This window comes from Haemaphysalis longicornis, unplaced genomic scaffold (genome assembly GCF_048455015.1).
Source record: "Haemaphysalis longicornis isolate Haplotype H1 unplaced genomic scaffold, Haemaphysalis longicornis Haplotype H1 scaffold_4, whole genome shotgun sequence".
Lineage (NCBI taxonomy): Eukaryota > Metazoa > Arthropoda > Arachnida > Ixodida > Ixodidae > Haemaphysalis > Haemaphysalis longicornis.
The window spans coordinates 140,934,236-141,006,324 of NW_027526361.1; the positions used below are offsets into that span (position 1 = coordinate 140,934,236).

Below are 72,089 nucleotides of genomic sequence, written 5' to 3' on the forward strand. Positions count from 1 at the left end.
CTGACGTGTACTCTGGATAGCGCTATTTCAAACAATACGAACCATACGTTTCGTTGAAACCCAAATAAATTGCGCGATCAGGGTATGAATGCCGTACTGACAAAAATCACGAAAAAAAACTTTTTTTTCTTGCATACCAATTATAAAAAAACTTGTGAATGAACCGCACACTTTCTCTAGTGCTGGTGTTTCGTTTTCATCAAAAAGTTGCCGTACAATAGTCAAAACAACTTCATCTGTTGGCAGGTCCATTTAAAGGTTATTACCGCCTCTTTCTGCCGCTTTGCGGCCTCAACGTTTTTACCATATAGGCTCTCGTGTTACTTTGAATTAATAAGCACTCGTTTCCTACCAAAAATTCAGCAGTAAACTAAAATAAAAACACTACCAGACGCTATATATCTTACCAAGTAGGCAATGCTTTACTACATTTTCCCCAGTCTCTGTCAAGACATGACGCGTATGCTGATACGCAGAAAACTAACTCCACACAAAACTGCAGAGGTAATGTTCTTATGTTAAATCAACTTTAACGAAGTTTTGAACCATTTATTTCTGCAACACCAAAAGGCTGGGTGATGAAAATATTCCTGAGTAAAATGTTTAGACTCAATCATCCGTTCAGCGTCACACTATTTCGGCAAGCGGGTGGAGTACAGTTCCAGTAGTTCTTAGAGAAAATTTTCACCCCTTCAACTTATCGTGCTCTCCTCCACCTTAATCGCATCATAAGAGTGAGGGTTCTGAGAACGGGGTTGTCATGGCAAGGATGGCCACGATAAATATTTGATGTGAGAACCCCCCTCCCCCCTGGCCCCGAATACATTGCCTGAGTTACTTCGCAGTAGCATTGAAGGTGCCTTTGTGTGCATCGGCATGCGTAAACCGCGCATATTTTTGATATTCGCTCTTCCTGTGTACAGCCATAAGGAAAGCCCGTTTGTAAAGAAGCAAATTGTACGGACTTCTGAGTAAATATATGAACAAAACCACCGCGTAGGCCTCCGCCCCTTAAATAAACCTCTGAGGCTTTGATGAGGGCATAACGAAATAAAATAAGTTCGCTGCAAAAATTGTATAAATCTGGCGCAAGTCATCGCTGAAATGAAACGCATTGATTTATATTCCTCCTTGGCGACTAGATTAGGCGTTAGCGGCTAGCGTCTTCAGTTTTTTATGTAAAGCTTTAGAGAGATTTTTTAAAATCCACCAGGGTTTAAGTACTTAGATGCACCTCTGAGCGCTCGACTAAAACAAAAACAACCGCATATGAAATAAACTGACGTCTAAATACCTAATTATCGGCCTAGCACTGCTCTAGCATAGTTGGATGTTTCATGAGCTTCTAATTAAATTAAAATCAGACAAATATGTTGTGATGCTGCCACGCCGCAAAACGGGAGAGTACACTCCAAAATATTGCAAGGATGCTCAGTCAAGGACTAGCTGTCTACAGCGGCACCACTGCACAGGCTGGCGGCAGCAGCACTCTACGCCATAAGACATTTGACATCTCACCACCAATCACCAATATCCAACTAAATATTTTAAACGTTTTTGTTTGGAGGACGCAATAATTTGATTAAAGATAATGTGTGGCTCCACAAAGAATCCTGAATGTTATTTTGAAGCGGTGCTTTCTGTGACCGCTCTAGCACTCAACTAGCACTCGACCAACGTGACTGCAGATCTTTGGGAGAGGCCGTCGTCCTATAGTGGACGTAGCAGGCATTATGATGATGATCATTAGGTGTGGACTTCTCAAACTGTATTTGTGCTGCTCAAACTATGGCTGTTATTTATTAACACTAGAAGTGGTACATAGCGAGTGCCAGGCAGAACAATATACAAACGCATACAACATATATCGACACATATACAACCGTGAACCAACGTATAAGTTGGTTCACGGTTGATTCGTACAGAAATAATAACTTTCGCTTACTGCATATTTATGGGCTCTTATTACAGGCGTGTGCCTATACAAAACTGCGGGAACTGATATTTTTTTCACACTACACAGCCAAAAAAGTACAACGTTGATGTGGTCAAACTGCTGCTCCGAGCCAGGCGCTCGGCTTGGCTCGTTTGTACCATTTGCATCCCGTTTGCACCATTTGCATCCCGTTCGCACCGTTAACCAAATTCATTAGGTACCAATGGGTAGTTTTGTCTGGGTAGACACCATGTAAAAGTATTACGTACAGTTCGGTAACAAGGAACATGGACTCCAGTGGGAGTTGCGTGACTACAGAAAACGCCAGCTGTCGATATACGGGCGTGAGGTGGCGAGAACTGTCGACCTTTGAGGCAGTATTGGACGGGTATTATCGTATACCTTTGAAGAGAGTACCAAATCTTTTACAACCTGAATGCGCGAAGTTTTTTTTTAAAATTAGGACACTTGGCTGCGTTGATTTCCCTCTCCATAAAAAGAAAGGTAAAGCACTATTAAGTCGAGCATAACATTCACTTGGGTTCGTGCTGCAAGGACACTCCATGAATGAATAGTTATTTCTTTCCTAATGGAATTTCCATTTGAAATTATCTAGCCAAGGATTGTGATGTGAGGGTACGAAACGCAAGGCGAGGTAATGGGAGCCACTTTTAGGACGGAAACACGGACGTTCACAGGGATTCACGCAAGTGTAGTCGTAGGCGACGCAAGGAACAATAAAACACTGACATACATGACGGTGGAACGGTCCGCGTAGCAAGAAAGGTGACAACTGCGCGCACTCACAGTACACATTGTAAATGAAAGTTAGGTTGTTCTTATGAGGGGAAGAAATGTCAGATGTCGGAGAGGCACACGAGGGGGCGGCGTTGGACGTGCGCCGTAGATGGCGGCCGTCCCAGTTCAGTACCAGCGGCGAAGGGCGAAGACAAGGTGGCCGCACTTCTGTTCCTTTTAGAGGCACCCACGTTAGAAGGTCGGGACTGGGTGCCTGGGCGTCCTACAACTGCCACAGGGAACCGGTGTTTTGGCCGCCCTACGACAGGCTGCAGAAAAATGCCCACTGAGACCTGAGACCTGCCCTCTGAGACAGAGACCTGCTCGAAGGGCAGTCCTACTCCGTTTCGAGCATCGCCTTTCCCTTCTTCCCCTACCTTCCTCGGAGCAGACTCCGGGCTGAAAGACTTCTTCCATTTTTTCGGCGGATTGGCCGCATCGCTGGATATGTACCTCATCACAATGATACAGCTTCGTGAACGAGCCACAAATTATTTCATGAAAAACTAAACAATGAAATTAGTAACCAATCAGACTTCACACAATACTTTTTCCAAGTAAGTTGTGCCAACTGCGTTTTTATGAGTTCCTGCACTCCAGTTGTAGAAGTGTATTGTTTTGTTATTCCTGGCTTCAAATAATATCTATAGTCTCTTTGTTACTCCTCGTTGTTATTTTCAATGTGCATAGCTATACCTGGGCCCTAGCTCCCCCTTATGCAATGCTCTCGGGCTTTTTGTGAGAAAGTAAATGAAATGAAAAAAAATAACATATACTCATGAATCCGATACACGTTAGGCAAGGGGAAAAGCCGTACGCATGCAAATTGCAAGGTTCTGAACTAGCCACCACAGATATGCATCTCTAAGTAGCAATACGTCAGTGGGCTGGGGCACCTCGTTGATGCGCCATTTCAGTGTTGCTCGCCAACTTCTCGACCTGGTGCATCTCCGCTAACGTTTGGTGTCCCGGTTCCCCCTTGTGTGGCTCTTGGCGTCTCACGCGTGATGACAGCTTGATTACATCCAGCAGCTTCAGCGGATTGGTGTTTGCGCTTCCTTATATCTGGTTGTTTAAAAAGCTTTTCTTGGATTGTGTTTTGGTAGACGCAAAATTTCTATGGGAACATCTGTGATCAATTTGTTGTGGCGAATAACTTTTCTCACGGTTCTGCGTCGTTGCGCTTCTGCTCTCCCGCCATACTTCCAGTCCTTTAAGCCACACCCTACTCACCACCCTTCAGCGTTCTGGGTTTAAGTATAACTTTGCATTTGTGAGCTTTCTTTTCGTACCTTCCCCTCCTTGCTATAGGACCGAAGAGGTTGTAAACGTCAAACCATTGTGGTAAAGTAAGCATTAAAATGTTGAATAGCGGCTGCGAGCCCCGCTCAACTGAAGCGTCCATTGAAGAACCTGTCAAAAATCATCTTTTTTGACTCAATATTCTATTTCCTGGAGGAGTTTTATCAGTGGCTGGGACATATAAAGTTGCTGACAGCCTGCAATATGGATGGCACAAAAACGATTCAGAAAAGCAATAATGATGTCACTTGTGTATATACAACATCCAGTCGGGGACAGAAGTTTGCAACAGCTTGGAAAATATTGAATGCTTGCCTACGGGAAAACAGGTGTACACTGATGCGCAAAAATGCAGAAGAAATTGCTCCTACGTCAGCGAATATTGACGCTACTACTGGCCCCGTTGCCGGCATCTTACAGCTTCTATTGAATCTTCCGGGCTGTACATTTCCTGCATCGCCACAGTCACCAGGAAACTGACAATGTTTGCTCAACGCTCATCGGTTACGCAAGAGGGAACGGTTGGATTCCGGGGGTTGTTTGTACTTCTAAGGTTTGGCCATACGTGTCTGAGTTTTGCGCTGATTTTTTTTTTTTGAGCGGAGCTCTGGTTGGCAAGGTTTTGACTAAGACTGTGTGCGCCGGCAGAGTTTGTACAAAAATGTGTCGTTGACAGAAATAAATTTTGCAGGAAACAAAGTTTCTGAATGAATGCTCTGCTGCTGTCAATCTTGTGAAGGTACTTCAAAAACTTAGATGACATTAGTCACTAGCAGGACTCTAGTATGACTCAGAGTTTTCTGTACTTCTGTAATTGCTTAGCTAAGTAAAGGTGTAAATATTACACAATTCCCGCCTTAAAACAAATAGGCTATGGTTACCGAAAAAGGTTGTAATCTTTAGTTTATCTAGACTATCGGGTACAAATTACATAAAAACCTACAGCCACTAAGACGACTTTAACAATAAGCCGAGCTTCCTCTACTTTTCGCGATTCCGTTGTTCACAGTAAAGATTTAAATATCGTGGGATCCCCGTTGCTGTAATACACAAGCATTTAAATGACTACGGGAGGAAAACGCACAGCCCCGTGTTTATCGGATAGCATACAATACAGCTAGTGCTCTAGAAAGTATGCTCAATCGCAGATTACTAACAAAGTGTTTGCTTTATGCTCTTCTTGTTAAGTGCCTACCTCCACTGGTCATCCTTCCGCACACATTAAGCTGTAAGGCCAATTCAAAACCGCAAACTTTTCCCTAAATGTCAATTTTTGGTTTTTTGCTTTCTAATTGTGCAATTTATTGGACATCATTTTGCTGAAATACGTTTCTTACTGCAGAGTATTTTTTAAAAGATTCATAAAAAATAGAAATCCACCCGGCGTCTACGAAACCGAAGCTAAAACTGCCGGTCTAGTGCGCAACACAAAAATGCCCTAATTTGGAGTTCTTATATTGTTATTTAGGAATCATACCATGTACAGAAATGTAATAATACCCTAATAGTGTTTTCAACACTTTTTTAATTAGTCTTAAACGTCTCACCAGGTGGACGCGACGTTTTGCTCATGTAGTTTGCGTTCTGCAGCCTTCGCGCGCATGCCAAATGAGAGGCGCATTGTTTGTTAGTTGTGTTTACTCTCTGTCGCTTGCTTTTTCTTACTGTCAGCCACAGTATAGGGAAGTTTAGAGTGCAAATACGCACAAAGCAAAAAACAAAAACTTGTAACGAATGATCAGCAGCGTATCGCAAAGGCATCCTGTAAGAGCACTGATACTGCCAAACAAGCTAGACCAAAAAGGCGAGGCCCCGCACGAGCAAAACCAGACACGAGCCAAGACGGAACTTACTACAAGTGTGGACGATTTCAGCTCTACTCATCAGCTTATGTAAGCACTACACTTCTTCAGAATTTTTTTGTTGATTTTCTTAGAGCGTATTTTTGGCGATTTTTTCAAAAGCAAACATTCCTAACTTTTTTCCTTATAAAGTCTTTTTCAGTAAAACTTGGCGCGAATATTTCTAACATTATTGGGTGGGCAATGAACCTCAGGAAATAAAATCGCTGCGCAAGCTTTGATGTGACCGCCTTTTACATCAAGGCACATCTCATGAAAACCGACATTTCTTGGTTATTTCATCGCTTTGCATCGAGGATATGTGTCATTTTATAATTTCGGTTCATTGCTCAGGTCAAAGCCTCTCTTATACCACTGCCAAAAAGTTGCGTATTTTTATTAAGGTAAATCAATGTTACAAGTGTTCGTGAGAGTCCTACAGTAATTATTGTTCTCAAATAAAAAAGATGAACAGAAATATTACACACCTCATACAGCTACCATAGGCCTAAAAAAGTATGCTTTATGATGCAGACCAAAAATCTGCATTGCTTATCTGTTTTTTAACTTTTTCCTCAGCACTTAGCCGCATACTTTAAGGGAACTGAATTTTTTGTTGTGACCAAGCCAGCAATACCCACAAAAGAATTGTTTTGATTTTGTTAAAATTGAGTAGTACAAAAGGAAGTAGCCTCCGGATTTGCTATCATTTTTTAACACCCAAAACGAAATCGTGTTTGGCATCATGGGCAGCGTTTGAGATTGCTTTCGAACCAATCCGTTAAGATTTATTTGGAGAGGCAAGATGAAAACAAAGTCAATTTTGTGTAGTATACGGAATAAATTGTACTCCAAGAATCCTGCACTGCAATTATTTGCGATGCAATTCTATTGTAATCTTCTTCGCAGAACTTTTCGGTGTCTGCATTATTGTGTTTTTTTCGCTAGATAACATATTGACAGCAATGTGTGTTTCTGCTGTCGGCCAGGCTCTGCCACTTAAGTAGTACGTGGGTTTGGCAGCCACACTGTCTGGTTTGTATCAATAATTAAAAAAAAGATTCCACAAATAAAATAAATAAATAATATTTTACTGCAGTTCACAGACAGCTGGAGTTGAGTCGTAAGCTCTCGGAATATTCTTATCAGAATTTGGGAAATGCGTATTGTGAGTTTTCTTACGTCCCACTTTGTGCTTATATAGAAAGGCGTGCTGAATTGAGTGAAGTGCTTTTTCTCAAACCAATTAAAAAAAGCTGCTAATTTTACGCCAGGGTGTAAAAGTTAATACACACCAGCTTATATCTCTCGGAAACTCAATCTTCAGAGCAGATCAAATTTTACTGATATTTAAATATGCAATAGCGAGGCAACATCTGAGAACGACCACAAACAAAGAAGTAGGAAAAGGCACAAGCCTCAACACTCCTTCAAAGATAATTACGAAGCGAAATATATTCGAACATTAGCGAACTTTACAAACTATTCGCCCAGTTGCCGAAGAAAACTCATAAATAGGTTATAGGCGCTGCACTTTACAACCGATGCTTATATAGTGATAGGCTGACTTCACTGGAATGTTTTGTTGCTCAAAGTTGGGAGCGTGTTCGGCGCATGTACACGATGGAAAATTTTTAAGAATATCTGTGAGCTCTCCACTACCCAATGACTAGCACCTAAGCTGTTCAGGCTTGTAAAATACCAAATGGAATCTTGAAATTGATCTTCCAAATCGATAAAAGTAGAATCAGACATTTCAATATATTTTCGCCCCATTAGTTCCTTCAGTGCGTCCTTCAGAGTGTCCTTCAGTGCGAGCGCTACTGAATACACTACCTGGATTTTCTTATACAATTTAAAACTGTGAAGATTGGTAGGAAAAATTGTTCGAGGTGTCCTCTGATATGAAATGTCGAAGCGAAGAACCATATTTACTGGACAGTGGTTTAGGCTTACGGCATCAGCCAACCCTTCCAACGGCATGTACTCTTTTGCGGTCGGCAAAGGTTTACTAACTGCTGTGAGTCGATACTGGCAGCATATACCTTTTGTTTAAAATTCAAAAATAAACACCAGTGGAACGTTGTAAAATACCGAGATGACGTCTGCAAAATTTGTATTTGCACATCAAAACAGGGTGCGCATTGTCGAGCAAGGTGGCCTTCATCAGCTGATTGCACTGCCGTGAATAGTAATGTACCTCTGACTGCTGAACCAGTTAATTACTTATGAAAAAAATGCAACAACCACGAAGAAATGCGTCGCAGTGCCTTGATATTTCCTGCACAAAACTTGGTGAACGGACAGTGGCAGAGATGCCTAAGCGTGGTTTTAAAACACAAGTAAAATGATTGCGTGCGGGCGTTTCCACTGAGAACAAGTTTTGCAAGAACGAAATAAACTCCAGCTCCTAACTGTCGTCAAGCATATTCGCGCAGTGCAACTCTCGGCAGATTTCGTTGTGTTTTTGCTCGATATTTAACTTTATGCATTATCTTTTCAGTGCATAAGGACCTTTTGCGAAAGGACACAAAGCTTAGTGCCCCAATAACTACAGTCATAATCATCATCATCGTCATTTATTAAACCCCTAAGTACCCCACAGGGGTAATACATAAGGCAGGGGGGGGGGCAGAGTCATCATTAGTGCATATGTGGCACAAGAAAGATACGGTTGGGTACATTGTTCATTAGACAAATTATACAAGAAAGTTATTGGGGAATTTAACAAGAACCAAAATAATCATAAACCTGAAAAGGCAGCCGGGGCAAGTCTTTTAAATTATAAGAAATTAAAGGCCAAGGTGAGATAACAATATTTCTTTTAATTTCGTCGGATAGCGTTCACGGACAACATAGTCTGGTAGCTTGTTACATTCTTCGATGGCACGTGGTAGGAATGACATTAAATGCGTTTGATGAACCATGCAATCGTTGTATGCTCATAGTATCAAATTGACGGCGCGAGTAACGGGATGGTGTGAGCAGGAGGGAAGTGCGGAGATGGTGAATGTGATAATACAGTCTGTGAAAGAGGCATATCTGTCCAATTTTACGTTACATTGACAGAGAGAGGAGGGAGAGAGATGCTTTTACGTGAGTGACACTGAGATTCCAGTTACTGAAAACCTGTGGGTGGCAAATAGCAGCATTTAAGTGTACACTGTACAATCAGTCCATACTGTGGCTGCTATTCTGTGTAATTTCTTGGGAACTTTCTAGTTTATTTCTGCCAACTGGTAACCCATTCTTTGCTTTCAGAACTTAGCAGGGGGTATTGTTTCAAAGATTTTGGCTGTTGTTTCTTTAAAAGGAAACGTAAGTGAAACCACAATAATGTCAACTTTATATTTTATGCAAAGCAGGCATATTTGGTGGCTGAATTCGAGCCAGACAGATTTCGAAGTTTCAATCTTGCTGTAGAAAGGACATGTAAACCACATCTTTGGTGACTGATTATCCAATGCCTGCCTTGTATGCGGGCAGTAGTAGCAACCTTCAAGTAGGCAGAGACCTGTGACATGGCGAGGAGCGTCGATCGTCTTGTGGCAGAAACTCTTGCGTTGTATTATCACAGGTGCTTGACAGCTTCATGGAAACGTGATGAGCGAATAGTCAAGCGTTTGTTTTTTAAGAGAGCATAACCATGGGAGGGACAAATAATTTGACACCATGAAGACATTTTCATTTGCCTGAATCATAGGATAGTCTCAGCTATCCGGCCTAAGCGGTGGAATTCGCCCCCTTGTGCCATTCGAGGTCAGAGAATGGGATACGGACAATTGGAAAAGATGGAAATAGTGTCCAGCAACCGTTCTGTGGCCATTTTTTGTTGGACGTATCTTCTGGGATTTTACGGCACTATGAGCCTCAGTTTTCTTTGCTGCCTTGCTTTACGATCCCTTATATCACTTTCCACTTTCCTTTCCGTGGTCTTTTCACAAAGGTGCGTTCTCAAAAGCAAAAAGTATTGTGTTAATGACTGAGGACCTCCTGCTAAGCTATGGTGAATTCTCCGCGCTTGGGAACAGATTGCATGCGAACAGATTGCTTGTGTACCAATGTAAGAGTCTCTATGGTGTATTGGACACGCAATAAAACATGAATAAATGAATGAATGAAACAGCCATTGACGAGAGTAAGTGGTGGAAGCTGTATTGGATAGAGCTTTATCGATTGGTGCATTGATCTCATTTTTCTATCCTGGCTGCTGGGGGCCGTAGTGGAAGAAGGAAGTGAAAGCGGTCGTTTTTTTGGTCCCAGAACACAAGAGGGCCACCGGTCTGGTTGTCCGTGATGATGCCAGTGGCCTACTTGGGAAGCGGCGTTTGACAAATGCTAAAGGCTGCGCCGGTCCTTGGCGCGGGTAACTAGGCTCTCCACAGTATCTTCGAAACGAAGACGGTTGCATCCAAAAAATTACCTACTCAAATTCTCCCAATTTTAGTCCGAGTTAGGGCGCTTTTTCCAAGCTTCCATTTTTGCTATTGCTACCCGTGGGCAGTAAGCAAAAAAGGCTAATTTTTAGCCACATTAGAAATCAAGAAAAGATGAAGCCCCAAAATAACGAACAATTACAGGTGTTTCATAAAGTAATATTTTCAGTTACCATGACTTGCATCAAAATTGAAGGGGAATGAGAGTTTCAAAAAAGTTTGTACAGGAATTACCACTCCTCTGAAAAATGTAAGCTCGCGCGTTGATGTTACCAGGTTGAACCTATTCGCCAAGAAGGAATGCACTTGTGCTATCCGCCCTCGAATAAAAAGCCCTGTTCGGCTCGTAGCAGTACAGAGCCATTGCCTACTAGTCTTATACGGAGCAATTGAGGCAATGGGTTTTTGCAATATAGTAAAGCGTTTTTACCGAATGGAGTGCCGTGAGGCACGTATGCCATGACAATTACACGCAATAACGGAAAGAAAACTGCCCACCAGGTGTAACAAAAATACCTTGGGGCACTTGCGTCTACTCATGTACATTGAAGGTTAAATCCCTGGTTTCATTCAGACGGGTGACTACCATATACGCGGACAACCTTCAAAAGAGAAGCTACGCTAATTTCCCGCCGTTAAGACATCTTGATACGTTTTAGTGTAGGCTCAATACTCCAAATGCAGCATGTTCATTTCCATTCCACTAATTGTTACACATGACGAATAAGGAGCACAAAATAAGCGCATCTTCTGTATGTTTCTGTGTTCTTCGCCTACCCAGCAATCATCGCAGTTGAAATGAAGCACTAGCAAATTAAACCTAATTAGGCGTTGCTCAATTATTCCACGTAATTGCACCCTGCTGCATCTGAATCAATTAGCTGTTAGTAATTATCCTCGCTCTATCCTAACTTGTCCTATTATATTTTAACCTACCCTAACCAAATAACCTATCTTAATCTACCTCAATAATTTAGACTCTTCTTATGCCACCGTAATTAAACTAAATATACCTTTAAACCACCCTCTTAATAATGACTTTCATTCACTATTGTATCTCTCACCTATGTTAATTCTTTCTAGTGCAACGTAGCGAACCTAATCTCATGCCTAGGAAATGTTACAATGAAGGGGTAATTATAAATAACTTTTAATTACCTGACAACGTGTCCCAATTTGCATATTTTGTCTTCACACATAATCGTCTGTGAATCTGTCCCAGGCTGATCATGTTCTCCGTTTAGTAGTAATAAAATAGCTTGCTATGCAAATAATAATAAAATAGCTTGCTATGCAAAAACGTATTTGCATAGCTAGGAGAAGCAGATAGAATTCGATTTGTTCCACCGCATACAAAGAGTGTCGAGTCACTGAAATGGTAATACGATTCGCTGCTGCTCTCGGAAGTTGGCTTCAAATCTCCCTCTAATTCTAATGTGATTTATTGTTTTACATTTAAAGGAGCACCAAGGTTGGAACCATTATGGTTGACGCCCACAAGGATGACGGTTAGTTTCCGCGCTTGCTGAGAGGAACAGAACTTTCGCCGTTTTATAAAGGCACGTACTCACCCGACTATATTGGGCCTCAATCAGCGGACGCTACAATGAAATGAAATACGCAGTAGCACTGGTAAGACGTAGGTTTAGCACCGGATATACGTGAAACTACTCTTACAAGAAATTCAATAGATAAACTTTGATTCAGGGTGCCTTTCTGTTGGTGTGACCAAAAACAATTGTTACAAATGTGTTACAAATGTATGTAACAGCATTGCAATGGTAGTAAAAGGCTTTTTCTGGAGAATTTCTCTGTTCTTTTATATTCTAAGTGCAACAAGTAAATTATATTTTGAGAAGGTAATGTTGACACACGTACTACAACCGCATGCCTGCGAGCACACTGTCCTGACTAAACTCCTGCTTCACAATCGCACGATAAGCGATTTCTCTGCTTGTTGACACGATCGGGATTACGAAATTGAGCACGTTGTATAGCCGATCATTCCGATCATGCGGCGAAGCATTACGGCTTATCTTGCAGAGGGCCAATTGCATGCATCTGTGGATCCTCCAGTCACTTGTAAAGAAATTGTTTGGGATACCATAACTCACGCTATGAGTTGGACACCCCCTGGCTGATAACGATGCTGATGCATTACTGAAACGCCGATAAATACATACAAAATATTTGTGCTTTAAGGGAGGTTACATATTATCCGTGGCAGAATGTGTTCACGTCCCAGCCCTTTTGCTCCAACGCTACTCCTCAGGAGAGTCTTGCAACGCGTGAACACTTTTTCCCAAATCTTAAATGATTACACAACTTTGTAAAAACACACATCCATTATTTGGAATATGGGCTCGCAATGAACCTCACCCAAAAAAACTCCCAACTCCCCTCGCGGGAATCCCTGTGTAGATGCGACGCATAGGGGGTTCACGTTTCAGCGTTGGACAGCGGAGGAACGGCGCTGGAACGATGGAGCGGAGCGGCGCAGGCACCGCGTTTTATAGCGCGCATAACGGTGAGGGCACGCGCCGGCGCCAGTGCGTCTGCCGCGGCTATGACACAACACAATCAAACACAATCCACTTTAATCCAATCTAATCCAAATTCAATCCAAGCCAAGTCAAGCCAACCCAAGCCAATTCAATCAAATCCAATCCAATGCCCCTCACGAGAGAGTGTTCGCTATCGGAGAGGAGAGGGGGTGAGCGGCGGAGAGCGCAGCTGGTGCGGCGAGGTGAATGGGAGAGGGGCGGACGCCGACGACAACGCCGACGACGCCGGATGCAAAGACAAGGCGAGTGAATGAGATGCAGTCGCATCTAATATTGCTGCTTCATGCTAACCAGGTAGCATAGGAACTTGCTCAGAAAATAATTTCTCTTTCCCATCATTGACGTTGTTCGAGCGCCCCAAGCATTCCATTACGCAGCGATGTAGCGGCCATTGGCTGGCGTCTCGTCAGTTGCACTAACGCACGCAATCGATGGTTGCATTACAGAAAAAGCCGCAAGAGCATAAGAGAAACGTAAGGCTGATCTGCTGCGATGAGCAGATCACAGTGACGCTCTACGCTCCTGATATCGACAGCTTTCTCAGTATTTTCAGACGTGAAGAAAGGAGTAATTGCGTCCCTCAGAAAGTGTTTAAGCATCGAAAGACTCCCCTGAGTATAGCGTTGGAGCAAAAGGGCTGAGACATGAAACCATTTTGCCACAGATAAAATGACATCTCCCATAAAGTATAGATATTTGGCACGCATTTATCGGCATTTCAGTAATGCATCGGCATCATTATCAGTCAGGGGGCGTTGAACTCATAGCGTGACTTGAACCCCAGTTCATAGCTGTGGCATGGAGCTCTCCCGCCGCTACCACCAACGCCAAGATGCCAGCTCCTTCTGATGCAATCGAAGTGCTGTGAAGGAAGTTTTCCGGGGTGGCTTAGCCTCTGACGGGATTCCTCCTCGCCCAATAGCAGTTCGAGAAGGCCTATATTACTGAGCCGTTTCGATTATCTCTCCCAGACCGTCCCCAGAGTTCCTGGAACGCGATCCGGCTGTCGAGTTTTACATGCATTTCTACAGAGCTTTCAGTCCGATGGCCATCCTCGGATTTCCACGGACTTTGCAGAACTGCTTAATCTAAGATGCCCACTGTTCGGACAGGAGGTTCCTGTTTCAACTCATTCCCATTTCATTCTTCCCGCTATTTGTCTCCCGTTTCAGTCCCGCACAAAATGATAATTCCTTTTCACCCTTTCACATTTCGCCTGTTCCCATTTGAACCCGTTCCCATTTGAGCCTTCTCAGTTGTTCCCTGCCGCCTCAACCCGGTGCGAAACGCCCTTCCCGTTTCGGTTTTTTTTTATTTAGCCTCTTCCCAGAATAACGAACCCAGTTTCGACTCGGGTGACTAGGACGAAGGCGTTCGATTTTTGAAATTATTCCGATTGTATTTTAACCTGTTGTTTTGAGTTACGGCCGATGCACCCAAAAGTAAAAAATTACTTGCGTCCGCCGTAACCTGGAAATTAAATTGGAGTTGCGTTAAACGTATTTCACCGTAAAAAATAATTGGAGACGTCCTATTAAACTGCAAACGTTTTGCAATGGTCTGTTTTACGATGCGCAGCGCCCATTAAAAACAACACGCAGGTTGCTGCGTTGCGTCAGACCCGGTAGAGCGTTGGTGAATTACAGCTGTAACCACACCCTTCCGTTGGCATCTGCGTTGGTCGGCGTATTGCTCGCATGCGTACCCCGCGGCAGCGGTGATGCTTCCAGTCTCTACGGTTGCATTTACGAATGCACACGCACTTAATGTAACACACACACACACAAAGAAAGGAGGCGAATTAACAAAGTAGAACCTTTCCGCGGTCGCAGTGCCAGTTTGTAGCGTCCGTAGCTCTGTCGAGCATGAAATTGCGTTTTAACACATGCAACTAATCATTTATTAGGGGTTAAGAACACCCCAAGCTGTATTCTCTTGCGTGTACTTTTTACGGATAACACGTAGGCGGGCGCGCAGTACGTGAAAAAGCAAAAGCATAGAGAGTTTTAGCATATTGTTACCGTGTTTGCATTACCGTTTACCGTGTTACCAGGAGCCGGAGTTTTCATGTGCCGCTAAAAATGGTCGGACACGTTTTAGCACACCATTTGCGGTACATATTCCGGCCGGGGCGGTGCAAGTAGCGACATCTGATGAATTATTCTCAAAGCAAATCACGCATGATTTTGTTGCTCATATGTATTTGCTTTCGTTTAAACTAGCTTGAATATTTCACTTTTCCTGTAAAGCATTCGCAGTAATTGTAGTGTTGAGAATACTGTAGCCATATTCTTTAGAGATTGAAAAAGAAAACGTATCGGTGGCTCCATGTACCATGTATAGTTATAGTCAAGGCAAAATACAGATTTCCCCCGCACAAAATATTTAGGCAGGAAATAAGTAAAATATGTTGTAGTCATAACTCCATAACCTACACTACCTCGCGCAGCACAATTTTGGAGGCCTAAAGGCGCACTGCGAGCGCACAAACTTATCTGAACTATTTGAAGCGGGCGTTTTGGAGCGGTTTGAAACGGGAGGGTGTTTTGGGAACGGGTTAAAAGAGTAAGTGGTAAAACAGGAAAGGCGTTTTGGGAACGGGCGCAAACTGGGCTGGCCAAATGGGAAGGGCGTTTTGGGAATCAGTTCAAGCGTGACGGGTTCAAACGAGAATGGGTTGTTTCGGGCTACTTACGATCGGACAGCGCATCAGTTACAGATAGCTTGTTGGTTCTTTGTGGGCGTGCTGCCGTACGCTCACACATTGTGGACACAAGGCTGAATCTGCAAGGTGCGGGAAGCCAGTTGTCGATGCCTCGCCGTTGATTGTGTCAGCAGCCAAACATTCTCTTAGAGATGAGTATACGAACTACGTAAGTTTTTGGCAAAGACCATCTACAAACTGAAGCACTGCCACACCCCATCAGACCGATAATTATTGCCCTAGGAGTGCATGGCCTGATGCTAACGCCAGCTGAATCCTTCAACTAAGAAAAAGAGGGAGATTACCACATTATTTACCAGCAGAACCAAAATAACGTTCAAATGAAATACTCTAAACAATCCAAAATTTCTTCCCAATACAACCGGACCTCACATCTAAATCGATACAACGCGTCTGCAATTGTGCCTGATCTTTTTCAGGCGCTGTAAGCGTTTTCATTAAACAATGCTTCCGATTTTAGCAACAGCTTTTTTGATACAAGTAAACAAGCAAAATGCAGTCGGAACAATTCACCAGGGCCGGGGCACATGGTTCGGTTGAATGGCCTGTTGAGGTCGTCAGTTGCACAATGAATGACCAAATCGACGAGTACTCAAAGTAGTTGGCAAGTTTTCAAGACAAGCACTTCTTTAGTGTCCCGGCATGCATGGTCGACACGTGTGCGATTATCTCTAGTGGCCAAACAGGTAAAACGAACGTGAGAGGAAAGGGTTCCTCTTAGACTATCAGTTTTTTATTCGGAGCTGCAATGGCGCTTCGTAGAAACTGTTCCCCAAGGCTCGATTTTATGCATTTTTTATTGGTATTTTACCCTTAGGACACAATGTGCATTTAGGACACGTACTTCGGAAGCCAGTTCTTCCTAATCGTTGAAGCACTCTACATACCGCACCGCTACTGACGCCTGTGTAAATAAATTTCTTCCTTGTTTCCCAATCACTTCGGAACCTGTTGTGATTCATATGGACCAAATCACCCTAAATTCCTAGCTAAAACGCAAGCTATATTTGGGCCTCTTACAGGAGTTTTGTACCTGGTTTTATGGTTGCTGTGGACTTTTCCTGAAATGTGGACTTTAAATATAAAATGGGAACCTCCAGGGGGGACGTTTTCTGAAATGTTGTAGACGCTACCAACGCAAATTGTTTTGTTAAAATTAATACCGCCCGTGCCAGTAAAATGGCGCTTTTTTGTTGACCGGAACTGTGCGCTTATGAAGCGCAAGTTTTCAGCCTTTTTGGCATTGGGCGTGCCGCTGATGGTGAAGAAAAAATTGGCGATTTTACATCTGATACTTCAGACACCGAGAGATGGCTGAATTGAACAAGTCCAAAGGTTTTGCCATGCGTCAGAAGATATTGCGCCATGTATAAAAAAACTTCCGTTGTCTTTACTATATTCGTAACAGAAATTAACGCGTTAGTTTTTGTTGGCGCAGGCGTACAAATTTTCACTTTAATATTTTGAAAAAAACGATGAACTCTACAGGTATAACTTCCGGTTCTACGGGGCAGTAGATCGGTAAACCATTTAAAATAGATGCAACTATTCAATATTAAAACTCCATCTAACACAGCCGGTGAGTAATGCACAAAGGCCGACAGTTCAGTGAACAAAAACACAATGCAAAGAATGCTTAAAACAGGTAAAGCTTTCTCAACTGCGCTCCTACGAAAATATCATTTGTTCCAAAACTCAATAGTTTTCTGCTGCTGTGAAAATAGAACCCGCAGCTTGTAACAGAAAAACTATGAGCATATTCGCAAGTCCATTCGTCTAGCCTAATAAAAGCGGACGTGGCGAGAGAGATATCCACTGAGAAAGACGTTATATCAAAAGTTAAGAGGCCTGCCCCACTGACAATAAGAGTTGCTACTACAGATGAGGGGGAAAAAAGATGACAAAATTTAAAGCGAAAACTCCCGTGCGTTGAAATTTCGGCGGTTATTAAAGATCCGCGGGTGGTCAAAAATATTCTGGAGCCCTCCACCATGGCCCAACTTGTAACCCAAGTGTAGCTTTGCAATGTTAAATGCCATAGTCTCAGTCTCTGTGGGAATGAAGTTTAAGAAGTGAAGGGGAAGCAGAAGAGAAGTGCCCATATGTATGCAGTGCGATATGGAGAAACAATGATAAAGCAAAGTGCTGAACGGCTGTATAGAGCACGATAGTTGAACCGGAAATAAGTACTGCTACAAGGATGCATACGTACGACAAGATGCAAAAGACAAGATTATACGGACACAGGGATCAGAGCACTTCTTTCTCTCTTCACAACGCGAGGAATATAAACATGTGCTTTTTGTGGTTACGACATAATCGTGATGATTTCGCCGGGTTTCTTTCAACGCAGAAATTTCGAGCCGTTCTTCACGTTGAACTCGGTGAGTGCTTGTGAGGAGGCAGCAGGATCGCTAGCGTTCAGAGTACAACAGAAAAAAGTGAGCTCGATGCTTCAATTACACAGCACACAAAGCACCGCAACAATTCCAACGCGCATAGCTTGAGAAAAAAGCTGCAAATATGTTCAGCGCTCAGTCGCGGCCTGTGGAGCACGCCTTCAGACTCCTCGGGATGCTCTCGTAGAAGGTTGAAACTACTTTGCGTCTGTCACGTAAACGGTTCGTACCTTCTCCGCGGATGCTGGCTTGCCGGTGGCTGGAGGTGACATTTTAGGATGCATGCAGCTGCCGCACTGTGGTCCTTGCAAAATGGGAATCAAACAGTGCAGTGTAAGTCGTACGCTTCCGTTGCGGTTGCATATGAGGCGACGTTCCACGCTATATCAAAAATGGCTTATTAGCCGCTGAAGAAACATTTAAAGGCCTTCGCGCACCAAACTTGTGTATATTGATTCAGGTCGCACACAGCCTGTTACAAGCAGTCAAGTAGCAGCAGAAAATATCAGCAAAATGCCTAAAACAACTTCGGCGGGTGCATGCCTGTACCAAGTACGAATTTTTGAACGGCCAATAATGCATACCTATTCCTTTGTAAGCGATGCAACAACCTGAGCTCGAACAACTGCTTCAACATGTTTGCATGCTTTCCGATTGGTTACTGTGACTTCCTTGCTTTACTGCTGTGGTCATGGAAAACTTTGGTAGCAAGCAGCAATCCGCAGCAAATGTCCCGGAAACGTACAAAACTGACCAGCAATTTCGAAGTCACTGAAGAGCAAACTTGCGCACTTGTCCGACGTAGTAATTTAAACTATACGTAGTAATTTAAACTATGACGTAGTAATTTAAACTATTATCTTTTTCTAATTCGTTTTACAGTCACCTGACGTTTATTATTGCCTTAAACAAAGCGGAACCTAAAACGGTATGAAGTTGGAGCTTGCTTTGAGCTGATTTCGATTATTTTTCGCACTGGTAGTTTTTAGGATCTAATGCTCTTATTACATCGTCCCCTCGCAGACATTTGCACAGGAAACCACTGCGCGCTTCTAACACAAGATGCCGTTGCGCCATCACTGAAAAATATTCAAGAATATCAAATGTCATAAAAAAACGCAGACCTAAACCTGCACTGGCCGGGGCAATTATGCAGCCGGAACAGCCGATGGATGGACAATCCGCTACAGCGCTTTCTGTGCCCAGGCGTTTCTGATGACGCCATGTGTTATGAATACTTACAACTGGGGAATTAAAAAATCGCACAAACACCTCATTTGTGGCTCCTGCATCGTTGCTCAGCTTCAGATCGTTCATGCGTGGGGAGAATTGTAGGCAGCGACCCGGGAGAGCTCACGAGATAAATTGGGGAGCGCGAACACCGCCAGGTACACGCCAGTGATCGCCAGGTACTCGCCACCGCCAGAGCTGGGGACTCCTGCTGAGTGCTAATAGCACGCATTTGTGGCGATATTCCTTTAAGACGATTCTCTACCTCCGAGTACCGAATCGGGTTAATTTCACGGCATATTGCCAACCAAAACTCAATCAAACCAGTTCGCGCGTCGTAGCTTACTCCACAAGCGAAAGTGTTTTCAGGAAACGGTAGTTTTTTAAAGGATATCATGGATTAGGGTACACTCGGCAAAAACATCTGGTTTTCTTTTTCATAGGTGCACGTAACATAATGTCAAATTTCTGTTAAAGCCACCAACATAGCTGTCTAGTCGGTGCAGCGAAGAGAAATACAGTGAAATGGGTTACTAGCCACGCAAGCACGTCTCGTGCTTCTGCAGGAACACCTACTTGTTGAATGGGGATTACGGAAATTTGCACTAATATCAGCCCGCATCTTTTGTCCAATTTCTCGTTCGCGAAGTCGTTCAAAAAGAATTTTCGTTTTAAGAAATCTTGGAGTATTTCAGGAAGTAATGGTCACCCCAAAGCCGTAGCTTCCATACCTAAATCATTGCGGAGTTCTATAATTCCAACGGCCTCTGAAGCAAAACTACTAATTTTCTTACCATTTTTTTACAGTCTGCTCTTCTGCATTGTTTACTCAATCTCGTCAGCTGAACCTAATGTTATAAATATATGTCCTTCACATGTTCTTCAGAAACAAGGTGTTCAAGAAAGTTTTTCTACAAATAATTGGATGACAATTCACTCCATAATAAAATTCAGCTAACTTTCAAAAACTGTGGCTGTAATATTATTGCCTCGAAGTGCGCTTCCTGATTGAGTGGGATTAGAAAATGTTGGATAATTTATGCTCTCCCATATATTCTCTGAAATAAAATAATTTTAAGGCAATATCAAAGTGTGAGATTTTCCGTTTGCTATGTCTATAACGACCTGTAAACCGATAGTGCGGCCCTTCACAAAACATCATTACATCATTCATATTGCTGTGATTTATCCACTAGCATATTCAGTGAGACTACCCGCCAAAATTGAATAAGTGTAAGTTGTTTCTTATTAGGAATGTAGCGTAAGATCTAGGAAGACTATTCCTACGAGCTAACTAGAAAATTTGAGTGAGCTAGACGTGTCTAACTAATTGATGAACCTTATTGAGTACTCTGTGGTGTTTGCCACTGACCGGTATACTTCATGAAGAGTACGTTCCAGACGTAAATAAAGACAATCACGAGGAATAAGTTTTATTCCTGCTGATCCACGCAGCAGCACAAATTATTACAAAAAATAGAAGCAAGCTGCCTAAATATTTTTGCCGATAAGGAAAGTGCATCATTACTAAAAGGCTTACGTGCATGTAGTATTGCTTTTTGGATTGAAACGGCACTTTCGCGAACCCTCGAACTTGCGTAAACGTTTTTTATTCACAGGTTCCAGCGTAGCTGCATGATTACAGTCAATGTATCGGTTCTTATTATAGGCAAATTTTATATGTTATCTCTCGTTCCCCTGTTTTCAAAACTACTGATGCTCTTTGGTATAACCCATTTTTCCCAGCCCCAGTTTTCATATCCTCATTGCATTTGTAAGAAAGCGTTAGAATATCGATTGAATATTTTGTGTTCAAATGAGAGATTCGAATACCAAGGCTAGCTTCCGCTGAAATTTTCAAATCGAAGGATAATCGCATGCAGGTGTTCTGTTCCCATTGGAAAAATCATACTTCGCCAAGCAGAAACAGATCTCTGCTGGAGAAAAAAGCCCGGAACAAGTGAAGATGCTTATGGCACTTTAAAGAGGTTTATTGCATAGAACATAGAATTGCGATCCAAAAAAATGTAGCTTTTGAGCAAACCAAAACAAGAAAATTTAATCGTTGAATATAACTTTTTCTTGCAGAGTATCTACGTCATGTTTAAGAGAAAAACGCGGTTCTGCCATTTCGTGGTTCTGGACGTACGATCTGCACGTGAAAATGTTTGAAGGCTTTGTATCATGGCTTTTCTTTGTATGTTAGAACCGAGGCACACATTGCACGGCATTAGTATTTTTTACCCTGCGGAACACTACCTATCTTAGTAAAACCGCATTATATACGTTTGATAACGTTGCCAATCCATTGCTCATAGGAGCGCGCTCACAGAAAATTAGCCGAAAATTGTGATCTAAGCGAAGTAGTGCTACAATAAAGGGAATTCAAAGCATGGAAAGTAGTATGTCAATGCACGAAAGGCGAAGATATGCGCATTGAATGAAGAATTTCGCAATCAAAGAAGGGAGCAGATTATGAAATTCTCATTCCTGTACTTTTGGGATTGAGTTATTGTCCGACTATTCGGCCTCGCAAACTTGAGTATTACGCCCGAAGGCACACTTATTCGGAAATTCATGCTCCCCCGCCCCTTCCGGTGATTCTGAAACGTGTTTGGAGAGCCGCAACCTGCGCCTCTTACAAGGAGTTATTGGCGACCGTCACCTATGCCAGCCAAGCGACTGCATTGGCAGCGCACCGCTGCTTCTCAGCAGCCTGGGCATATTCTCGCCGCTACTATCGTTTCATAATATTTCGCCGTGAACCCGGATATTTTATTATTCCAGATGATTCCATTTGATCTTACGCCTGGACATCCTCAAGCAGCGAATCGACGATTGCATGCATGCCCAAAAAACACGCATGGCAGGAGGGCGCTACGAATCCACAACCCCTGCACAACGGCATTCACTTATGCGTCAAACACGCTCTCCGTTGTCCGCACCTCATGCCCTCCCTTTTTTCTGAGTCCTGTGCTGACATGCTGATAAAGATCATTGTGAATGCAGTGGTAAGAGCACCGTATTTGTGCCCGGCGCATGTCAACACGTCCCGGCGCACTCCAGCCTAAGCTGGAGTGCGCCGGGACATGTTGAAAGGAGAGGTCTTAAGTGCTTTTCTCCTAACACCACGTGAAGGGTGGCTAATGCTACCAATTCCACAATCGTTGTAAACGCTCTGTTGCGATTTAGAAATAAATTCTAGTAGTCGGACCGCAAACCAAAAAAAGAAACACCTAACTGTTGTTCTCAAACCACTATTGTACGCATAAATTCGTTACCAATTATATACTTGGCATGCCCCGAACAGCAAGTACACCTCAGCTGGATTAATTTTTTGGTAATAATGCTGAACACTACCGCAGTGGGCAACCACGGGCTGCTCAGGATATTGTTGTTGTACCAGAGCGCCCAGCCTAAATGCGTAACACCGGGCTACGGGCCGACGGCGGAGCCAATTTAGGCATCGTCCAAACCAAACCAAATAGCCCGTGGGGGACAAGCTGAAACACGCACCGTCGCAGAGTCGCCTCTCCTTTTGCGTCGCGACAGCTCGGCCGAATCCTCTATTGGGTGAACGACCAGCAACGATCATGTCGCCACTCGCCTTGAGGCGAGCTCGCGGAGACGGCGTGGGCGTCACCCTCCCTTTACCCATCGTGGCCATAGGTCGGCGTACTCACTCGTGAGTACACTCATTTGTACTCATTTGTACTCAAACTCACGAGTGAGTACGATGATGAGTGATCACGCACCCAGAAAAAAACAGTGAGTACGATGACGAGTGAGTACAGGGGTAAGTCCACTACTCATGAGTACAGTACTCATGAGTACACTACTCATGAGTATGAGTACTCATGAGTACAGTATTCATGAGTATGAGTACTCATGAGTTTGAGTACTAATGAGTATGAGTACTCATGAGTACACAGTACTCATGAGTACACAGTACTCATGAGTATACAGTACTCATGAGTACACAGTACTCATGAGTATACAGTACTCATGAGTACACAGTACTCATGAATACACAGTACTCATGAGTACACAGTGCTCATGAGTATACAGTAGTCATGAGTACACAGTACTCATGAGTATACAGTACTCATGAGTACACAGCACTCATGAGTACAATACTCGTGAATACTGTGTAATCATGAGTACTGTGTATTCATGAGTATATGCACTCCTGAGTACAGTGGGGCAAACAAGTTTAATCACGAGCTCGAGTCCGGACGCGCGTGTACGAGTCGCAAACATTTAGCGGTGCCACTGTGCAGCTTAACTGTCAAGGATGGTAAAATTAGGCAACGAAAACTGCACCTCCCTCCTTTCCCGGTCCCTGTTTGGCGCTGTAAGCGTTTTTCGGCGGTCGCTCGCATAGGGGTCACGGTGAAGAGGGAAAAAGGAGGGGGTGAGGGCCCGGCGGGAAACGCGGCCGCAGTTGCTCTTCTCTGATGGGACTTGTTGACTGCCGCAGTTATTTTTGTTGCCGCGGCCTGTGAACGCGTGGCGGCTTCATTGCGCTTGCTCCCTTCCAATTGTTTTAGGGGAGAGGCGGTGGAGGCTGCTAACAACGCACGAACTAGGCGTACTGAAGTCCCTCTTTTTCGGTCTTCAGAAGTTTCTGTAGACGCATGTCACGCTGTGTAGTCGTTTCGTGAGCCGAACCGCTCATTTCAACTGTCGCAGTTAATTTACGTAACTCGCGTCAAACCGACTGCGTGGTTTGTAACGTTCGCTGGGCGTATTCAAGCGACAGTTTGGCTGATGTACGTGCGCCCATATGATTTTATTAGGCTCCCGTTTTGAAACATTTTGCTCAGGTTCGCTATCTCGTGTAGTGCCATTTACAAGTGCCCCACCGTGCACTACGGCGTGCAGGCGCGGTGGTGGAATTTGCCTCAGTAATGGAAATAAAATATCCGAGTACACCTAAGCACGTTTGTGAGTTGTGAATCGGACATCATAATATCCAGTTCAACGCGTGCGGCGCCTTGTTTAGCCTCGCATATTTCGTCGAAGAGCTCTGTCATCTTGCCGCTGGAGGAGCGTTTTGCTTTCGAATGGCTTTACTTTCGAGTGGCAACCCGATTCGCCGCTTCTCGTTTATGCCACTGTGTAATGAGGGCGCTGACGATGATGGCGAATTTCGGTGGTTGTTATTCCCCTAACTTCACTACTGTTTACAGGCGGGGCGACCACCCCTCGCTTGCAACTATACCGCCGAGTTTAAGCTCGCACTGTGAGAGGCCTCGAGAAGGAATTGTTTCGAATTGATGGACGCCACCGCCAGACGCCGCTCAAGCTCGCATCTTGGAACGTCTCGTAAGACATGTAGATTGCACATAGTACGACGTCACCGCACTTTTTGATTGATCGCTGTCAGCTTCATCCGCGTTGCTCGAGATAAGAGCTGCAGATTTCCACTGTGGAACCAACCCACCAACACGGCAATACAGTGACGTCAGTGCAAGCTATCACGCCTCCGAAAAACGCGTCTACAAACTTTGTTCTCGAGTACACAAAGCACGGCAGAGCAGTTCTACGCTGCTGTACCGGCACCAACTGGGTGCCCTGCGGCCCTCGACTGCGACCGATACCCTCTCCACGCCCCCCCCCCCCCCCCCGAACACACACACACACACACTGTTGGAACTGGGCCATTCTAGCTCAGTCACCACTGTTCGATTCACTTCACTTTATTTCCTTAAAGACCCCACAGAGTGGTGTTACATAAGGGGCGCGTTGTACAACATAGATACAAAAGCCACAGGTTAACAATACAGACGCATAGATGTTGCGACGTTGCCCTGCTCAGTCCGCCATCGACGCGGCGCAGAGGAGAGCGATGAAGTTGTCGAGCCGACGGTGATTTTAAGCTGCATTCATATACAATATATACAAAGCTAGCAAGAGCGTTACATGGCTCGCACAAAGGCACTTCTCAACTCAGTGCCTCCGATGAAATGCCGCCGCACAGCCGCTGCTTCAGAGCTGGTTTTATACCCCCGGGGTTCCGCCGCAGCCGCGTGCAGTTCGAATCTTTCCAATCAGGACTATCACTGGCCGCAGTTTGAATCCGGCGAATGCAGGCGAAGTGATTGCGTCAGCCGAGCCACGAATGGGAAAGGGGAGGCGACTCAGCGGCGCCGTCTCCAGAGTCTACTCGTCGCTGCGTGTCTTTTGCGGGCCGGTCGTCCCAAGCATGATTTGGTGCGGCCGTCTCGATGGGAAAAGGAGAGTAGACTCGGCGGCGCCGTGTGCCGCCAGTTGCAGCACGTCTGCCGCGGGCTGGCTCCCTTATGAAAATTTCTATGTACAGTCAAAAGACAGTCTGCGTCCCGAAGGAAACAGACTGCGTGCGTCCTGTGTGTTTCCTCTGTGTTGGAATTTCGCCACCGACTTTCTGCGTACTCCAAGTGTCCCGTGTGTTTCCGTCCTCCATGCGTCCAGTCTATCTCCCAAAGGCAACACAGACACCATACGGCCTTTGTGTGTCCCCTATATGTCTTGAAGGCAACAGACCGCATTCGTCCCTTGTGTGTCCCCTGTATTGAAATTTCGCCACCGACTTTCTGCGTCCTCCAAGAATCCTTTATGTTTCCGTCCTCTACGTATCCCACAAGCTTCCACCTTTTGAGTGCCCTTTGCATGCTGTCAAATAACAGTGCCCCACAGCCAGCTGCATGTAGAAAATGTCAGCCAGCTCCACAGTCACTGTTTTATGCTGCAGCTGTTTCTGTAAGAGCAAGCTGACAAAAATCACATGAATCACACGACTCTTGCAAACCTGACTATTTTATTCAGGTTGGATCCATACGTGCTGCTGCCGCCTGCCACACCAGGTGTCGCCTCATCTTTACCCCTCACAGGACGGGATAGCCACTGCCACGCTTGAACCTGCACTCTTAATCTGGATCCACATAAGATCCACTTAGTAACTGGAACTTTTTTGCAAAAAAGTTCCACTTATATATTTGGAACCGTGTTCCACATATCCTGAAAATGTAAGTGGAACAGTGCACCACATATTTTTGCAGCTATATTATCTGGATCGGCGTTCCAAATAAAATATACGGATCACTGTTCCAAATAAACTGGTAGTGTAAGTTACTGGAACACTGATCCACGTAAAATGATTATGGATTTATCCGGTGCGCCGTTCCAGGTACCTTCAGACCAGCTGTTTATATAAAACGGTGTTCCGATAGACGTCGAGAAGCTGTCTATGGGACTCCACTTTTCCAACATATCTGCTTTCCTGTTGGTATAAACTGAGGTCATTTGCCAGGCTGGCGGATGCATTGGTATCAGAAGGAAACCGCAAGCACCATTCTAACGCAGCCTTGACATATGGCCCACAGTGATACCAACAATTGGAAAACAGAAACCGCCGCAGCAGTGTGGTCCCTGACAGTTCCCAACAGTTGCCTATCGGAGCACAGTTCTATATAAAAGTTGGTCTGAGATACCTGGAGCGGCACACAGAGACTTTGGCTTCATCCGCCGAATCCTGTTCTGGGTTTTGGCTGCATGTAAAAGAAACAAGACTCGCATTAAAATACACACCAAACCAACTATTAGCATTGATACAATACTTTTAAAAACACTAAGGAAATTTTATTCGCTCGTATTATTGCGTACATTTGCGATACGGAGACATATCTGTTTCCACTTGGGCAGAAAATGACCAGCGTACAGGATCAAATACCAAAACGATATCAAGTGGCCAAAACGATCTAAGTGGCATTTTCCTATTTTTGCTAATATTTACCATTCTTTTTTGCTAAAAACACGTGGGTAATAAAGATGGCTTTAAGCGCAACCGCCTCACAAACAGACTTGTACATCTACCCTCGCAGTAACTCAAAAAGCATTACACAACAGTGAGCATAAAATATGCTGTTTTATGACATGAAATCAGGTACCGCAAATGCGGAAGTACCCACAGCGCTTGCCATACCATGTTTACGCATCCCGGTTCCAAAAAATGCAGTTTGCTAATAAATTGTAAGGAAAAGCCAAAAATACAAGCCATACACGGTTGGATTATCACAAGACCTGCAAGAGTGTAGGAAAAGAACACCGGAGCCAATACTAACAATTTAACATTTGCACAGAAAAAATTACCGGAAGCATGTGGCACTATTGCACAACTAAAACATACACCATATATCAATATCAAGCTAACTGTAATATCAAGCTAACTGTAGCCAAAACCGACTATATACGCGCCCTGAAAAAGCCTTTCACTGAAGCCGCGTTCTTTCCCCGACAATTTGTAGCTATTTAATAACTTATCCAAAAAAAAAGCTCATAGCACCCAGTGTGAATCTTACAAAATTTTACAAACCAGATAGCTCAGAGCATGTTACGCATTTTAAAATTTATCAAGCAGCCTAACTCTAAAGACGTTATTAGTTCCCTCAAGAACAATTCAGACATCCCAAATAACCAAGCCAGGTAGCGTTGAAACATACAGGTGACCAATTTTACCAAGCGAACTTGGAAGCATTTTTCCAGCCGAAACATTTATCTGAGGTAAAATTCAGTTGCGTGCTATACAAACCCTACTATCATGACGACAGTATGCTTGTGACCAAAGCACTGCCTCTAACAAGCGAGAAATGCAACTTTGTCCAAAGTAAACAACTTTTTCAAGCCAAATATGTATATTTCGCATTCTTCTAGGGCCTAGGTGTCAGCTAAGATACAGTACAAAAATTGATTAATAAAACCCCAAACCGTCTGTGTAAATAATTACTCTCACGTTTGCATCCATCAACAGCAGCACTGCCATGGAAAAAAATTTCGAGCTGCACTTGAATAATAAAAACGTTACAGTGCAGTGCCATTAGCTACATTACCAGAGTAACAGAGCAGCGGCAAAGGCAGCCTGCGCTTTGTGCCAATAATGAAAAATTGCAAAGGAAAGCACGACTTCACTTTTGCAGTTGACATGCCGCTTGCATCTACCAATCATTTGAACCACGACATATCTTTCCGAATAGGCTTAAACGTCTAACAATAATTTAAAACCCCAAGTAGAGTGACCACATCAAGTCTTTCAACAGAGCTTTAAACTTAAATGACACCAGGCCACTGTTAAATGGCCAAGAACTCTCTGCAAAAGTCCCAAGAACTCTCCAAAGTCGCAAAGGTTTCAGGAGATTAAGATGAAATATACGGCGAGGTGGATGACCACATCTTGATGCGACAATGCAGGCGGAAAATCCATGACGTGTTTCTTGCAGACAATATTTACGCTGCCATTCTCTTCTCTCAAAATAACTGGACGTCGAGAATAACTGGACCACGTCATGTACCTTTAAGGAAGGAACAAGAAAATTTTGTTAGACGATGGCTTTAAATGAGTGAGTTGCTTAGAATACCCCTTTTATAGCACAGTAATTGATTGAAATATCAGCGATTTCTTGGTTTCTTTTCTGGGAATGCTGCTAACAATGTACAAAAAATATTAGCACAGACTGTCAATGGCAGTTCTCTAATTTTGGAAAGCAACCGCATTGGGCGTGGCCGTGGCGCCGTATTATCACAGCAGCAACTCTCAATGTGAAAGCAAAATGTTTGCAAAACTTGAAAGCAAAATACTAGTCTTTTTGTCCACATGTTGCAGCATCCGAAACAGGCTGAATGTGAAGGTATTTTCCAATTTGGAGTTCACGATTTATTCTTAACAGTAAGATTTTGCTACAAAGAAAACTACCACAAATTCAGTCCCGCAAAAATAAAATGCCAGCTTCAATAAACACTACCATAAATTGAGTCCCACAAAAATAAAATGCCAACTTACCCAACTAAAATTAAGATGCAGGCGTTCCTGGCAGGGCCTCCTCGGAGTGATTTTCCAGGAAAGTTTTGCCAACGTGTTCCCAAAAGCTCCTACTGTCGTTTTCACCTACAGGTCAAGTTGTCGCTGAAATGGTGTTCCGAAGCCATTACGTATAATGCAACTACCTAAAAAGGGACCATCAAAGTTCCAGAACTGGGAGTGCGTACTTACACTCTTAATCTGGATCCACATAAGATCCACTTAGTAACTGGAACTTTTTTGCAAAAAAGTTCCACTTATATATTTGGAACCGTGTTCCACATATCCTGAAAATGTAAGTGGAACAGTGCACCACATATTTTTGCAGCTATATTATCTGGATCGGCGTTCCAAATAAAAATATACGGATCACTGTTCCAAATAAACTGGTAGTGTAAGTTACTGGAACACTGATCCACGTAAAATGATTATGGATTTATCCGGTGCGCCGTTCCAGGTACCTTCAGACCAGCTGTTTATATAAAACGGTGTTCCGATAGACGTCGAGAAGCTGTCTATGGGACTCCACTTTTCCAACATATCTGCTTTCCTGTTGGTATAAACTGAGGTCATTTGCCAGGCTGGCGGATGCATTGGTATCAGAAGGAAACCGCAAGCACCATTCTAACGCAGCCTTGACATATGGCCCACAGTGATACCAACAATTGGAAAACAGAAACCGCCGCAGCAGTGTGGTCCCTGACAGTTCCCAACAGTTGCCTATCGGAGCACAGTTCTATATAAAAGTTGGTCTGAGATACCTGGAGCGGCACACAGAGACTTTGGCTTCATCCGCCGAATCCTGTTCTGGGTTTTGGCTGCATGTAAAAGAAACAAGACTCGCATTAAAATACACACCAAACCAACTATTAGCATTGATACAATACTTTTAAAAACACTAAGGAAATTTTATTCGCTCGTATTATTGCGTACATTTGCGATACGGAGACATATCTGTTTCCACTTGGGCAGAAAATGACCAGCGTACAGGATCAAATACCAAAACGATATCAAGTGGCCAAAACGATCTAAGTGGCATTTTCCTATTTTTGCTAATATTTACCATTCTTTTTTGCTAAAAACACGTGGGTAATAAAGATGGCTTTAAGCGCAACCGCCTCACAAACAGACTTGTACATCTACCCTCGCAGTAACTCAAAAAGCATTACACAACAGTGAGCATAAAATATGCTGTTTTATGACATGAAATCAGGTACCGCAAATGCGGAAGTACCCACAGCGCTTGCCATACCATGTTTACGCATCCCGGTTCCAAAAAATGCAGTTTGCTAATAAATTGTAAGGAAAAGCCAAAAATACAAGCCATACACGGTTGGATTATCACAAGACCTGCAAGAGTGTAGGAAAAGAACACCGGAGCCAATACTAACAATTTAACATTTGCACAGAAAAAATTACCGGAAGCATGTGGCACTATTGCACAACTAAAACATACACCATATATCAATATCAAGCTAACTGTAATATCAAGCTAACTGTAGCCAAAACCGACTATATACGCGCCCTGAAAAAGCCTTTCACTGAAGCCGCGTTCTTTCCCCGACAATTTGTAGCTATTTAATAACTTATCCAAAAAAAAAGCTCATAGCACCCAGTGTGAATCTTACAAAATTTTACAAACCAGATAGCTCAGAGCATGTTACGCATTTTAAAATTTATCAAGCAGCCTAACTCTAAAGACGTTATTAGTTCCCTCAAGAACAATTCAGACATCCCAAATAACCAAGCCAGGTAGCGTTGAAACATACAGGTGACCAATTTTACCAAGCGAACTTGGAAGCATTTTTCCAGCCGAAACATTTATCTGAGGTAAAATTCAGTTGCGTGCTATACAAACCCTACTATCATGACGACAGTATGCTTGTGACCAAAGCACTGCCTCTAACAAGCGAGAAATGCAACTTTGTCCAAAGTAAACAACTTTTTCAAGCCAAATATGTATATTTCGCATTCTTCTAGGGCCTAGGTGTCAGCTAAGATACAGTACAAAAATTGATTAATAAAACCCCAAACCGTCTGTGTAAATAATTACTCTCACGTTTGCATCCATCAACAGCAGCACTGCCATGGAAAAAAATTTCGAGCTGCACTTGAATAATAAAAACGTTACAGTGCAGTGCCATTAGCTACATTACCAGAGTAACAGAGCAGCGGCAAAGGCAGCCTGCGCTTTGTGCCAATAATGAAAAATTGCAAAGGAAAGCACGACTTCACTTTTGCAGTTGACATGCCGCTTGCATCTACCAATCATTTGAACCACGACATATCTTTCCGAATAGGCTTAAACGTCTAACAATAATTTAAAACCCCAAGTAGAGTGACCACATCAAGTCTTTCAACAGAGCTTTAAACTTAAATGACACCAGGCCACTGTTAAATGGCCAAGAACTCTCTGCAAAAGTCCCAAGAACTCTCCAAAGTCGCAAAAGTTTCAGGAGATTAAGATGAAATATACGGCGAGGTGGATGACCACATCTTGATGCGACAATGCAGGCGGAAAATCCATGACGTGTTTCTTGCAGACAATATTTACGCTGCCATTCTCTTCTCTCAAAATAACTGGACGTCGAGAATAACTGGACCACGTCATGTACCTTTAAGGAAGGAACAAGAAAATTTTGTTAGACGATGGCTTTAAATGAGTGAGTTGCTTAGAATACCCCTTTTATAGCACAGTAATTGATTGAAATATCAGCGATTTCTTGGTTTCTTTTCTGGGAATGCTGCTAACAATGTACAAAAAATATTAGCACAGACTGTCAATGGCAGTTCTCTAATTTTGGAAAGCAACCGCATTGGGCGTGGCCGTGGCGCCGTATTATCACAGCAGCAACTCTCAATGTGAAAGCAAAATGTTTGCAAAACTTGAAAGCAAAATAATAGTCTTTTTGTCCACATGTTGCAGCATCCGAAACAGGCTGAATGTGAAGGTATTTTCCAATTTGGAGTTCACGATTTATTCTTAACAGTAAGATTTTGCTACAAAGAAAACTACCACAAATTCAGTCCCGCAAAAATAAAATGCCAGCTTCAATAAACACTACCATAAATTGAGTCCCACAAAAATAAAATGCCAACTTACCCAACTAAAATTAAGATGCAGGCGTTCCTGGCAGGGCCTCCTCGGAGTGATTTTCCAGGAAAGTTTTGCCAACGTGTTCCCAAAAGCTCCTACTGTCGTTTTCACCTACAGGTCAAGTTGTCACTGAAATGGTGTTCCGAAGCCATTACGTATAATGCAACTACCTAAAAAGGGACCATCAAAGTTCCAGAACTGGGAGTGCGTACTTACTTGTAGAATGCAATGATTTCATCCCGTACAACGGCTTTCACGTGTTTTCTTTTTGTGAACACACGACTTCAAGAACGGTGAACACACGCCTTCAAGAACCAGGAAAATGGCAGTATGCATTCCTTGTTCCATTGTTTTAAGTCCCGGTCCGCCCTATTTCCTAGAAATAAAAACAGTATAAAAATATCGAAGCATAAATTTACGCTTCCCTCTTAGAAGGGAGTACTACAAGATCTCGTACAAGGCCTGATTAGTTGTGCTAAAATTTATTTTGCATCCCGAGCCCTGGTAACGTTTTCAGGCGAAACAATTTTAAATATAAAAATATTTGAACATTTTTAGGCTCACCTGTCATTGCTCCATGCGGAGTGGTGAACGTCTGTATAATACGCAACACTCAAGAGGCACTCTTTCGTGGCTTTATGACTTCCACAATGCATTCACAATCTGTCACACTTGTCACGACGACGCCTCGGCGTGCCGAAGATGTCTTCAGCCACAGTGAATGCCACAGCCATGATTTCACAGGTATATGTAAGGAATGGAAATAATTCGTTTTAATTTCTGTTCTTCAGACAAAGGAAAACAATTGTCGCAAACTACCAGTGTAGAGACAAATTTCTCCACAGTCAGCCATAGTCTGCCTCTGGACAGGTTACACAGATCGAATACAGAATGTAGCAATCTGCTTTCGCAGTACATTTTCTAAGTTCAAGGAAGCACAGAAATGGGTTAATGTTGGGTGCACATAGTGATGCAAGAACTTATCACCGGAGCGTTGTCGGAAATTATTTTGACTCTCGGGTTGCCACCGACATTGACGGCATAAAAATGCAAGAGTGGCTTATTTCTAACGCGGTTCGTGAAGTAGCAACCACTAATTATGGATATTGGATAATTATCCTGAAGTCTCAAGTTACCACTGACATTAACAGCATAGAAACGGCAGCACACTTTCTATATACCCGCTGCGTGTTTCCACATATTTCTTCCCCTCTACAAAAGAAACGTTTGTTACTGCGGTACTGCTAAGACAACCACTGCCCCTTCCATTTCTCTACACTTCAGGCAATGTAAAATAGATCATCTCAATTGGTCAAAGGAATTGGAAGAAACATGGAACTGCATAACACACTGCACAGATAAACGTAAGCTGACGCCTTGAAAGCACATCAACACAACTCGAAATAGCGTCTACCTTGCGCGCAACGGGCAAGGTCGAAGACTTTCGGTCTGGTAAGCACAGTAAATGGCATTCTACTCATCAGACTAACACAACGCCGCAATTACCACGCAAGTTTTAAAAATACAAATAAATCTAAGGACGGACGCTCCGACAAACTTGCTTGGAAGTTGTACACGTGTGCACGCGCGATTATCGCGAGCGACTAACCCGAGAAGATTCGCTACCGCAGACATACACAGCTACCGTCAATATACAACTAAGCAAAGCCATAGAGTAAGGGAACATCCACTCATGAAACGCGCAAACCAGGAACTTCTGACGTACGCAGTCAGAAATGTCCAGCCGACTCTGACCCACGAACACGGGAGTTTTGGTAAATTACGGCTGCAAACATTTCTCCAACACAAAATGTTACACGCCGCGACCACAAGCATGAACGACACACGAACAACGGGCATAGACGCGGTGTGTTTATCGGACGCAGTTAACAAGGATGTCACTGAACAACAACCTTTACCAGCACATAAATAAGCAGCACTGACCTTTTTTGCGCCTCCTGGCAAAACTCCACATCGTCGAGCAGGAAATACAGCCCAGGGATATGAAAAAATTCGCAGTTGCACGCCGCAATCAACCCATTTAAACTGCTAACGGCGCTAACGGTTCTCGCCAGCGTGACCGAGAATTTCTTTAGTATATATCAGGCGCATCGCGCGAGCAATTGAGAAACCCGCTTGGGAGTGCCACTGGTGGCGCTGCATGCGCAAGACCGTAAAATTAGCGGAGGGAATCCTGGAAGATGGGAGCGCTGCTGTCGTTTAAAGTGTTGACGCAGTCCCGATTTTCATCCGTCGTCATCGTACCCGTTGCAGCCCCACTGTACCGTGAATCAACGCAAAAACAGCTCTGCCGTGCTGCCGCTGACGCATGCGCATTGAATGCGCTACTGGAGTGGCGGTCTTTTCCTCATGGCTTCGGCGTACTTTCGTTCTCGCGGAGGCTTTGGCGATGCGCCCGCATAAGAACTCATACAAACTCGGCACACGTGATGGCTTTTATGGGATTCGGAAAACGGGCGTATGCGTCTAAGCGGACGTTTACGCCCGCTGAGGCCGAAACAAAGCTCAGATAATAGCCGCGTTAGCGCGTTAGTACTGGCTAAAGTTGTTTCTCGCGGAGGGCCGTGAGTGCGTGCGATATCCGAGCTTAACTTTGGATGACAATTTCTCCGTTACTGTTTACAATGAATGCAAAAGGGTGTGGCTTCATTTACTGCTTTTCTTGACAACAAGCCTTTCCGTAGTCAATAAAATATACTGCGACGCTCTTAGATACCCACGTTATATAAAGCTACTTACAGCTAATTAGTAAGTAATAATACATCGGCCCGTTTCCCAGCCCTTTTCCCTCCTGAACACCAATACTACAGGAAAACAGCAACTGGGGAAGCAGCTGGAGAAGGCGGGTCATTCAATGAACTTCAATTACTATGACAAGACACAGCAACAGCAAGTTAACTCTGCGTATTTTTGCCGTTACTGCACAGCATAATTAGGAATTACAATGTCATTTCAGCATTAATACATACAAAATAATGCAGGTATCAAGTGGTATATCTAGGTTTAGTTCCGTTCACCCAGTCAACCGCTCTTTGCAAAGAGGCTCTTGTTTTTGCTTGTGGAAATTAAAAGGGACTCACATGTTAGCATTCCTATCGGACTTACTACGTCATGACCAACGGACTTAAAAACCATCGTGCACCAATACGAATAGTTTTACAAATACATACCGATATTCACAACGGCCTAGTTTGCTTATTTTAGATATATGTCGCTTCTCTACTGAAACAAAGAAATAAAACTCTCGCATGGTGAGACCGCTAGCACCTTCCAGTGAAGACTGGATAAACCAAAATGCGTTTCTTTTTTTTTATCTCTGCAAAGAAATGATACACAGCAGACTCCCGTTAAGACGAACCCGAACGGACCGTAAAAATGTATGCGTATTATCCGAAATTCGTCTTAAGCGGAGGTGTATTGCATTGTGGACGTTACGAGAGAAAAATGTTGTGGTTCTTAATCAGTGTTCGTTTTAACCAAGTTCGTCTTAACGAGGGTCTACTGTATTTCTAGAAGAAGCAAACCAGGTCGTTAGTGTCATTTCTGTGAATTTGTAAAACTTCTTGTATCGGTACATGGTGCTTTTGAATTAGTAAGTCTCATGAATTTGCGTCATGAATTAGTGAGTCCCATATGAATTGGATCCGGTGAGTCACCCTTAATAGCATGCACGAGACGAAAAATGCTAACGAACATCCAAGCCTATATAACTGCATTCGTGACATGCTGCGTGCAGTGTAAAATGCGGCACAGTCGGTTAACACTATGTATATACCGCATCAGGGCATAAATAAAGTGGACTAAGTACATATTTTACAGCAGATTGTAGCCATTCATACGTTCCTGTAAAGAACTTAAAATTGTGCACGTACTACAACACAGCGAGCTGATGGCTGAGCATTGAGCAAAAAACAATGTTTCTGCGACGCTTTGTGAACCAAATGCAGAACTTGCAATAGTCTCAACAACTATATATATTTCTTTATGAGGTATCCACAAAAGCCCAATGAATTCTTCAGCACTACCACGGCTCTATCCTAAACGCAGGAGAACCTGGGGACATCTGGTCCTTCTGAAATTCAAGTCATTGGTGATTTCAGACGTACTGCGCGTCTGCAATTAGCAAAAGACGATATTCACTAAAGCGGTCTGAGCGCCGCAGACAACCTGAAAGGGGTTCGTGAAATTTCTATTTTCGCTAAGATACCCTTTTCTCGCACCTTTCATGCTTTGTACGGTGTTGTTATAGCAGTGGACATATTGTTTTCTGTCAAATAACGTCACTAAAAATACGTCTTAGCCGTCTTATATAAGTAAACTGCTCTAAGACAGTTCCTTAGATATCGACGAAGTTTATTAAATTTTATGTGGTGCGTGCGTGTGTGCGTGTGTGACTGCATGCATGTGTGTGTGTATGTGTGGGTGCGTGGGTGTGCGTTCGTGTCTGTATCTATGTCTGTGGGCGTGTGCGTGCAAGTGCTTGTGCGTGTGCTTGTGCGCCAAAGCGCGTCAAATATATATGTGGTTCATTGTTCCAGTTAATGCACGATTCAGTGCATACTTCACTGCAGCGCACAAGTTATGTGGAACAAGACACGAGCAAAAAATATACAAAAGCACTGTCCAAAATTTTTACTGGGACATAAGTGGAACAGTAACTGGAACGGTCGACAGCGCATCCCCTCATTTATTCGGTTCCACATAATAAACACAAACCTAAAGAAAACAAATGGACAGTTCCAGATAAGATCCACTTATATCTCTCGTTCCAGTTATTCTTCGTTTGGATCCAGATAAAAATATGTGGATCGCCCCGTTTAACTGGAACTTACATGGAACAAGATTAAGAGTGTGAAATGACAAACGCATTGATCGCATATGAAGGGGTTTAAACAAACACGTCTTAAACATTTGCTGGTTATGCTTATAAATATAAAGGAGTGTTCCCATACAAAACTGAACCAAGTATCCTGAAAGAGAAGGTATAACTTCTAGGTAGCAAAATTAGCCACAAAATTTAGACCACATAAATTAACTAATGAGCTTACGAACATCAAATATGACATACTGTTACATAGGCAACACAACCCAGAACTAAGTACTGTTTAGATTCATGGCCTCCTCATGACGGGCATTTATACAGCCTCGCAAGAACATTTGAGATGAGATTATTGCAGCAGCACTGTGGGAACAAAGCAATATGGGGGGGGGGGGGAGGGGGGCAGGGAAGGCAACATAAAATTGCATGAACATGCTAAGACAGGCATTGATCAGTCGTCATCATGAGTAGTTGCTTGTGTCTACGCGTTCTTTGGAACCTATAAAGCCAGCAGTTTTATTGTGCATTTCGTTTACGAGACAGCACTTGCATTGTCTAGTTTGTTTGTCTGTGCTTGCTTACAAAAAGCAAAATGTACATCACCATGAACTGACCAACCTCTAGGTTGGCTCCTCACTTTTTATATTTCCTTGTGTCGATGGGTAGCAGACATGGGAACAGAAATAAAAAACAACCCTAGAAAAACGTGGTGGATAGCACACTTGCACCCATCATTGCACGCGTGCCACGTGGTCACTCATCCCAACAGATGTACAGTGCACGGAGTGACCCCCAAGCAGCGAAAGATGGGCGTGGTCGCTCTGTACTTTGTGAAAATACAAGCTACTAGAAAGATTTGACAGATAGCACAAAGAGTGCAGGTGCGCCAACTTTGCACCATGGCACGAATTTTACAACGCACAACAGAAAACGCACCGGTATGTCAGTGACACCGTGGAGGAGAAATTCGAAGACAAACCAGAACATCAGTGACAGTGAAAGGGTTAAAGCGGTCGAATACAGCAAATTTAATTTCAGGGTTTATGCTTACCAGCAATGAGGAAAGCTACCGCAGTAACTTGAGCTGACTACTCTGTAACGTGCACTCAAATGCTAAAAACACACAAGCATTTTTGCATATGTTTGCACACAGAGCATTCATACTGTTCGGAAATAATGCAGGTTTTTCCTACTATAAACATCATAATATTGCCCCCAACCACGCCATTTGATTTGTTTACAAAATATTTTGTTACAAGCACCTGGCCACACCCTGCAATCTTATCCTTTTTTAAGGGAACCGTCTTTTTCCCCTTTTTCCTTTGTATGCTGCACCAGCAGTCCTGTTTGATATGGAAAGGGTGTTGCTTTGCGATCCCTATCCTAGCTTTTCCTGTTTTTTATTGAAAATGTTCTCGATCTAAATGAACGAGTGCAAAAGAAACCCTGCAGCATTCAATTCGCCAACGCTCATCCATGCACATCCCTTTGCTGACTCCTTCGAGGTTTGTGTTTTTTTATGTTTACTGCGGAGCACAAGTTTGCTCCGATAATCTATATTTTTACAAAAACCCTGGATTATCCGTGGCTACATAACAATATTCCAAACAAAGTCTGATACACAAACCAGAACCCCCCACAGCTCTTTCTTCAATTGCTGAGTACCCTTCTACAATTGATTGATTGTAGGGTTTAACGCGCCGACGCAACGCAGGCGATGAGGTGCGGTATAGTGGAGGGCTCCGGATTAATTTTGACCACCTGGGGATCTTTATCATGCGCCGAAATCTCGTACACACAGGCTTTTTTGCTTTTCGCCTCCATCAGAAAAGCAGCCGCCGCGGCCGGGAATCGAACCCGCGACCTCGTGCTCAGCAGCGCAACGCCTTAGCCACTGAGCCACCGCAGCGGGTACCCTTCTACAATTAGGACCATCATTATATTTGCTAGAGTAAATAGCTGTTCGGGGGGGGGGGGGGGGGCTACGATGGCCAGTGAGACTCATTACACTACATGAAACACAGTGGCAAAAAGGCACGCAATACACCCTTTTCACTGCTAGGCACAAGTTGCATCTAGGGCATTGAAGTGAATTCACCTAAATTCTATTTCTGGGTGCATGGAATTGTTTCACTCATGTAATGTAATCCATAATATGACTTTTGAGTAGAAGTCTAAAGATCTAGTTCATCTGTAATAGGCGGTAGAAGAAAAATCCCCACACACTGTCTGTGGGCACCACGCAACTACCACAGTGAACAAGGGTGACAAAGTCGTTATTAATTAATTCATGGAGCAAGGATGCAGCCCTGATGCGACAAAAAAAATAAGAAAGGTACCAGGAAGTTTCTCACCCTCATCGGTTCCTTATTTTTTGCCCCATCTCTGCAATGTTCTTATGTCTTAATATCACTAAGGTACCACAAGAATGCCACAATGGTTTTCTATGTTTTCATGTTCTCTCAGCCTTCAAAATCGAGATTTTCATGCATTTCACAGCCGTAATGAACTCCACTTACAGGTCGTGCAGGATAGATAGAAACAGGAGGCAGCCAATTCTTCTGGTAGCTCACAACGTACATCCTCCATGTCAAACACCTGGCCCTGTAAAAAATGGAAGTTCAAGTAGTAAACAAGCCGTAAATATGCGGTATAATGCCGTGAAATACTCGCTCTGACAGGACATGACAGAATTTCTTTTTTGTAGGTGCAAAAAAGGCACCTTCAGTTCTTTCAAGCTAAAAAATAAGTACAGTGCTCACTGACTGAAACGCAACACTGCGAGCGCGTGGCCGCCAATACATGCAGCGCCGTCCATGGACGCCGCTGTCGCTGACAGTGCACCGCTGTCGCTGCGGGGAACCACTACCCCGCTTATTGGCAACCGGAAGCAGCAAGCTTATGGTCAAAACACTCATCCTCGTGGTATACCACGATGCAACACCTAGCTTCCACGGGCGTCCACTGGCGGCGCTGCATGTAGCGCAGGCCACGCGCTTGCAGTGTCGCGTTTCAATCCGTGAGCACTGTACATACATGACAATCCTTACAAGGCTTTCAGCCATACTTTAAAGGAACAGAAGCATCCTTACACTGAATTAATGTTAAACTAAGCCTATTAAATATCCCTAGGTTGTAGAAATCTGTGGCCCCAGATTTCCACTGTGCAAGCATATTCTCTGGTCCAGAGGGTGCAAAACGTGGTTACGGCTTTTAAAGGAGCCATGAAGAGAAAACACAAGTTTGGTTCATTCAAAGGATTCCGTTGCTAGAATCACGCTGACAGCATTTTTAACATTAACTCCACTCAAATAAGCTACAAATTAGGAACAAAGGAAATGGCCATGCGACCCACTAGCTCATTTCCCGCAACAGAACCTATGTCATACCAGCCAGCTCTGCAGTTAGCGGAGGGCGGCAACAGCAAACGCGAATTAGGCAGAGCCTATAAGCTTGCCGAACGAACTATTTGCGCTTAAATTTAGGGCACATTCTTTTTACAGTAGTAAGAATGGTGGGACCAACAGTAAAGGTTAGGAAAGCACACGTAAGCATAAAAGTACCGATGCGTACTGCTGTTGGTACTGCGCGCACTATGCTTGGTTTAGCTGCACAGGACTGCGGGGCTTTGGGGTTGTCTCGGACAACAATGGCCGATTGACACAAGCAACGGCCATATTTGTGGAGCGAGCACTATGTTTCACGAAACGATTATTTTCTCGCTGAACAAAAACAAGCCACGTTTAAATACGGTAAAAACAAAACAAAAGCAGAAAGCGGCTTGCCACGGTATGGTGGCACCATGTAGGTTAACTAACGGTAAAGAAGGTTTCCCAATCGGCTGCAGAGCGGTCGGTTCCTGTGATGTCATTGCAGACCATGAAAATGCACGATTTAGCGGGAAAACCAAAATTTTAGCTTAAATTAATGAATTTCTCAGTGAATAAAGCATCGTTTGCATTTGGACAAGTGCTAGGGGCACCATACCACACGAAATCTTTCGAATAACACAAACTTGTATTTTGTCTTCATGGCGCCATTAAAATTCTCTCTGAGGCACATGGTGAACGTCTCAGCGTGCCAATACCTCTAAGGGGTAGGCAAGTTGAAATGCTGATGAAACGAAAAAACAGGATGGTGAAGGAGCACGGTGGCAAGCCCACGCCCTGTTGAATCTTTTTCGCACCGTGATTGTATCCCCATCACATGCATATTTGTAAGAATCAACACGTTTAACCCATGCTCAACATGTTACGGTCAACACAATTTATGCAAGCCAGCTACAAATAATGTCACACCACACAAGAATTTCTGTCTGATCATGACGATGCTGGATGAGCTTAGGAAGGTGGAAAAATTTCTTGCATTAAAACAGTGAAAGCTGCCCTGTGACTGCCCCAGCAATGCAGGCTGGAACAGCATGTTTTCAAGCTGCGACGTCTAAACAATTATCTGGTCAAATGTTCACTGCCTAAAGACCTTGTGGATGTGGTACTACTAATAAAGTTGCTAGCAATGCTTAAATGTTGAAAATTCAACGTCTATGCAACTCTTACGTATTATAACTACAAATGTAATGCAGCCTCCTTGCATTTCTTTACCCGTAAACGAAAACTACCCGTTAGAACAATGCTAAGCTGCCTACGTCCTGTAAAAAAATATACTGTGGGTCAACTGCCTCCTAAAAAAAAAAATCGGGGAGTGGGCGCTTTGTTTTACAACCATTAACGCAGTTTTCTTTTTTTTTTTTTTTTCATGCAACAAGCTTTAGCGTCGAATCCACCCAAGCCAAGCGGCGGCCGCTGGGCCGTCAGCATAATGTTTTCATTGCCGGCAATGGCAAGGGGGTCGATCACTCACACAGCATACTGGCCGCCGCTCCTGGAAGCTCATTATGACCGCGCCGACGCAGCCGGTAATTTACAATAAAAGAAGCGCGGCGAGCCGAACACCAAGGAATATACTCAACACGTTTAACAAAACAGCACTGCGGCAACGCGTAATAAAATTTTAACATGCACCACGATAAACAATTACTTACGGCAGAACACGCAGCATTTTTCACACGTCGCGTCGACAGACTGGAACTTGCAGTAGAGACTCTTGATTCACGTAGGCACGCACAACTTGTCAGGTATTTTGTCAAATGGCGACCTCGATGTGCGTTTGCTACAGCAGCGCAGTACGGCGACGACACAGACGCTTTGCCAGCACTCACGATGTTTCAGGTGGCACAAGAGCACTAACACGTAATATTACGGCAGGAGGAGCACGTAGTAATTCACGTAACACCAGCAAATCGAAAACAAACCACCAAAACCACGCACAACGAACCAGCCACGTCTTTTCTTGCGCACCTATAACAATGACTGCATATATGCTAGCCTAGACTAGACTTATTACTACAGTTGGCTATCTAGCAGTCATAGAGTTTTAGCAGTTACTTTCTTCCTTCATCATCACCCCTGAAGCAACCTAGGCAGACGCCATTATAGTATTTTCCTAAAGTTTATAAAAGCAAACATATATATAATGGCAGTATATTTTCTTGATGCGAGCAACGTCTTTTGTTGTCGTAAGTTGTTGCTACTCAAAAGCGAATAAAAATGGATTAACAAACGAAGTTATTATCATCGTCATCTACATCTAGATTGACTGTTTTGTGTTTTGTTCAGCGTCCAAGCATTCACCATTCACTGTTTGTGGGCTTTTCACAAACAGAACGGCCGGATAAAAAAATTATTCCCCGCAGACATACGCAGACACACGCACACACACACACACACACACACACACACACACACACACACACACACACACACACACACACACACACACACACACACACACACACACACACACACACACACACGCGCGCGAGCGCGCGCGCACGCACACACACACACACACACACACACACACACACACACGCGCGCGCACGCACACAAAAGCACCGTGCGTCAAATCCACGCAGGCAAACAATTCACTGAAATGGAGGCTTAGCAAGACTATGTGAGCTCAAGTATTTACACCTAGGTTTACGACGTGATCGTGTACTGTTTTGGTGGCTTGGAGGTTAAAGGCCAACTGCACTCAAATTTCACGTGGACCAAATTTATTTTTAATGCGTAGTAAGTACCCTCAAATCAGCTGGGACACAAGTGGTAGCCCCGTAACACGCCTCGTTAATCAGTCAGAAGCGTTTAAAAAAGCTCCGCCGCAGACCACGCTGCACCTATCGGCGGATCGCGTAAACAGCCATGACGCGCCTGTGACGTTCCAGCCGACGGGGGCTTCTTCCTCTGGCCAGCCACGCAGCTGGAGAACCGGTCGAGCTCTGCTGCGCGCGCTTCACCCATGCGCGCGTATAGCTTGCGCGCAGACATTCCCCCGAGCTGGTGACCGTCCGGCCGCTCGCTGGACGGCTGCAACGTCACTACAATGGCCGCGCTCTCCTCGGTTTCGGTTTCAAAATCGCTGTTTTTTGCTGGCCGCTTGCGGCGTCCACGCGCGTATTTCAGCTGTTGTATTTTGCGTGTTGCCTTCTTTTCAAGCAGACTATACAAAAATAGGGTTTTCAAGAGGTCGAAATTTTGAGTGCAGTTGGCCTTTAAGTACTCGCCTACTGATTCAAAGGGCGGAGGTTCGAAACCCGCTCATTGACCTTTTTTTTTTTTAACCGTGCTTTAATTAAAGTTTTTCTGCCTTAGGTTGTATTTTGACATTGTTGTTGCTCTCGTCTGGCTGTGTCCCTTTTTTTTCTGTCGCAATATATTTCTACCGCAAGCTCTGCCCCAAAAAACAGTACACCGCTCAGCATTTAGTTGCAAGGATAAGCCATTTTACAACGACCCTGAAGGAAAACACAGACTAGGACAATCGGAAGCCACTTTTTAGGTTGTTTTTGTTTTCATTGCTTCGTTTTCTATTCGGCTTTTTGTGTTCTTTTTACTTTTTCTGGTCTGTATATTCTTCTCCCTCCCACTTTTTCTTCGTAATGGGAGGGACGAGGCACTTCGAACAGCCTCGTTCAATAGGTATCCTTCTTACGCCACTGTTTCATACAAACGTACCAGTTGGTAATATTAATTCTGCGAATTTATCAGACCTCACTAGCACGAAAGAACGTATACAGTGCTGCAGAATTTCCACAAACCATCGGCATTGTTTCTTACCATCTCTAGCCAAGCTAAAAAACTTAACCTTTCGAGTATAATTAAGGCTTACATGCTCGACTTTATGTTTACTTGAGGAAGCACAATCTCCAGAAAAAGAATGTAAGGCAACAAATAGTTATCCTTCCTCCCAGTGTCCTAGAGGCAACACAAAAGACATAAGTCAGTCTTTTGACTTCATTTTGCCTTCAGTACATACATAAGCAACAGCATTACGGCACACAGAAGAATTAAGACAGCAAATTCAAGTTCTATCTTACAGCCTTTGTCCTAGAGGCAACACAGGGGAAACAGGCCAAAGTCTTTTGACTTCATTTTGCCTTGAGTACACACATGGGCAACAGCATTGCGGAACTCAGAAAGAGAAGAAAGCAAGTCATTTTTAAAGTTTTATACTTCTCATCCGAAATAAAATCTTCGTATAGAAATTTAAACTTTGTCTTTACCATAGTACATAGAAAGGTAAAACATCATGGCTGTTTATCCGGCAGTCTATAAAAAGTACACAGCCTGTTTATGTCCTAGAGGTAACACAAAGGAAAAGTCAAAAGAAAGGCCACACAGTCAACATGCAGGAGACACAAAGTAAACAGAAAGGAAAAGTTCATTTTCATAAGGGCTGACCGAGGCGCGAATCGGGCCCACCGTCGGCGCGTCACCAGGTGCAGCAAATTTGCAGCAAATGGGTGCTCTGGGTAACCGCACACACACGAATAGAAAAATTAGTAAGATCAGACCTGTGTGGGTTTTGGCCTAGCTGTTAACGGAAATAGACACAACGACGCGTAGCGCCCGTCCTGTCCGTTTTTCGCGGCGGGACCTCACTCTTTGGCTTTTCGCGCGCTAGCCGGTTTTCGCCTTTCTGTTTATCTCTTAATTTGCGGGCTGGCGGCGGTTGCGAGGGGTACGGTTGCGCAATATTCGCAGAATTCGGAACAGCGGCGGCAGCGTCTCTTTCCAGATGGTTTTAAAGACGATAGTCTTTCTTTGGCCACTTGAGCGCGACAGTGTTGGCCTGTCAGTCTGTCTGTCTGTGTCCGTCATAAAGATAATTCATTATTGCAACTTAATATCACGCCCCGCTGTACACATGGGAGCTACTGGGGTCGCCGTTAAGTAGCTTCATGTACATAATGCGCCCTCTCTAGAACTGGCCAACTGCCCCGCGATTCAGCCGCGATTCAGCCCCCGATTCAGAACGCGAGTGCGTACGTCCCGTTTCGCTCTCTCCCGTGTACGTGCCTTCGCGCAGTGGGAAGCCCTATGACAATGCACCGTGTAAGACGTTTTCTTCTCGGGCTCCTCTGTCCTGATGTATATGTAATCTCAGTATTTCTAATTAGTTAGACATTTTATTTTTTTTTCTGTTTAGCCTTTCATTCGAGCCACGACCTAGCTAAGATGTTGCAGTCGACAGGATCATGATTTAAGGCCACGGGAGGACGAACGGACGAACCACCTGGACGGACCGCACCACGACTACGAGAGTGCAGCACGCAGACATGGGGCACCGACGCACTCCACGCCAGCGGTGGTCGACACAGTGCTGACTTCAACGGAACGCTACGTCCTATGCTCTACGAAGAAACAGCAGTTCGTGAGCGCACTACGATTACAAGGTCTACCCTGCTCTGGCCGTAAGGACGACATCATTTTGCGTCTTCTAGAGTACAAGGAAGAACGTCGCCATCTCTCCAAACGAACGAATGTGCCAACGCTACTTCAGGCTGCCTCCGACAACAAACGGCAGAGGACCCTGCAAGCGGCGCTGTTTGAGAGCAGAAGGCTGCGTGATGAACGAGAAAGTTTTCTGAGACAACTGGCGATAGTCGGCCGCCCGTTTTCCACGGTGCCTGGACTGCACGAGATCTGAGCACAGGCAAAATGCACGACGCACGCACATGAACGAGACGACGCATGCAAAATTGTGATTGCGTGCTCACCGGACCTTTCCCAGGTAATCGCCACGATTACGGAGACGCATCGAAGGTCAGTGCAATTCTGGCGGGATTACGAACACACGTTGCTCTGCTACATCGCCCACGAGCTACATCGCCCACGCGCTGATCATTCCAGCAACGAGCAACGAGACGCGCAACGTACGCAGGGCGCACGAGCCAGAAGGCACCACGTTCCTGGCACCCGCTCTTCCGCTACAGACGTACACGAACGGAACGCTGAGAGCAGGGAATTCAACGGAGCCGGTACGTACATTTTCCGCACGTGCACTCCCGGCGCGGGTCCACGCAACCAACAACATCGCATCCGGATTGGTAGATATGGCCACGACAAGCGAGCAAGACGCACGGCGCCCGAAATGCACCATACGTGGCGAACGACCGCACCCCAATTATAGGGGAGTTTCCTAGATAAAACGAGACGCACAGCGCACGAAACGCACCAGAAGTGACGAACGACATCCAACTTGAACCAGTGGAGCTGACCACGGAGAACGAAATGCACAACGCACGGAACGCCACCAAGCCGCAGCACACACGGAGGAAACTGCTGTTCGCGACATCCTCCGCTCCCACTGCAGGTGCTATCCTGACTTGGCCAGCGAATGTTACAACCGCAGAAATCACCTGGCCACAAGCAACAAAAGACCCAGCGCATGCGGTTCAACCCTACCGGAAAGTACGAGCTCTCCGACACCCGCGGCTCCCGCCCGAGTCCAGCGGACAAACGACATGACACTCGTGCAAGTAGGTCCGTCAACGAGCAACGACACGGCCAGCGCATGCGGCCTGTCCGAGCCAGAATTAACAAGATCACCGGCACCCGCGCTCCGATCGAGACTCACAAGACAAACACCATTTCGTACAAGAGGACGCAACCGCGAGCAAGCGGACTCGCGATAAACGGATCCTGCTTGTATGGGAGACATAGCGATTATAGCATTCTCGAAACAACGGGCAAAATACGAGGTCTTGAGCGACGACACGGAGACGGTAAGAACGGCAACGAATGAACCCGATCCAGACGAAGCATCGAATGCCCTGACGATGAAGCCACGCTTGCGACGCCGAGGAATGTGGGACCGAACGGACGGCACGAACTACGCCCGCTTCCCCACCACAACCGTTTCACTTCCGAAACAACCATGACGACTGCGAGCACGGAGCCGCAACGACTTTGACCGATCAGCCATGTCACCCTACGAAAACGCCCCGCTACCGCACACTAAACGAAAAGCCAAACGGCTCCCGCACCATACGCAACGCACGCGTCAATTCAAGCAACGTCCTCAACGCGCCGAACTTTGCCGTCCCTACACAGCGCAGCTCGCCACCGGACAAACCAGACGTCTACGCCCCCACATGCATCAAGCACGCGACGAGCTACACGAACACAATCGCCGATGGAAGCGGCGCAATCAAAGCAACGCCGTAAACACTGTCAAGTTCAGGTCTGACGAAGTGAATCCCACGGCACACACACAATGAAAATCAAGTAGATTTGAAATTCACCGAAACTCAACGAGACGAACACCCTCTTAACGAAGTTTCTAGTATCTGGAACAACAAAAAACAAACGCCAGCATCGAGCATCTGTGAACAAGCGGACAGTGATCTGGATACGAACGGAAGTCAATCTACGCGAACGCTTCATTGTGCCTGGGGGCAGGCGCATTTCGGATTCAGAGCAGGATTAGGATACGTATCAGCGCGCACGGAAACGAAAACGGACGACAAAAGCTGCCACCCGAAGACACGCAGAAAAACGCAGTTTACGGCCTAGGCCGCACCGACAAGCCCCGAGCTCCCCTGAGCCCGACCCGGCCTGAGAACAAGACGAGACGCCAGGCGCAACGCGAGTGCTTACGTCCCGTTTCGCTTTCTCACATGTACAGTGTACTTGCCTTCGCACAGTAAGTCGCCCAACGACAGTGCACCATGTCAGACGTTCCAAGCTTCCTCTGTCCTGATTTATATGTAACCTGTGTTTTTCTAATCAATTAAACAATTTATTTTTTCTACTTACTTTCATTCGAGCTACGACCTAGCTAACAGTGCAGATAAGTTGATTATTCGTGAGTAATACAAATTGAGTACTCATGAGTACTGATTGAGTACTCATGAGTGCAGAATGAGAGTACTCATGAGTGCAGAATGAGTAGTACTCGTGAGTGCAGAATGAGTAGTACTCGCGAGTGCAGAATGAGTAGTACTCATGAGCAGTAGTACTCATGAGTACAGAGTGAGTACTCATGAGTGGAGATTCAGTACTCATGAGTACAGACTCAGTACGAATACTCGTGAGGACAAATGAGTTTGAGTACAACTGAGTATACTCATGAGTACAGATTCAGTACTCATGAGTACAGATTGAGTACGAATACTCGTGAGGACAAATGAGTTTGAGTACAAGTGAGTACGATTACAAATGAGTATTTGATGAGTGAGTACGAGTGATTTTGTGACCAGACGAACTTTTTGAGTCTGAGTTTGATTGAGTACAGCATAAATAAAAAAAAATGTGATTGAGTTTGAGTGAGTTCTTTCTGTTTTGCCGACCTATGATCGTGGCAGCTCAGCTGACTCACCGCTACTCTACCATTCGTCGGATTTCAAACTTTACCCGCAGTGGTGGCTCAGTGGCTAAGGCATTGCGCTGCTGAGCACAAGGTCGCGGGCGCGATCGGCGGCCGCGTCGGTCGCTTTTCTGATGGAGGCGAAAAGCAAAAAAGCCCGTGTGTACGAGATTACGGCGCACGGTAAAGGTCCCCAGGAGGTCAATATTAATCCGGAGCCCTAAATTAAAGCGCGCCTCATCGCTAGCGTTGCGCCGGCGCATTAAACTCTAAAATCTATTAATTTCAAACTTCAGCCAGCGAGAGTCCTGATTGGAGCGGATCAAACTTTTAGGGGCCACAACGGAATTCCGGGGTAAAAAAAATCCCCAGGATCACGTATCGTCGGCATTCTCATGCGGCACTTTTCTGAGGAACCGAGTGGAGAGGTGCTGTCGCCTTTGTGCGAGCCGTGTAACATTTTCTTACCCTTGTAGGTACATACTGTATATAAATATTACTTCAACTTTTCGTTGGCTCGAGAACTTCATCGCTCTGCTCTGCGCCGAGTCGATAGCGAACGGAGCAAGGCAACGCCGCTACACCGGTGGCTGCGCTCGGATGGCCAGTCACAACAGTGGTGGCTGCGGTGAGCGGGTCCAGTCCCAACAGCGGAGACAGCGTCGGGAGGGCTGATTCCCAACATCGGTGACGAGGTGGATGCGAGTCACAGCCTTGGTACCAGCGCTGGGAAGGTCATTCTGAACAATATCTACAAAACAATGTGATACAGACTACGGTGGCCAAAAAAGGGGTTCGAAAGATACTAAATAATTTTTGGTTACTCCAGCTTCATCCGAAACGTAAAGGAGAAATTTTGTTAGTTGGTGGAGAGCAGTGGTGTGGCTGGTACGTACAGAGCTAATGCTACTTCTTTTCTAACGTGCTAGGAGGAGGGGAAGTGAGAATTCGTCACTATGCCGCACGAATATCTTTTTTTGTCTTTGATAGTAGGATCTTACGTTTCGAAGGAAGAATTTATTTACGGCGGAGCAGTTGTAGGCCGAGCTCTTTCGTTCGTCGGCTGAATGTCGTGCCTCACGCAAGCGTTGGAGCAGGCGCAAAGCAGCACCGGCGAGGGAGTTCCCAGACCCACCCACAGAGGGAGCGGTGTTCTCTGAGGGGCGGGTTCCTCTCCCACTAGCAGTGAGAGGAACGCGCCTATCGCGTTGCTGTCTTTAGCTGCCGATTCCTTAGCGTTAACTGCAGAATTTTCGGGCAGAGAGGTCTTTCTCTCTCAGGCGAGGACCCGTAGACGTTCGAACCCACACAAGAGAACCAGAGCTCTTCTGGTACCACTGAATTTTTTTACTCGGTCCCGTCTTGCTAACCTAAATTCCACTGGGTTTGCCTATAATCATAACTTGCCATTACCTATTGCACACTCTAATTATGCACGGCAAACTGCCCACTTTGGCTCTCGTGTTTTGGAATTCCCTGGCAACTAACCTTAATCTTACTTCATCGTTGCATGTATTTAACCGAGGTCTTTTTGAATTTTTCTTTCAGTCGTAACCACGTTGGCGCTTTTTATTGTCAATGCGCAACTGCCTGTCTTCTGTTACCCTTGTATATGTGTTAATTTTGTTGATTTGTTTATTATACTGTGAATACTTCATTTACCTTTTACTAAGCGCTTACTCACAGGAGGTCCCCTTTTAGCGCTTGGCTCTGGGACCTTTTTCTGTATTGTCCCTCACGTATACCTTATCAATGAACGAGTAAACTCTTTTTCTGATTCTTATTCTGATTCTGAATATTCTGCTTCAGCAGATTTCGCACTTGCTGAAACTGGCTTTGATTTTTTTACGTAAACAATACTTTGTTCGTTCAAAACGTAACTTCAAGCATAATGTGTGTGTTTATGTTGGTATGGCCCTCACTTCTGTCATGTGGTGGTTACTTGCCTGGAATATTCTTAAGGTTTTACATGCATGGTATTGCTGACATCGGCCAGCGTCCTCACTAGCACTACTACGTGTATACGCGCTTAGCCAGTATTGATCGGTGCGGCTGCTGTTAGAGGTAACGCTTAGCCGGCTTCCACCTCCACAAAGCGCCGTGACGGGCGCCGCGACATACTTGCTCGCTATGCGGATTTAGTGCGGGAGGCTGTCCTAGGTGCGTGTTGTGTGCATCGGTTACTTCCACTACGCCGCGCGTGGTTTTGCACAAAACGTAAGCACTTCAGCCGTGGCGCTCAGTTAAAGTATTCGATCTGGGTTGTCCAGCCCCGCATGCAAGATTGACTGAAACAGTTCAAAAGTGTTGCGATTTATTTTCTACTATACCTGAAGCATGGATTTACTAAAGCATCACCGTCTGTCCTGTGTTTTTTTCCTCTTTGCATGGATAAAAATGCGGAACGCGAACGTGAAAATGACCCTGCGGAAGCGGAAGACATACTTAAAATTTTCTGTGTGCCGCAATGCGTGCTTTGATAACTTAGGTGCGATGTGTGTCGTTACTGCAGCGTGACTAGATTTTTGTGTACTTTCGTAGCGTGCGAAGACATGGTGGGAATCGTGGCACACGACGCGCAGCTAATCCGCCTGCGCATAGAACATTTTAAATATGCCTTCCACTTTCAGAGGGTCATTTTTGTTAGAGAGGTTCGCCTTCACCATTTTCATTCATGCAAAAGAAAACGCTCACAACAGACAATGGTGATTTTGTAAAGGCATGCTTCAGATTTAGTAGAAGGTAAATGACAAAGCATTTAAAATTTCTGGGTGAAGCTCGCAGGCGGGCATCGGTAAACCAAATCGAATACTCTGACTCAGTGCCATGGCTGCAGTGCTTTCGTGCAGGAAAAGGCGCAGCGAAGTTGAAGGAACCGCAGGAGACGACGCGCAGGTATCTCAGCCTTCTCACTCATCGCGCATGTGCCGGAAGAATCCGGCGGCGCCTGTCGTGGCTCTCAGAAGAGTGCGGCCACGCGCTCCGTGTTACCTCTAGACTGGCCTTCTTGTACTAGTTAAACAACCAGAGCAGATATTTTATTCCTTTCGTCCGCCTACGTGAGTTCACGTCTGCTACGAATGAGCGAAGACACCTAAGCGTCGCCTGGGCAGTTCGATAAAAAAATATAAAAAAAATACCGACCGCTGGAAACTCTTGGAGGTTCGCCAAAAACAGGTTATGGCCAGATATTATGAGAATAGAAGTGTTCTCATTCAGTTAGGCTTGTTTTACTTCAATATGGCTCACATGCAATTTCACTCGTATTTTAAACAAGTTGCTTGGAAAACATGCCGATGCGTCGCTAGAACTGCTCCCTCATTCAGCCTAAGAAATATTGATCGTAATTGGCAACAACGCGGCTATAACTTTGTTATTGTTTTCATGATAACTTATGTGCCATAAGACACCAGAATACACATTTAGTATCTGGTCTAGTGTGTTCTCCTACATCCTCGAAGCTGCTCCTACAATTGCACAGCTTACAATAGTTCTGTGTGTATTAGAGCGTTTTACTTTGTCTTTCGCGAGCAGTAATTGCTTCTAAAGGGGCCGGAAAAACAATCCTATTAATTCCTTTCCTAACACCGACCGCCTGTCGCTATTTTCGTTTTTCTCCACTGCTTTCTATATGCGGGATGCTGAGCTCTCCGGCTGGTAAAAAATTCCCCGTTTTGATTACGCCCACGTGGCGACAGTAAAGAGAAATGGGACGTCGCTGCCTGTGTAAAAGGCACTGCAAAACATAAGTTCGCATATTCTTTTGCACTTTTTTTTGTAAAGATCTCTCGACTCAATGCGCAGGGAACGGCAATTCAATTTTGGTCCCGGTCTTGGAAACATTTTTGTAGAAAGGAAGCAGCCGACAACACAATAAAGGTTCTGCTACGTAGAAGTGTCTCGGCAGTGCTTGTGGGTTCCGGAACAAAGAGAAACGGTCGTTGCGAGAAACGGGTCTTGTATTTAGGGTTTCATGAACAAGAGAAGAAAGTTGCTGGAAAAACCGTGCACCGAGGCTTTGTGAGCCATTACCGGTAAGCAAGAGAAGAAGTTACGACATCAGCCAATCATTTGTAAGTTCGTTCGATGGCGAGGATTAGTAAGTTTACCCAAGCTGCTGGAATGTGCACATACGCCATCGTTACCCTTTTTGCAACTTCTGGGAATGTGCTGTTGTTTTGTACATCTGCGGTAAGGCTTACTTAATTAACCCATTTTTCCCGCACATAGCTTTCCTGTATTATTCGTTTGTCTTTTTTCTTTCCGTTGCGCTCCTCCATTTTAAACATTTGTGAAGTCCTAATCTGGCTGCTACGCGTTTCATTACTGGGACAAAACCATAAACAGATTTTTTATGCTCTCTGCGCTATAACGATACTACATCTTTTATGGAGCACGCTGAAGATTTATCCGCAGGCTTATATTGTGTGTTTGAATTACGGCTTTTCAGGAAACACACCTTCAAGGTGCGCACTACAGGTGTTCCTTTTGTCAAGTTTTGAAAAGTTTGTTTGATGATTGTACTATAAAGCTCATTTTATAACATGGAACCTGGTATACAATTTTCGAGAACCTAAGAGCTTGCCTTCATGAATACATTGTGAAAGGAATAACAACGTGGTGTTGTGAATGGCATTAGATATTCAGAACGGTAGGTCATGGACTGTATTATGAGTAGTGCAAGCAAGTATTGGTGCTTGAAATGTTTGAGTGTAATATACCCGCGGCCACAAGATGTTACAAAGCTCGTTTGGGTTCGGGTTTCCTAAATGGTTTCGAAAAAAAAAACGTTTACTTGGCATTCTGGCAATGCGAGAGGAGATTGCAAACGAGGCTCCTTAGCACACGACGTAGGGGGGACACAGAGTTCACATAAAATCAACGAGCAATGTTTTTTATCCTGAGAGTCGAGAGCCGCCATCCCTCATAAAGACACACCTACGCGCACATGCTCTTGTTTTGACTCTACTTATCATGTAAATGCTGCCTCATCAAGGTAACAAATACACCCGAAGGGCATATTGAGATAGCAGGCTGCGGAACGACGCTTTTTCTAACTCTCTAGCCCAGAGAACGCCTAAAAGCACCATTACGGTGTTTATGCACACGGATGACGAAAGTCCACGCAGTTATCTGGAAGCTCTCGATTGGGCGTCAACGCTCAGGAGATCTTCGCACCGGGCTACGCCGGGTCTCTTCCTGTCGAGAACGGCCATGGAGCACCAGGGCCGAACCCGACGTCTTGTTCATCGGCCGCACACTGGCATCGACAAGCTCACCGAGCCCTGCGCACCGAGCATGCGCATCGACAGAGACCCACACCTGAGCGCGAACAAAATGGGAGTGGGACATTTTTCATGGCACCTTTTGTCATACGGCTGTTATTATTGGTGCACTGTTCATTGGTGCACCTTTCATTATTGGTGCACCTTTCATTGGTGCACCTTACTTTCTAATTTGTGCCGTCAATATATTTGTTTTGTGTACATAACCAAATCGTATCGACTCCTGTCCGCCTGATAGAAATAATCTCCTCAGTCACAAAAAGAACCTCCCTAACACCCGTCTATAAACTGGAGCCCGAGCTTAGTAGGATGAGTACAATCAGTACTTGTTCTTTTGGGCGCAGATTCACTACGTTAGACTTGAAAGCGAGATGATAAACCTAACGTCCCATGTTAAAGGGGCCCTGCAACGCTTTCGATAAATGATTTCACTTTTTCCTTCGCGTCTGGAAGCAATGCGAAAAGTATGGTTATCCAAAGCACGCAGTGGCACTGCGTGATTTTCTCGTCGCAGCAGATACGCTTTCCGTTTCTGCTTTGTTTTTGTAGCTTTATTGTTAAAGTTGCTATCGAAAAGCGTTCATTGCTGCAAGTGAAGGAAATCCGGCCAACAGCTGCAACATGGCCTCAGTGACGCAAATCGGGCTGTCAAAGAATGTCAAGACCGGGAAAAAGAGAATAATATTTTGAGCGAGTTTTCACGTTTTCCGATGGGCATAGAATAGTAATTTTTGGTGGGAGTACTCTGCGACACCCTAATGTACGTACCGGGTGTGTTGGGTGACTACGCTCTGCAAGAATTTAAGATTTTAAAAACAGTTTGGAAAGTGTTTAAGAAGAAGAAGAAGAAGAAGCAGACTTTATTTTTCAGCAGACGTTATTACAATTCCTGCTGAAAGTGCAGGAGCTAAAGGCATTGATTGCCTGAGGAGGGCTCCTGACCCTCTGGAGTTCAAAACAGAGGACTTCACAGCAGAGGACATGTTCAAATCAAATATGCGTGCTTAGCAATAAGATCCAGCAGTACAGAAAGGATAAAATAGGTAAATTTAAAGAAAAATACAAAAAATCGTACATTTTTAATAATGAGAATCCCAAGTTATACAATATACATAAAACTTGTTTCTGCAATACCTGTTACCAGCAGATACAATAGTACACGACATATTTCTTTACTGATTGTTTCTCATGTCTATGAAAAAATCACGGCTTCACACAATGCAGTGCAAATTCCTTAGAATGAGACACGCATAGTGATTGTCATATCTCACTTTCATTTCTATAAACATCACCCTGGTTTCAGTCTTAAATACGGTTGCACTAGTGTTAAATTTTAAATTATCCCCTAGGATGCTCAAGACATGTGGTACTTGAGAAGTGGCCAATTGTTTGCTGTAATTAGTCCTAGTTTTAGGTGTACGTCTTATTAGACGCCGTACACAGTAATGACGGTTTTCTGCGTCACGATAAATGTATAACTTGTTTTTGTGTACCATCTGGACAAGTCTAAAGTAATGCAGCTTGTCAGCTCTAAGTATTGAGTGTTTTGAAAACAAAGGTCAAGTTGGCAGGTCTTGAAATTTCCGTTGAAAATTTTCGAAACACCGTAATACAACAAGCTTATTGTAATTATTTCGTGAGGTTGTTCCGGACACCATGATTTCGTAAGTTAGAGTTGAATAGAATAGAGAATAACACATGTTTCCTTTTAGGCATAGTGGTGCTAAGTGTAATTTTTTATAAAGGCATCCGACTGTTCGTGCCAGAGCCGTACCTAAATGATTTACGTGTACTGACCCGTTTGACTGTTCTTGAAACCAAACAACAAGTAACGTTTGCTCATGTACCAGTGCAATAACATGACCTTCGTATTTGAGATTGATATCTTCGTTTAAGGGGTTATTGATTGGGCGGAAAATTATATAGGTTGTCTCTATGGCATTAATCGCAGCTTGTTTTGTTGTAACCAGTTGAAAAATGCACCAGATATTCGTTCACAATCGATTCCAGAAATGTTAAACTGTTTGATGAGAAAAAAATATTCGCGTCATCTGCATACATAATAATATCAAAATAACCTTGTATTTTAACAACATCCTTTATGTACAAAAGAAATAAAAACGGGCCAAGTAGGGATCCTTGTGGGACACCTTGTTTCAAATTCAATTCTTCAGATAATATGTCATTGAGGCCAACTCTTTGGTAGCAATCATGCGAGTAGTTTTCCATAATTTGTATTGCGATCCCACAAATTCCACAGCCAGATAATGTTTTTAGCAGCAATTCAAAATGTAGTGAATCAAATGCCCTTTGAATATATAAGAAAAGACCGAGTGTGTATTTTCTGTTTTCATTATTTACGATTATCTTTTCCTTGACATATGCCAGAGCTTGCTCAGTTGATCTATGCTTTTGGAAGCCGTATTGGTTGTTTTCTATTATTTGATGCTTGTCGAAAAAGGAAATGAGTCGCTCATGGGTTACGCCTTAGAATATTTTAGATAGAGTTGGAAATGCCAATATATGACTATAGTTGGACAGGTTGTTACGTTCACCCCCTTTGAATATAGCAGTGACTTTGGCCAGTTTTAACTGTTTGGGAAAAATGCCTGTGGTCAAGGTAAGGTTAATAATGAAGGATAAAACTTCGCATATCAATGGTGATATAAGTTTTAACTCTGCGGGCCCTATTTCATCTATGCCAGATGCTACATTGGTTTTAAGCTCGCGGATTAAGTTTCCAACCTCAACTGCGTCTGTTGGTCGCACAAAGATGGACTCAGGCACACCGGGGCCATCTGTTAACGCGTCGTCTGCACTAATGCTAGGTCTTTTGTACGAGCCAGCATTTATAAAGCGGGCGTTGAAAGCATCGCCTAATCGCTTTCCTGCAAGAGCTTCACAGTTTGCTGTTAATTCTTTGATACTTCCACTACTTGTACTTTTGCCAGTCAGAGCGTTTCCTACCTCCCAGATTTTGCGTTGGTTATCGTAGATCCTTTCAAAGGTCTTTTGCTAATAAACTTTCTTTGCCTTTTTCAGGTCCGACGTCAGCGTATTTCTGTATTTTTTGTACTTCAAAAATGCTGCAGGTTCTCGTGAACGTACAAAGTCATGAAATACTTATTTTGATATTTATTTCTCTCGTAAAGACTAGTGGTTATCCATGGCTTTCGGCAGCTTTTGATGGTCCGGTGGGGTAGCCTCTGTAAAGGGAAAGCTGCATTGTAGCTTGCACGCAAGAACCTGAGAAACATATCAGACGCATCTTTAGGATCGGTTTGGTTATAAACGCGGCTCCAGTCATGCGCTTCTACTAATCTATAAAAGTGTTCCTGGGCCTCAGTATTCTGTTTGCGTCCAAGGCGGGTCCGAGTTCGTAGTTTACTTTGATTAGGTGCTGACGGAAGAACACAGAATACCGGAAGGGTACCTTTAAGGCGTAACGTTACCTAACCTTCCGTTGCAGCATTATGGCGTGTGAAGCAAAATCACTTGTAAAGCGAGCAGCGGGTGGTTGTTTATGATAGGTAAATAAAGAAGGTGGATCGTCGATGTGGATGCGATGACTCGATGAACGACGACTCGATGGCTCGTTGGCCGACAATCATAGTTGACGAGGGTCTACTCCAAGTAAACTCAAAATGTACAATATGTACACTTTATTTACATTCGTATTTACAACTCATGGCTCGTGATCGCAAACAAGAGGTCGGGCAAGGCCCGCGTTGTGCGGGGCTCGCTGCGCTCTCCACCTCTCCTCTCTCTCTCCATCTTTTTTCAATCCGCTGAAAACACCAAACTCTCGGTTTTACCAACAAAACTCCGCCCTTAAAAAGGGACGTCACAGCTTGAGAGTGAGGATGGCTCATTCATTAGCCCACACTAGGCCACTGATTGGCCACCGTGACAAGCAAAGCTAGGTGGGGGAAAAATAGTCACGTGACCCACTTCTCTCACTCTCATGCAGAAACCAGAAGGTATTCCGCAAAACACAAATGTAACAGAATTGAAAAGCAACCAACTAAAAGCAGACCGAACTCCTGGAATCGGCTCTCGGGAGACACGTCCTAAAGTATTGTCACACCGTGCACGCTAATGTTTGTGCTCCGCGCCGCCCAAATTCCTTTGCGTTGTTTACATGTGGAGCGCCTAACAAAGGCTGGTCGCCTAACCCATTGACGCATCCCAGCCGCCACGTCGCCAGTTTCAGACGCGTGACGAACGGAAACTTCGCCCAGTAACATTGAGCAGTGCACCTATCAAAGACAGAAGAGATCTGGTAACCTCTTCCTAACTCGGACTCAATGTATGACCCCTTGATCGACCTTCAGCTCCCGTCCGATTCTGGCATTCTCTCAAAGAAATCTTTCTTGGAAAGCCTACATCACTTTCAGATATAATGGAGGGACCGACGCGTAAGTATGTGTCGTCTCCGGGCCCGCTCGTCGGGTGGACACAAAAACGCGGCAAATAACAAATGCCTCCGCGGTTTCTCCCTCCGCCCCTCACGCCAAGTCCGCTCTGCTGGCGTGAAAACAAACACAATTCACGTTTTACATATTAAGTGAGGTGCCCCAACTTAACAATGATGTGGAACCTAAAAAATCAGTGTAAGTCGGACGTCGGACCATCGAACACCCACGTCGCCTCGTTACTCTGCTACGCTTGAACATTTCAGAAGCGAGTTGTGAAATTGAAAGCCCGGGGGCTTCACGAAGCGAAGATTTTCTACATCCAAGAAATCGGTCGAAGGATACCAGTAATCTTTCGCCGAAAAAACATGTATTGCTTTTCTTCCCAGACTTTTTCTCGCATAAGTATAGAGACTAAAGCTTTTAAGAAAAACATTTTACCCAAGTTGTTCTTTGTGTTGTTTCTATATAGCAGCGCTAGTGTTCTGTCACTGTATGAATGCGGGAGCAATGCTGGGTATTCGATTCTCAAGTCTACGCACTGAAAGACAAGCGCCATGATTTATGAACATGCCGAAATATTCTTATTTTTGTTTTTATTAGCTTGCAAGCTATTTTCGGTCCTTGAACCGTGTTAAACCGAAATTACCCCGACGGTTGTGGCCAGCCCCTTCGGGGTGCAGAGCTACACTTGGATAATTGTGCGCGCTGTAGCGCGTCACCTTGATCTACAATATTTTTTTAAAGAATCATTACAGAGGCGACCTTGCAAAGCATTACATGGTATCAAGCAATTAATTTCGTTGTTTACTGGATGTTAAGGCTACTGTGCCTAATACACTCAAGCAACCATATTAGCTTCGACGGCATCAGTGTTGGGAGTACTAGTAGGTTCTAGAACACGAGGCAGTGAATGCAATAGCCTAAACCTGGAATTGTTGAGCTAATACGCCGGTATTGCGTGGATTGTGCGGCTGTATTTAGAATTAACTCATGGGGAGTTTCATTCTTTTCTTTCTTTCCAGAGCGCACCAGCTCCAACCGATTAAATTTTGTCACGCCTTCAATGTCCACGTTTTACTGTGTTTATGAGACAAAATTTATTTCTTTTACGTGTCTGACTTTCTCCAAAAGTTTAGCGGCAGGGACTTTTTAATTTTTCATTGCAAGAGACAATAAACATATTGCTTGATGTCATTGGAAACTAGAGAAGTTCGATATTCTATTGGCACATTTTTGATGCACGGGGCGCAAACTAAACCGGATTAGCGGCTGCAACAGCGACGACGTACACACTCGCCCCCTGGAGAAGCATACCCACCAGCCTATGCATGTTGACGCGCCATTCGAGGAGGCTCTGCTCCGCCGACATTTGCGTTTGCCGGCAGCATCAATGCCGCTTTCATAGCAGTTGTTGCATATTGAAAGACTCACTCACCTTTTCTTAAGTGCATCCGCACCTTCTTCGCTATTGCGCCTGTTACACATGGCGCGCTAATAGATCAAGCGGGGGCTGTGGGCCCATCTTCGCGCAGCATCTTGCGTGGTAAAGGGCAAGAACAATACCTGAACCAAATATAAGCACCAAAGTTCTGTGTAGCATTATGAGTCAGCAGACAACGCTCACGGGTCCTAATCACTCTGTGGAATGCGTATCTTTCAGGGAAGGCAGCCCTGGAAGACGACTGCTGTTAGGTAGCACTGCACTCCGAATGGCGTCATTACCTCCGCCATCAAGGCAAGTCGCGGGTCGGTGTTTATATTTTGTGTATACCTCTTCATCCCTTTCGCTTGCGTCTTGCCCCTATCACCATATTCGTATAATGGCTGTTAGTTTATCTAAAATTTTTATGACTTAATGCTTCTAAAATGAAAAAAAAATCAGCACTAAAAGAACGAAATCAGGTTTTGAACAACCCGGTGGAGCTGTTTTTCCAGATGTACATTCAGACTACGTTTATGCGTTCTAACACAGTTTCTTTCGTAAAAGTTCGAGATTACAGAATTTGTTTTTTTCCAAAAGACGGATATTTTGTGGTTTTCTTAACAAACAAAAATTCGGTACACCTGCTGAAGATGCTTCCTCTTCCCAGTGAAATAAGCATTCCCCAATGAAACCACACTGTTTGTCGGCACAACATTTCAGTACGTGTACGAACAACAGAGAGCATTCGGGGTGTTTACATCAAAGATCTGGGGTAGTTTTTTGAGTAAGTTTCCTCCAAAAATTCCAAAGACGCCAGTTATCGAGAGCAATGTCTTTTTTTTAGCTGTGGAGTTCAACAAACCAATTTGACAGCCCTAATAAACGTTTTATTCCTTCCCCCGCTTCGCATCTACTTTGCTCCCGCTGTTCCACAAATAGGGACCGTGTATTTCATCAGCTGCGCTTACATGGATGCAGAACGCACAGCTTTTATTGTTGAGCAGATCGCAATCGCCATCATTGATTATCATCTGTAGAGCTACATGCCTAAGGAACACAAGAATCAGTCGCCTGTCTTAAATCAGCGGTGCTTTTTGTACAAGTACCCTGCATCGAGTAGCAAGAATAACACGTCAGATTTGCTTCATATGGGGTGCTGTCACATTTTGTTGGTACAGAATTTGCAGGAAGTCACACGATCATCATTTATTAGTTCTTTTTATGTCTGTCAGAATTTCCGTGAAACATTTTCTTATCGGGCTTCCAATCACTATAGGGCGTAAATGTAATGCTTCTCTCCGTGGCTTTCGACTCAGAGAAGTTTTTTTTAAGGTTGGTGGGAAGATTCCGAATTCGCTCCTCTATAATTAGAACCTGAAGAAAAAGTTGGATTCACAGTAATTGTTTATTGGTGGCAGTAATAGATGGTTCATGTCTTAATTGTTTCCTTGTGACACGTGTTCACACCTTCTTTTTTCTTTTTTAAAATTCGGTATGCATGATGGAGATTAACCTGTTGAAGCACATAAAATATTTTTTAACCTAGAGGCACACCATGAGAGCATCACATATGTTGATTTTTTTTTGAAGACATTAAAGTTTAAACAGCATCACGAAGCCTTCCGCCCCGAATGCCTTGGGGCCTTCTTCCGATTCTGGAATTAGCGGAGCACGCATTTAAAAAAGAATTTTTGCACTCAAGAAGGAAGCCTCAACACAACATGCAAGCCCGTTTCCTACTATCAACTAGCAAATTCGGTTGAGTGGAGTTTCTCAGGATAAAGACAACAAATCAACGACACAATCTGAGCAATGCGTCTGGCAGGTATTGTTGCTTTTTTTTTAATGTTTAGTCCTAACAGGTGGGTGCAACATTTGTGTCCGTAAACCACAATACACTCCGTTTTTAGAAATGTAGCGTATTGCGAGTAACACAATGCCGCCCAACAAGACGGTAAATCAATCGCTGTTACTTTAATAAATTCAGCTTGATTTTTCGACGGTTCCTGCAAATTTAGAAAGTTCGTAGTACGAATACCTTTTCAAAGATCCATAAAACATTTCGCCCTCAACTATGCGGAAGCAGGCCGAAGTTAGTTTTCAGATTACATTGCATGAAAAGATCTACTCACTCACGAAGATCACTGCTTGTTAGAGCGAGACATCGGTGCTGTTCATGTTTTTATAAATAGTGGGTTGTTATACACATGTGAAACAGAGTTACCCTGCTTTTATACGAAAATATATTACCAACAAGGAGCGGGCTAATTTCAGTAAAGTAGCGCTTGCACTGCGATGGTAATAACAGACAGTACCACAATTTCTTATATTCCCCTTCATTCAGCGTATATGATCGGTGATCCCAGGGTGGGGACTAAAACAAGTACTACGTGTTCCAGTTTAGAATAAGCCCTGTGTAAAGTGCTCATTTTATTTGTATTCTGGAGAAATGAGGCCCTGCTTAAACACCCTCTATAATGACCTAACTCAATATATCTGAATAATTAGGTTTACCTTTTCTGAATTCAATCTAAGTCTTCAAGGACAAACCTTCCGATTCCATAACACTTACGCACAGCAGAATTGCCACTACTCCCCCTAACCATGCATTTGTTCTGTTTGTTTATGTTTGGTTTTTACTGCCCGGACGCGCCCGGCTGTGTTATCTGTGTCCCAAGCGAAGCGCGTGTTCCAATTTTTATTTTTATAGCGCACGGGTAATCTCATTCTGATACCGAGAGCATTTCACCCTAACGTCACTAGCCTAGAATAATCTTTCATCTACAATGTTCTGGATGTACATCGACGGTTCGAGAAACACTCGCGCCGGAAGATAAAACCCAGGATAGCAGACGCCAAGGTATTCGACTCGCCGATGCTCGCTTGCGCACGTCACTTTGCAACAGCTTCTTCGCCGTCTGTGTATTCTTTGAGTTGTTAGGGCAGCACAAGTTCGCTCCAAGAAACTTGTTTTGCGTCGTCTTTGGCTTCGTGACAATCCCAGGGAGACAGGACTGTTCGGCCTAAAACAGGCCGGTGTACTTTGGCCGGTGATTTTCTGTCCGGCCGTTTTCCGGCAGCCATGTTCGGCCCATGTCCAAATGTGGGCCTTTTGGCCGTATACGGCCGTACTCCCATGGCTGTCCAACGGCCAGTGTACGTCGGCCAGTCGACCGGCTTACGGTCATACGGCCAGATTCCAGCCGTAGGGCTCCGGCCATTCCAAAGCCACCCGTGTACGGCCGAAGTACGGCCACCAGAGGACCGCCAAGATGCGGTCGTCGGACTCCAGCCGGACTACAGCTACCGGAAATACGGCCGTGCTACGGGCATTGGAGTTCAGCCACAGTACGTTAGCTGTACTGAGGCCGGTCACTGCATGTCGCGCAAGCAGATGACTCATTCGCGCAGTGCAGAAGCAGCACAAACCCAGCATTTTGGGTCCAATGCAGCCACATCAAAGTGAGCTCGCGCGCAACCACCAGCCGTCAAGCTTTCAGCGCAGCCTTGCTTAATTACCAGCCTCAGTTGACAGCAAAATTCATTTATTAAACAGTGCTCACAAATTGTCGTTTCTTTAATTGCTGTGCCTAATTTACTGCCGAACACAGAAAATATTCAGTTCTTTGTAGAGCTTACCCGCCGCGGTGGCTCAGTGGCTAAGGTGTTGCGCTGCTGAGCACGAGGTCGCGGGTTCGTTTCCCGGCCGCGGCGGCCGCTTTTCTGGTGGAGGCGAAAAGCAAAAACGCCCGTGTGTACGAGATTTCGGCGCACGTGAAAGATCCCCAGGTGGTCAAAATTAAGCCGGAGCCCTCCACTACGGCGCGCCTCATCGCCTGCGTTGCGTCGGCGCGTTAAACCCTACAATCAATCAATCAATCATCTTTGTAGAGCTTGAATAGATGTATTGTCCAGGTCCTGATATCCTCTGTGGGGCAGCTTACCTGTAATAAACGGGGAAAGTGGAGGGGGGGGGGGAGCGGAGGGCGCATACTTTAGTGGGTTGAATTTCAGAGAGATAAACTGCGCCGCTTTTAGCCAATTTCTTTTAGGGCAATATTCCGGAACACTTTCATGCTATGACTACATAAACTATTTTTGTAACAGTTGCTTGACAATTTTTGATGTATATAAAACCGGCGTGAATGCCTTTACGAAGCGTTTTGGTTCTCAACAAAACACTCAGGAGCATTTAATATAACTCCTTCACAAAAAAGTATGTCCAGTTTTTGTCCATTTATCTTGGAAAGACATTTTCTACTCGATCATCTTTTCTGATGGTCTTGCGCAGGGCTGATCCTAAGAAGGAGCGAACAGGTACTTTCTTTTTCAATCTATTTTAATGTTGTTTTCATGAGTATACGTCCACACCACTTAATAGTCCAAAAGAGCTTAATTTTCTTCTAATGTCATACTACGTTGAAAAAATTCTAGACGCGTCGTGAATGACGCCCTGCTTCAGGTGGCTGCAGATGTATCTTTTTGTGTTCCCGCAAGGAAAGGCGTAAAATTAGAGTTACATAATTTGTTTCAAACCAATAACATAGCAATGGTAGCATGCATACAGGAAACCTTGCATACTGCAACGAATAGGGCAATAAATATTTTATTGGTCAAGGTTGAATGCGTAGGGTTCTCAACCCGTCGGAGGAAAACTTGCGCCTATGAAAGTTCATTTATTTATTTATTTATTTATTTATTTATTTATTTATTTATTTATTTATTTATTTATTTATTTATTTGATGCCTGCTTGCCTTTCCATGCATTACAGAAGGGAGATAGATAACACTAAGCATTAAATACGAGACAAAATAACAAAACAATTCTACAAAGCGCGCTGAAAATCGTTCAACTAAACAGTTAATGCAATCATACGTCGAAGATAATTACACTGAAGTATTGATGTAAAATAAAATTAATCGCGCAAGGCGTCACCTTTAAAGGAAAGTTAATAATTTGCTTTAAGCTAGCGGTCCCACTTTGCGATATGTAGAATGACGCTTGGACATACTTCTCCCCTTCTACAACAGTTTCCGAATGATAGATATTACGAAGAAAGTTCAACCTGTGGTTTCGTCTGTGATCTTTCACCTCCTGCCATTTCAGTTTACTTTTACTTTCTCTCATGTTAAGTTGAGCGTGCCAAATACGTAATAACAAACACACTGACATATTCTGTATGTTTTCGAGCGTATCAACGAGCTCTTTGGTGTAGGGATCCACGAAAACACATGCGTACTCCAAGATTGAGCGCACATGAGTGAAATACGGTTGTTCTTTTCAGTTAGATGGAGGTTCACCGAAATTTCGTCTCAGAAAGCCAAAAACATATGCAGCCGTAACTTTTATGGTGTGAACCTGCCTATTTAACCTCTAACCACTCCCTAAATAAACTCCTAGGTATTTATATTCCTCGGCCGTTGTCACAGCAGCATAATTTACGGTATACGTAACCAATTGGAATGAAGGTTTTCTTGTAAAGGTGCCGTTAACACACTGTTTATCATCAAAAAACTTTTCTGAATCAGCACACCAGGATGTTATTAAATTCGAATAAAGGTGCAGGTATACGGAATCACGTTCATTCGCTATAGTCCGGTAAACTACACAGTGCTTTTGAACAAAGCTATAGGGCCAATAGTAACAACAATGCAAAAAGCGATTCATTCAGTTCATAGGATGAAATGTACTACGCTGAAGGTAATATGCAACACCATCATTTGCTTTTTTGCAGTCCAAGAATATACAGTCAACCACTTTAAGCTTATCTATTGCAAGAGCCAAATCGTGCGTGAACTCAACAATCTGCGTTGAGCACGAAAATCCTGACAAAATCCGTGCTTGCTAGGATGCTGGCGATTATGTTTACCCAAATGAGTCATATCCCAAGAGTAGCTAAGCTCACCTTCAAACATCGGAACTAAATTAACAGCTAGGCTTCGTCAGTGACAAGGCTCTGTTGTTATCGCAAATTTAAAATAATTTTGTTTCTAAATAGGCAGTCGTAATATCCCCTGAAGTAACATAGTGCAGGGCATGAAGTTGATCCTACCAATGCACGAGCGAGTCTCTTCTACGTTTATCACCAGCAACATAGTGCAACATGGCTTGCCGCAGTTTAATTGTAAGCAGAATAACTTGCGCTTTTTCTCGCACTTGCCTTTCTTTGGTGGGGAGTCCTTGACATGGTGGCGGTTTAGCTCCTGCGTGGTGGCCGCTTGCTCCACGCCCTTGAAGGCCAGTTATTTTGGTGAACCATCTCCATCTCGGATCGGACATCTCTGGCGGGTCGATGTCTCCAATGCTCTCCATTTCTTGAGAGTGCGAATAGCCTCGAGCTGATGCGTCGACGAAGCCGGCGGCAGAGGCGTGGTAGCGGCGATGACTGGCGAGGCTTAGCTCACCCGTCGGTGTGGCACAGTCTTCTTGTGGCAATAAATGACATTTCGATGGCCTAAAAGGTTCCCTGCTAATGTCCAGTGAGTCCTTGCACCTTGCCCGTTCACTGAGAACACTCATTACTGTTTGACAAACGATGTTCGTTCATTTAAAACGTAGAAACACGGAGCGGATGAAAAACGCGTCCCTGTCGTTCGGCTCCCTAACGGCTTTTTCTCCCCCCAGGAAAAAACCGGTCGGTCTCCTTCCAAACACGTCTGTGCATGAATTCTCGGCGCCCAGGCGCGAGCCGTTGTTCGGCTGTATGCCGTTTGCCGAAAAAATGACGTATAACCAGATACCTTACGTAGGCCGGTCTCCTCTTGAACACCGGTTGCCAAATATTCTGTGGCCATTCGCTTGCCGTAATTCGGCCGAGGACAGCTAACCGAATGAAAAACGTATATACTGGGGCCGTACGTCCGCCGGACACGCGGTTCACCGTTGAAACAACGAATGCACGGCAGCCGCGCTCCGGCCGGTCTCCTTTCGAACACCAACTGCCGCAAGAATAGTCATATTCTGTGGCCGGTCCCTTGCCGTGCTTCGGCCGATTACCGCTTCCAGAAGAAAAAACGGATGCCCTAAGGCCGTAATTCGGCCGTTCTCTTTCTCAACATCGGCAGCCGTAAGAGAACTGAATATCTGGCAGCCGGTTAGCTGCCGTTGTGCGTCCGGACACGGGCGGACGGAAAAATGCCGAAGCGCTGGTTGCCGAATGTTGGCCGTTCAACGCATGATCAGTGGCTGCCAGAACCTGGATGCTGGCCGGACATGCCAGAAAGCGGCCATAGACGGGCCGGTCTTGGGGCACACTTTCTGTGCCGCCTGGGATATATCTCTGTAGAGGTGGGAGCGAATGACACGTCATATTACGCAATCATGTGGCAGAAAAAGCACTCACGAGCACGATGATATTGTGAAATAGCATGAGTTCTGAGCATCGGTACCTTGTATACAGATGTGCGAAATGGGAAGAATGAAAATATATACAACAAAATACATTTAAATAGCAATCTTTATTATCTGTAAGTTATAGGACAAATATATACAACAAAATACATTTAAATAGCAATCTTTGTTATCTGTAAGTTATAGGACAAATTCACACACACAAATTTACATACTTGACATTAAAACATGTCCAAAAGATCAGCTTGTCGTCATCTTCAATAAAAGGGAAGGACGCTATGCAGGAAAAGAAATATTTTTGGGTCCCTAAAAAATTACGTATTTAAGTAATTGTGCGTGCCTTTGAAATGGAGAAAGTATGGTTGTAATGTTTTGGTAGCGTGTTGTGTGCAAAGTTTGGCTAAAACGAAGCCGAAAATGTTGAAAACGTCGTGGAAATGAAACCGAATGCGATGTCTGCCTACGAAAAGAAAATTTGTCTTCTGGGCACGTTTACAGACACCCTAGATAGGGGTTACGCTGATAATGTGTGGCAGCACGCAAGTTTATTTAAAATAATTTTTCAGTTGACATTGTGTGGGTTTTACGCGCCGAACCGAGAATTGAACTGGGAGAGGCGCTGTAGTGATGAGCTTCGGATCAGTGTTGACCACAGAGCAGATCTAACGTGCGTCGAAATACGGGAGTTTTCGCTTTTCAACTCTATCTGAAGAGCGGCTGCAGCGGCAGGGAATTTAATCCGCGTCCGTTAGGCTCAGTGACACAACGGCTTAGCCACTCAGCCACCGCGGCGGATTCCTGTATTAACATTCACTTTCAGTGTCGCGACCAGCGCAGAAACAACTAGCCGCAACGGCGTGTGTGCTGGAACTGAGTTTTACTCCTCAAGCGCGAGCGCACGTGAGCGCGCGCCTCGTGCTTCCGCTTTTGTCATCGTCGTCTTCTCGGCGCGGCGGAGCCATGACATGTGGTCGGTACAGGGCTCCCACCCGTAAAGGCGGAAACCGTTGTTTTCGCCCACGTGACAGTTTTTGACGGTTGAAGTTTTAAATTCATGGGCATGGTTGTTCAGACGAGGAAGGACTGGCTGGGTCGGGGAATGGTGACGTATGCGGGCTTTACTCGGTTACCCATGATGAGCTTGCGATCAAGAGGTCGTCGAGGTAGGAACAAACAGAATCCAAACCACGGGTAACATCTTCCATGGCAGGTTGAAAGGCGTGGACCATGTTACGCAAGCCGAAGGGCATGCGTACGTATTCGAAAAGATTAAATGGGGTAATAATAGCTGTTTTCATGATGTCTGGGGGATCCACTAATATCTGGTCCAAAATAGGGGTAGCGCAGTGCTGTGAACAGCCGCATTTGTAGCGTTAGCGGGCAGAGCAGCTTCGTTGGCGGGCGGAGCAGCTTTGTTGGGGGCGGAGCTGCTTAATGGGTGGGCGGAGCTGCTTCATGGTCACCGGCAGGCTGTAATTGGCCCATTGAACCTTGCGAGACTGAAGGGTCTGACCTGGCGCGGTCAGAACAGGGTCGAACTGATTTTTATTCCTCCCGCGCGAGTGCATGTGAGCGCAGTCCTCGTAATTCCGCTTTCGTCGTCGTCGTCGTCTCGGTGCGGTGCACCCAAGGCATGCTGGTCACTGGATGAGTAAACCTCCCCGCATTCCACGTCAGCAGCCGCTTATTTCCGGCTGGCGGTAGCCTCCCCGTCAGTCATGGCGAGCAACAGGCAAATCTACTTTCTTGCTCATATTACACACCAGGTGCAGCATTTTGATGACGCAGTGATGCAGTGCTTCTCAAGAACTTCAAACGACGAATACATTTTCTGCAGCCGGTAAAGGAACCCTTTCTGTCACAGGAAGTTCCATCATAACTTCACCCATGCCTTCATCGGCAGCCACGACTGACCCCTACTGCTTTCTCATCTTTGAATGATGGTCATTTTACTTCAGCGAGAACTAACCCAGAGGGTCCGTGTTATGACTTCCCATTGGTATTGGGTGGCCTTGTGGTGAATTGTGCAGCGAATCGAGCTTTAGCGGAGTAGTACAGATAAGTTACAGCAAGAAATTACGTAATCATGTTTTATATAGAAGTCGGGTGGTAAAGTTTTGTAAACTTTGTCTTTCAACTAAAGAGAGACAATGACTGTCCTGAGTGAGAAACACTGTTCACGTTTTTGAACAGTATACAATACATGAGATGTTACAAAACCAGATTTTCTAAGCCCGAATTTTTATGCGAAGTGGATCCACGTCTGGCACACGCGATGGTTCCCTTGTTTATGCCATATTGCTCTTTTAGCATCTGAAGCAAACTAACATTCCTGCAATGAGTTTCTCTCCAAAGCGAAGTTTGCAATTCCAGGTAAACCATTACACAAGGAGTAGTAAGATGAACAACACGCCGGCAATTCTTCCGTCAAACCGCCCGGCAGAAATTATTTTTTACGTAAACGTATAAACATATAGAGGGGACGTTCTGATGCATATTTGTTCTAAGTGTGCGAACAAGCGGCGTTGGTTCATTCATGAATTTGTGTAGCGGAATAAGCACACGAACAGGGGTGGGACGAGCGGTCGTCTGGCTGCAGTTGGTCAGCTTGTCTTGTACGCAAAGCAGTGGTATACTAAGCCTATTTGTTTTATTTGAACCTTGGGAATGTATAAATTATCATTTCTTCCGGTGCTGAGCGTGAGTGCACCAGAACGAGCGTTAGGTGCTGCCCATAAGCCGTTCTGCATTATATTTGTGGGGTATTCGTTAATTCCTGGACATGTAACATCGTTCAAGGCTTCGAAATCCACGCGCAAGCTCCAAGTAATGCACAGAGGGTTCTTTTCGCAAACCAGCCTGTTACTGGCACACATAAGCTTTGGTTGAGGTGTGTATTTAGATATTACAGGTGCACCACCCACCGGCTATCTTATAAAACTACAATTGACAATCCTTTCATATTTCCCTGCTAATCATATTCAGCTTCTCCGCTTATCAAATACGTTTGTCAACAACCAGCCGCAGAGTTGGGAGTGATCAACATTGTTAGCACGCTTGGCGGTACTCACCAAAAAAGCTCACGAAAAAATTCCCCCGCCTGATACCATTCCGGCCGCTACAGAAAGACACCCGCCTTTACGCTCCTAAACGAGTGAAAAGAGAAAATTTGCAAGCAAGTCAACCTCATTTCTGGCCGTATATCATGGCACAGCTTGCGCATATTTGCCACCTAATTTTCTACACGGGTATGCGGAGGCAAGTCTGCAGCAAAATCAGCCCCGCCAGAGAGGTATTGCGAATATGCTTCGCCAAAAATGAAGAAAACGGAAGCAGAACTTGCCTCTGGAGTGTTCCTGAGTTATTCAACCGCGCATCATTACTTGAACCAGGCCGCCCGATAGAATAATTTTCTCGTTACCGCCAAGAACCAGATACCCTGGGGCCAATACAAACACACAAGCACTTCAGCTCAGTGATGAGACCCGCACCCTGACAGCCTGGAAACCGGCATCACACGAGGGAAGAGGAACAGCTTGAATTAATTTCCAGAAAGAATGCAGGGTGAAGTTTTCAAAAGGGCGATAAACCAACTACGGCAACGCCAAACAAAACAAGAAACCAACGAGCGCTAAAAAAAGCTCCGACCTGGCGAGGTGAGGACGCGCCTATGCTTATTTTTTTGCGACATTATCTTCTGCTCTTTTCTCGGAATGATCACACGTTTCTGCTGGATAAAATACAGAAATAAAACACTTGCTACTTATCTTACACAAATTTCTTTCGCACACGGACTTTTAAACAGTTTGTTATAGTAAAGAGCATTGTTGCTGAATACTGAACTTTCCGAGTTTTGTTAAGTTATGACTAAGAATTATAAATGAATACACGTTATTTAGACGAGCAAACAGTAGGGCTTATAAAATCTATACCAATGTGCAGCACGAAGTGTGATTGGAAGTGTGTGGCCGCGGCAATTAAATATCGTTCTATGGAAAGCTGTCAGCCCGAATAAGACCGCTAAATTTTATGTGCTTACAAGTGGACCGGCAAAGGCTGACAGACGCATTTAATTGTACAAAAACATACAAGTTTTGGCCTGGCTGTGAGATTGCCGCCCCCTTGGCGTGACCAATGAGCCGGAAGACGGCTAAAAGGGACACGCTTCCCACAGCACAAAACAAATAAAGCAGTCAATGTTCCCTTGAAAAGGTTTCTTTTTATCCCGTCCTAAATCTCCGCGGAAAATTAACAACCACCTTCAAACTACATCCCTACCACATCAGAAGTACAGAAATAAAAGAACGCATTCTGATCAGTGATCAATGAGGATACAAGTTTAGTTCCCGAAAATTAAGTGAACACCACTACTTATGCAAAATCAGAGAAAATACATTTTCAAATCTTGCATCCCAAGCGCTTTTGTGACTTCCTCCGCAAAACTCTGTCTCGGTTTTTTCCCAAAATATTCAAGTAGTTTCGCATCTCCCTGAGTACGCGAGCGCTGGGGGAAAGGAAACTTGCCGCGTGGCAAAAAAAAAAAAAAAAAAAAAAAACCCGCCTTGCACCGCAAATGATTGAACCGAAGTCCATAACCCGCACCTCTCCATAGCTCGAGCACTAAAGTTGCCGGGTTCGAGTCTTAATTTTCCCCACCATTTTCCCAATTATCCTACGAGCTGAATGTGGATGTGCATACAGGTGCGCATCCCTACCACCAATTAACACAAAACAGTTCCTTTCAGGCGACGTTGACACGGCGCTATAAAAACACTCGTTCAACAAAATTTTAACGCAGTTCAGCTAAGTTGAAAGGAAGTGGTGGTGCTCGAGTGGGCTAAGAGCCACTTGGTAATTCTGTGTTATCGTGTTCTCATTTGGGAGTCATGATGTATACGCA

General features: G+C 44.5%; 2 long non-coding RNA genes across 3 annotated transcripts; both read right to left on the reverse strand.

The window, feature by feature from the left end:
• Positions 1 to 26,014: 26,014 nt before the first annotated feature.
• LOC144179422 (uncharacterized) lies at positions 26,015 to 42,369 on the reverse strand. The gene is made up of 3 exons (XR_013324221.1): positions 42,045 to 42,369; positions 39,523 to 39,607; positions 26,015 to 26,134 (listed from the first exon to the last, which is right to left on the reverse strand). It is a non-coding gene; the product is annotated as an uncharacterized LOC144179422 (long non-coding RNA).
• On the reverse strand, positions 29,993 to 34,239 carry LOC144179420 (uncharacterized). Of its 2 annotated transcripts, XR_013324220.1 has the most exons (5): positions 34,108 to 34,239; positions 32,728 to 32,869; positions 32,380 to 32,539; positions 32,170 to 32,292; positions 29,993 to 31,681 (listed from the first exon to the last, which is right to left on the reverse strand). It is a non-coding gene; the product is annotated as an uncharacterized LOC144179420 (long non-coding RNA). The 2 variants fall into 2 exon arrangements; XR_013324219.1 differs by lacking the exon at positions 34,108 to 34,239 and having other exon boundaries at positions 32,728 to 33,943.
• Positions 42,370 to 72,089: the final 29,720 nt, after the last annotated feature.